This window comes from Nicotiana tabacum, chromosome 24 (genome assembly GCF_000715075.1).
Source record: "Nicotiana tabacum cultivar K326 chromosome 24, ASM71507v2, whole genome shotgun sequence".
Taxonomy (NCBI): domain Eukaryota; kingdom Viridiplantae; phylum Streptophyta; class Magnoliopsida; order Solanales; family Solanaceae; genus Nicotiana; species Nicotiana tabacum.
Genome location: NC_134103.1, coordinates 112,405,342 through 112,477,430, shown reverse-complemented (window position 1 = coordinate 112,477,430; position 72,089 = coordinate 112,405,342). Strand labels below are relative to the sequence as shown.

The window sequence follows — 72,089 nt, the reverse complement described above, 5'->3', positions numbered from 1 at the left end:
AATTTAATATTAGGCCAATTCTACGTGAAATGAAATATACATTTATTTGCGTAAGATGCCTTTTAATGCATTGGTGGAAGAATATTAGGATTGTATAAAGAATAGACTATGGTTCGCCGTTATCTGTTTTTAATAAAGTTCTTTAAATAACAGTAATACATTTTTTGTTGTAGAGCGCATTTACCTTTTGCCTCGTTCTTTATTATCGGTTCCGCATGCCAAAAGGACAAAAGAGGGCTATCCCATCATTAAAGTTGTTGCAAGTGGAAACAATGGTTCAATCACTAGCACAAAATAAAACCTAAAGAGGAACAAGATAGTGTATTCGAGTATATCACTTTATAATTATCTTAATGTTAGAATACATGGAGTTGTGTGCATTTTTGCACACTCAATATAAACTACCTTTGAATATATACGTTAAGGGTGGCAAGTGGGCCGGATCGGGTTCGGGATCGGCCCAGACCCACGGACTAAGTGGGCTAAACGGATTGGGACCGTTAGGCTGCTAGAGGTGGGCTCGAACTGGTCTTGTGGGCCGGTTCTTAGCTAGGAACCGTTAGGATCGGGCCCGTTTGGCCCGCCAAGAGACCAGGACCGGGAGCAGACCGGTCCCTTGGCAGGCCAAACGGGCCCAACTGATATTTTTTTTTTAAAAAAGAGCCGTTTGGCTTTTGAAAAAAAGAGCTGTTGGGGTTTAAAAAATAATCGTTGACTATTTTAAAAATAGCCATTTAACCCCCAAACTTAGTTTTATCCCCAAACATTTTATTATTATACTTTTTCCCTATTTTTTACTATAAATACCCCCTCATTCTTTCATTTTCTTACAAAATCAATATCAATCTATCAAAATCTCTCTCTAATTTTCTTCTATACTTGCTACAATTGTTTACTTTATAAAAATAATAGTGAAAAAATTGTGAGGTTGCTACTATTACTTACTTTATTCCAAAAAATAGTCAAAAAAAATTAAAGTTACAATTTGTGAAAAAATTGTGAAGTTGGTGAATTGTAGTCTTCAAGTGTTCAACGATAATCAATTTTCAACAAGTTGTTCGTCAATTCAAAACGATAATCAATTTTCTATTTAATTTTTTTTAAAAAATACTGCTTAGCCGTTGGGCCCATTTATCCCGTTAGGACCGCGGGCCCGGCTCGTTTAGCCCGGGACCATGAGTTAACTTTTTTTTCCCCATAATTTGACAAATGACGTATTTAAATGTTTTACAAAATCATAAAGGAAAATTTTCACTTTGATGTACAAAAATAGAAATTTAACACATTTTAAGGCATTTACTCACAACTCACAAGGCGTTCTCTTCCGCCTAAGGGTGACATATGGGCCGGGCCTGGTCCTAAGTGGGCTTCGTGGGCCCGGTCCTAAGTGGTTCCGGGCTTCGCGAGCTTCTTGTTGGAATTGGACCGGGACCACGAACTAACGGTCCCGAGCCTAAGTGGGCCCAACAGATACTTTCTATTTTTTAAAAAAAAATTTAGAAGTTAGAGAAAAAAATGGTAATAAAAATATCTAAGGCAATTCCTTGTAAATTATATTATAGAATTGTGACCTAAAATTTTTAATTCAAATTTAAAGACAAAAATAAGCTATATTTGTATATATATATATATATATATATATATATATATATATATATATATATATATATATATATATATATATATATATATATATATATATATATATACACACACACACACACACACACACACACACACACACACACACACACAGCCATCCAGATCTAGCTAAATTTAGTACCCTTAATTTTAAAAGGACATAAGAACCGAAATATATAAGAATTTTCGTATAGCTTGATGACTGTATGGAAGGGTTACCCTTTTACCCAAGCAAGGGGCCTGTCCAGATCTAATACATACTCTTATTGAGCCCATGTGTCTAGCGGTTCTAACCATGAGAAATGACGCCCTTTTTAACATTTTCAACGGGCTAAGGTCCACGGCTTGCTAGACGGAGCCACTAAGGCAAAGCCAATAAGAGTAGTGCTAGATTTGACTGTATCACCATCTCGGAACTGTGATGACCCAAAATATTATCTTTAAATTTAATAATTAATTTTTTATTCTAAGACCTCGAAAAGCACTATTTATTATTCATCGACTTGCGTGCTCAGTCCGTAAAATTTTTCGAAAAGTTTTCAGGTGAAAAATGAATTAAAATGTGAATTAGAGCTTTAAAACTCAACTAAGTTGACTTTGGTCAACATTTTTAACAAACGGACTCGGATCAGTATTTTGACAGTTTCGGTAGGTCCGAATCGTGATTTGGGACTTAGGCGTATACCCAAAATTAAATTCCGAGGTCCCTAACCCGAGATATGAAATTTTGTTGAAAAATTAAAAGTTTAAGTTCAAATAGTGACCGGATATCAAATTATGTGCAAACGACCCCGGAATAGAATTTTGATAATTCCAACAGTTCCGTATGGTGATTTTGGACTTAGGAGCATAATCGAAATTTTATTTGGAAGTCCGTAGTGAAATTAGGCTTGAAATGCCAAAAGTTGAAATTTTGGGAAGTTTGACCGGTGGGTTGACTTTTTGATATCGAGGTCGGAATCCGATTATGAAAATTGAAATAGGTCTGTTATATTATTTATGACTTGTGTGCAAAATTTGAAGTCATTCCGAATTGATTTGATGTGTTTCGGCACAAGATATAGAATTTGAAAGTTCAAAGTTCATAGATTTTGATTTGAGGTGCGATTCGTCATTTTGATATTGTTTGATGTGGTTTGAAGCTTCGACTAAGTTCGTATTGTATTTTGGGACATGTTGGAATAATTGGTTAAGGTCCCGAGGGTCTCGGGTGGATTTCGAAAGGTAAACAGAATGGATTTCGGACAAAGAGGGTTGCTGGAAATTTGTAGAAATTTCGCCAGAAATTTCTGGTGCGTGGAGCCAACTTTGGAAGCTTATATCTTGCGTCACGTATTGGTATCGGCGCGATGTTGATACAAGACGGTAGGGTGATTGCCTACGCATCCAGACAGTTAAAGATGCATGAGAAAAAAATTCGGTCCACGACCTTGAATTAGCAGCTATTGTTCGTGCCTTGAAGAATTTGGCGGCATTATTTGTACGTGTGTCCATTGTGAGGTCTACACCGATTACCGAAGTCTACAACATCTGTTTAAACAGAAGGATCTTAATTTGCGGCAACGAAGATGGTTGGAGTTGCTTAAGGATTATGATATCACCATTCTCTATCATCCTGGGAAGGCCAATGTAGTGGCCGATGCCTTGAGTTGTAAGGTGGAGAGTTTGGGCAGCTTAGCATATTTACCGGTAGCAGAGAGGCCTTTGGCCTTGGATATTCAGGCCTTGGCCAACCAATTTGTCAGATTGGATGTTTCTGAGCCGAGTCGAGTTTTGGCTTGTGTGGTTTCTCAGTCTTCTCTTTATGACCGTATCATGGAACGTCAGTATGATGACCCTCATCTGCTTGTCCTTAAGGACACATTTCAGTACTGCGATGCCAAGAAAGTCACTATTGGAGATGAAGATGTATTATGGATGCAGGGCAGGCTATGTGTGCCAAATGTAGATGGTTTGCACGACTTGATTTTCCAGGAGGCTCATAGTTCACGGTATTCCATTCATCCGGGTGCTGCAAAGATGTATCAAGACTTGAGACAACACTATTGGTGGAGGCGGATGAAGAAAGACATAGTGAAATATGTAGCTCGGTGCCTAAATTGTCAGCGGGTGAAATATGAGCATCAACGACCAGGTAGATTGCTTCAGAAGTTGGAAATTCCAGAATGAAAATGGGAGCGGATCACTATGGATTTCATTGTTGGGCTCCCACGGACTCGGAGGAAGTTCGATGCAGTTTGGGTGATTGTGGATAGATTGACCAAGTCAGCTCATTTCATTCCTGTGATTACTACTTACTCTTCAGAGCAGCTGGCTCATGTATATATTCGCGAGATTGTCAAACTTCACGGTGTACCGGTATCTATCATCTCTGACCGGGATACATAGTTTAACTCACAGTTTTGGAGGACTGTACATCGAGAGTTGGGTACTCATGTGGAGTTGAGTACAACATTTCACCCTCAGACGGATGGGCAGTCTGAACGCACTATTCAAATACTAGAGGATATGCTTTGTGCGTGTGTGATAGGTTTTGGGGGTGCTTGGGATCAGTTCTTACCACTTGTGGAGTTTGCTTACAATAACAGTTGCCAGTCAAGCATTTAGATGGCTCTGTACGAGGCCTTGTATGGTAGGCGGTGCCGGTCCCCAGTGGGTTGGTTCGAACCGGGCGAGGCTAGGCTATTGGGTACAGACTTGGTTCAGGATGCCTTGGAAAAGGTTAAGTTGATTCAGGATTGACTTCGTACAGCCCAATCTAGACAGAAGAGTTATGCAAATCGGAAGGTTCGTGATGTTGCATTCATGGTTGGTGAGCGGGTATTGCTCCGGGTTTTGCCTATGAAGGGTGTGATGAGGTTCGGGAAGAAGGGAAATTTGAGCCCTAGGTATATTGGGCCTTTTGAGATTCTTGAGAGAGTTGGAGATGTGGCTTACAAACTTGCACTACCACCTAGTCTCTCTGCGGTTCATCCAGTATTCCATATTTTCATGCTTCGAAAATATCACGGCTATCCGTCTCATGTGTTAGATTTCAGTTCGGTTCAGTTGGACAAGGATCTATCTTATGTTGAGGAACCAATGACTATTTTGGATAGGCATGTTCGAAAGTTGAGGTCAAAGAACATTGCTTCCGTGAAGGTTCAGTGGAGGGGTCATCCGGTCGAGGAGGCGACTTGGGAGACCGAGCATGATATGCGCAGCTGTTATCTACACTTATTCACCAGCTTAAGTACTTTTTCTAACTCCGTTCGAGGACGAACGTTTGTTTTAGAGGTGGAGAATGTGATGACCCAAAATGTTATCTTTAAATTTAATAATTAATTTTGTATTCTAAGACCTCAAAAAGTACTATTTATCATTCATCGACTTGCGTGCGCAGTCCGTAAAATTTTTCGGAAAGTTTTCAGATGAAAAATGAATTAAAATGTGAATTAGAGCTTTAAAACTCAACTGAGTTGACTTTGGTCAACATTTTTAACAAGCAGACTCGGATCAGTGTTTTGACAGTTCTGGTAGGTCCGTATCGTGATTTGGGACTTAGGCGTATGCCTGGAATCAAATTTCGAGGTCCCTAGCACGAGATATGGAATTTTGATAAAAATTAAAAGTTTAAGTTCAAATAGTGACCGGATATCAAATTATGTGCAAACGACCCCGGAATAGAATTTTGATAATTCTAACAGCTCCGTATGGTGATTTTGGACTTAGGAGCATGATCGAAATTTTATTTGGAACTCCGTAGTGGAATTAGGCTTGAAATGCCAAAAGTTAAAATTTTAGGAAGCTTGACCGGGGGGTTGACTTTTTTATATCGAGGTCGGAATCCGATTCTAGAAATTGGAATAGGTATGTTATGTCATTTATGGCTTGTGTGCAAAATTTAAAGTCATTCCGAATTGATTTGATGTGTTTCGGCACAAGATATAGAATTTGAAAGTTCAAAGTTCATAGATTTTGATTTGAGGTGCGATTCGTCGGTTTGATGTTGTTTGATGTGGTTTGAAGCCTCGACTAAGTTCATATTGTATTTTGGGACATGTTGGAATAATTGGTTAAGGTCCCGAGGGTCTCGGGTGGATTTCGGAAGGTAAACGGAATGGATTTCGGACAAAGAGGGTTGCTGGAAATCTGCAGAAATTTCGTCAGAAATTTCTGGTGCGTGGAGCCAATTTTGGAAGCTTATATCTCGCAATTCATAAGTAATCGGAAAATGTTCAAAACATGAAAGTTATAGTCGTTTGATGTTAGTATCTAGAAAGTTAAACCATTCATTATTTGGACATTTGTACAAAAAGTTATGATGGATTGAATAAAGGCTGGTAGAGCAGCTTCGCCAGAAATTCTGATGCGTGGAGCCGATTTTGGAAGCTTATATCTCGTAATTCATAAGGAATATAAAAATGTGCAAAACACAAAAGTTGTAGTTGTTTGATTCTAGTTTCCAGAAAGTATAACCATTCATCATTTGGACATTTGTACATAAAGTTATGATCGATTAAAGGAAGGCTGGTAGAGTAGTTTCTGGTGGACTTTTAGTGACGGAAAATGGACTTTTAGTGACGGAAAATGTACTTTTAGTGACGGATGAGCAGAAACTTAAGTACCAAAAATGTTCATTTCGTTTTGGATTTTTGGAGCACGGTTCTTGGGCGATTTTTGGGCGATTTTCACAGGAAAATATTGGGGTAAGTGTTCCTTATCCTATATTGTTTATATTTCATGATTCCATACTCATTTACATCATGAATCCATGAATTTATGGAAGAAAAATCAAGATTTTTGCAAAATCTTTCAAAAATGAAAATTTAAGATTTGGAGGTAGAGTTGTTATCAGAATTTGATAAAATCAGTATGGGTGGACTCGTAATTGAATGGGTTGTCGGATTTTGTAAGTTTCGCCGAATTCCGAGATGTGGGCCCCACAGACAAATTTTGAGCTAATTTCGGATTTTATTAAAAAATTTAATATTTTCTTATGAAATTGATTACTATAATTTTTGTTGACTGTATCGAATTAATTATGACTAGATACGAGTCGATCGGAGTCGAAAAATCGAGGAAAAAGCATAATACTTGGTTAAATTGGAGCAAGTCGAGGTAAATCACTTGTCTAACCTTGTGTAGGGAAAATTCCCCTAGGATTGATAATTGTAATGTGTCAAAAGTCGTGTACACGAGATGACGAGTGTGTACACAGGGTAAATATGAAAGATTATGTTTTAAATTGTGTAGATCACTGTTGCGCATTAATTAAATTATTTTATTTTGTTATATTCTTCATTATTGATTTAATATTTATATTTTTAAATTTGCCTGACCTTTTCCTGCTAATTATTTTATCTGTTTAGTTGGAACTTGGTTTCTTTTATTCTGTGCATTATTTGAAGGTTGATTTTCTTTAAATTAAATATTATTAATATGAAGTATTTGACATTTTTAAACTTGATATTGAAACAACGTATTAAAGATTTTGAAATATTATTTTCCTGAATTATTTACTCCTGAATATTTTTATAAGATTTTCGTACTCATTGTGATGGAGCAGTGAGCCCTTTATTGTTGAAAAATATTATTGTTGAATTATTTTGACATGAGCCGTGAGCTCTTTATTGTGAAAAAATATTATTGTTGAATTATTTTGACATGAGCCATGAGCTCTTTATTGTGAAAAAAATATTATTGATGATTCAATTTGGTATGAGCAGTGAGCTCTTTATTGTAAAAAAATATTGTTGTTGAATTATTTTGGCAAGTTAAATTATTTGAGCACTTGAGGTGCAAATTGTGATATATTGTGATATTGATACGTATGCGGTGGTATAAGGTCTGGGTATTGAAACGCATGCGGTGAGATAAGGGTGGCTTGATACGCGTGGCTAGTAGGGGGAACTACTAGAAGTCATGCGGTGTGATAAGGATGGTTAAAACGCGGGATGCTATTTCGGAAAAAAATATTTTCTTTCAAATAAATTGTGAAGGCTCCCGCGGTGAGATAAGGAAATGAGATATTGTGAATTTGTTTATGATTTGGGACTACGAGGCGGTAACTCGGGAGTGCCCTTGTTGATATTGATTTATGGCCGCATTTGCCTTTGATTATTGTTGTGATTTTCTTAAAGTTGGAAAGAATTCTATTTTGTTTCCACGAGGTATTTATTTGCCATTATTTGATGTAATTAAATGTGACATACTACTTGATTCATTTTTATTGTCATTTTATCTTATAATATTGTTTAAATATTTTACCATGCCATTATTTATTCTCCAGTAGGTCCTGACCTGATCTCGTCATTACTCTACCGTGGTTAGGCTTGTCACTTACTGGGTACCGCTGTGGTGTACTCATAATACGCTTCTGCATATTTTTTTGTGCAGATCCAGGTACATCTTATCAGATCACGTATCAGTAAACTAGCTGTACGAAGAGATTTCGAGGTATATCTGCTAGCGTACACAGACTTCGGAGTCCCCTTCTATCTTACTATCTTGTCTTCCTTATTTTCTTTAGACTCTGATGTATAGAGACATAGAGAATAAATTCTTAGAAGCTTGTGACTTATTTCTACCGGGTTTTGGGAGTTGAAATTATTTGAATTATAGTTTAATTATTTCAGATATTTATTATTATTCCGCATTGATAGGCTTACCTAGTCTTAGAGACTAGGTGCCATCACGACATCCTACGGAGGGAATTTGGGGTCGTGACAGGAACCAAGCCAAGAAACTGTATAAAAAATCCTTTATATTTTGATAGAGTCCAGATCTTTCATGGTTTGATATGAAATTTCCCAGCCGGACATAGTCACGGCTGGAGAGGAGAGACTTGAAATATTTAACAAAATAAAATAAATATCTCTTAAGGCCGGAATGCAAGGCCTGAGTCCGATGAACGCGAGATTTTATTTACTTCAGAAAAATAAGTACAAGAGAGTAATTACAAGAGAGAGAGTCTAAAGGCTGATGCCTTCTCTCGAATGAATGTGCCTATAAATAAGAAAAAAAAGAATCTTAAAACAGTAAAAGAGGGTCCCACATTCTGGGTCCCTGTACAGTGTTTCTACTGTACAAACAGTGTTTCTACTGTTGAAACAGTGTATCTACTGCTGAGCGGGGTCCCCGACGGCTTTACTGTGCTGTAGGTCCCGGGCAGCTATTACTATAGTTGACCACAAATATCATAGTCCAGGTTGTTTTTCTAATTTCTTCATCTTTTGGAGGAATTCTTCCGCATTTTGTATGGCATCATTAGATAATATCTTATCTATTTCAATAGGCTGAGAATCATCCGCAATATCATCGTTGCTAGTTTCACTCTGCATCGAGTGTCAGATTTTTCATATTGGTTGATCGAGCGAAGCAAATTTCTTTTTACTTCTTCCAGATAATCATTAATCATTTCATCTTAATCTCCTTCTTGAAAAGAGATTCTTCTGGCAATGTGCCGAACTGAGTTATCATCAATTTTTTCCTTTTGGGGTTTGAATATTCTTGGATTTTTATTTTATTGGAATCCAAGAGTTCTTGACCGTATAACAACTTTGTTTTGGGATCCTTTTTCATCAATTTATCCCAGAAATTATTATAAAAAGTCATGTATAAACAAGGAATTTGTTCTTCAGTGAATCCCAACTCCTGAGTCCACTTATGAATCCATGGAATAGAGAATTCTAGAAAGAAGTATATTTGGTCAATTGTTTCTAAATAACATATATGATCTGTGTGGTATAACTCATTTAAAGCTGGTGAAACTTTTGTCCATTCTTTGTATAACATAAGAAATGGATCAGGTAATATTCTGACTGTTGGACCGTGGTATGACCACCAATGTAAAAACCAATTAGGAATCGGTTCAGTAAATATTTTTGCACATACTTTTATGAACCAAGTGTGCTTCTGTCTATCATTATTATAATATAGCACTTTATCAAAAGCTTGGATATAATCCCAATAAGTAAAATTCATATGAGTTTTGTTAAGGCTTATTTGCTTCTCTTTCATTGTAGATATACCCCAATCTTCAACTGATATAATCTGTTTGATAATAATTTTTGAGAAGTTATAAACATTCTCGTCTGTGCTATTACCGGAAAAATGCTGAAATTCTGCACCGCCTACACTGGTGAGAATAGTCTCATAGTAAGAATGGATTTTGTATGACTCACCCGGATAATATAATCCATTTATCAAGTACCTTTGGAATATCTTCCATGGCTCTTCTTTCCTCTGAATCTCAGTATTTTCTAAAAGAAATATCATTTCCTTTTTAAGTAATTTTTCGTAGGACTTAATATCATCATTGTCCTCTTTGGTAATTGAGGCAAAGGTATCACTTTACTTTTGAGCAGTCAAATATGCTTGCAAATGTGCGTATAATGAATTATCTTCTGGAATATCTTCTAGATGAACAGATGGACCTGACGAAGATTCGCCTTTGAGAAATATCTTCTCATTTACTAAACTCCTTTTTTCCATTTGTATAATTGGGGAGTTTGATGAGGATCCGTATGACGATCCTTGAGAGTATGACGGAGATGATCTCCCTTGGGAATGTGGGGACGATCTCCCCCTTCTTCTACCTCTACTTCTGACCCATGGAGGATCCATCCTGCAAATATTCATGAGATAAAAAATCTGGCAGAGAGTTATCAGTTCCCTTTTTATACTGAATTTCAAAATCAAAAGGGGCTAATTGAGCCTGCCATTTTGCAAATATTAACTTTTAGGCATCATGTTTAAAATCTTTGTTAAACATATATTTAACAGATTGGACGTCAGTTTTTATCAAAAACTTTTGATTATATAAATCATTTTGGAATTTTAAAACACATTTAACAATAGTTAACATTTCATGAGCCACAGTAGCATATTTTTTCTGGGCTTTAGTCCATTTTCAGAGTGAAATCTTATCAAGTATTCACAATTATCATTGGGATTTATTTATTTCAATATCCCTCCGTAACCAATATTAGACGCATCCGTCTCGACAATCTTTTGTCATGCAGAATTAGCAATGGTTAAACAAGGTAAAACTTTTACCCTTTGCTTAATATTTTTAACTAAAATGGTATGACTATTAGTCCAAGGTTTTTTATGATCATCTTTCAGCCTATCATATAATGGGGCCAGATCACAAGATAATTTTTTATAAAATGGGGATATATAATTTAAACTTCCCAAAAACCTTTGTAACTGAGTTCTATCGGTAATAATATCAGAAAAGTTTGATGCAAAGTCAATAGATCTTTGAATCGGAGTTAATTTTCTTTGACAGATATAATGTCTTAAAAATCGAACATCAGTTTGGAATAAACTCATTTTTAGTTTTGAAATAACTAAATCATTTTGTATAATAATTCTTTTAAAAATATCTAGATGCTTAATATGTATTTCAAATGTTTTAGATAATATCAAAATATCATCAATATAAATAATGATGAAATCCAGATATGGATTAAATATATCATTCATGATTTTTTGAAATTCAGAAGAGGCGTTTTTTAAATCAAAAGGCATAACATTTCATTCATATTGCCTGAATGGAACATTAAAAACAGTTCTATAAGTATGCTCTTTAAATATTTGAATCTGCCAATAACCACATTTTAAATCAAACTTTGAAAATATATTAGCACCATATAATCTTGATAACAAATCCTTTTTGTTGGGGATATGATACCTTATCCACTTTAAATGTTTATTCAAAGGTTTATAATTTATAACCAATCTAGGAACGCTACGTTCCTTTTCTGCAGCATTATTAACTTAAAAAACGGTACAAGACCACGGAGATTTTGAAGGTTTTATCAAACCCTTTTGTAATAAATTATCAATTTTTTTTTTGCAGAATTCTACCAATTTAGCGTTCATCTGACAAGGTCGAGATTTATTAAGGATATCATCCTCAGAAAAGTTATCTTCATATGGAAGAGTGACAATATGCTTTTTTCGATTCCAAAAAGTACTAGGATGATCAGCACAAATATCAATAGCAATTTGTTCGAAAATCAATTTAATCTTTTTCTGTACTTTAGTGAATTTTAAAATATCAAATATATTCATACTAAATAATTATAATTGTAAAGAATCAATATGTCTTTGCTTAATATCAATTAAAATATTTATATCTCTAGTTATGGGATCTGTAACAAAAGTATAACTTATTTTTTTATCCTTATAAGTAGATGTAAAACCTTTCGAGTCTATGCTAGTAAAAGGATAAATAACGTTAATAAAAGGTGTTCCAAGTATAATGGGAGGATATAACTGGTTTTTAATCAAGAAAAAGAAATGCGGAATGCAAACTTTATTCTGACAAATACTCGTATTAGGCAATTTATATTTTATATCTAAAGCATGACCTGATGCAGATTTAACCATATGAGTAGTTTTTTAAAAATATTTAGTAGGCACTAAACCTTCCTGAATGCAGCTAACATCAGCTCCACTATCAATCATAGCAATATTTGTAATAGAAAAAATATTATCAATTAAAATAGTACATTTAACATACCATTTATGGGCAGTAATAATTTGCATCATTTCCAAAAATATATCATGTTTAGAATTAAGACTAATAGATTCTTCCTCAATATCATTTTCAGAAATACCTTTGTTTTTGTCATTGGATTTCTCAGCTAGAGAATTGATTTTCTCAATCTGAGTAATCCTGTGATCACAAATCACTTGATTTTGTTTAAGAGAATTGATCTCTTTTTTTTAATTTTTCAAATTCAACCTTTAAATCGTCGAAAGAAGAATCTCTTATTGAAGTTGTATTTTTAGTTATAAGAGGGTTATTAACCTCTAATAAAGAATAAGAAGCAGAATATTCAAATTCATTTTTTGAGTTTTCAAAAGATTTTGAAAAATTTGAACTTGTACTTGCAGCTAAATTTATAATTTTTTCTCGAAGTTTTTCATCAGTAACTTCTTTTAAAAGTTCTATCACATTATCAGAGGTGATAGTTTTTATATTAAAGTCTTGAAATTGTGATTGTAATTTATAAAATTCATCATTATTATAAGTACATGTATTACCTTGGCAAGTTGTGCAAGCATTATCTAAAGCTTTATCACTATTAGATAAATCAAGTAAATCAACTTCATCATCAGATGCCGAATAAGAATCATAATTTGATTCCGATCCAGATGTGTATAACAAACCATAAATCTTATCATGCAACTCACTGTCAATCTCTAAGGTTTTTAACTTTTGAAGCTTACAATTTGGAGCTATGTGGCCAAAATTTTCACATTTATAACACTACAGGTCAGCAAGATCCTTCTTAGACCTATTTTTCGTAAATCTCTAAAACTTACGATAGCTATTTCTAGTATCACGTTCTTCCTTAGATCTATATCTAGACCTTTTTTTCTTATATGGACTATCAGGGTTAGGGTATCTATGATACTTGTGTTTCTTCTTCTTGCTATGAGCAGAAGTCTCGGGTAAACCGAACTGGGCACAAAAGTCTCTTAATTGAGATTTTTCCTTAAGCTTATCTTTCTTAAGCTGTGTAGACAATTTCAACTCATTACACAAGTTTAATCCTTCTTGTGTGCAAACTCCTATCAGTTTTCCATAGGTATAATCCTTATAAGGAATTTCACCGTAGCTACCCCTTAGAGTTTTTCTTACTCTTTCAGCAAATAAGGAGGGAATGCCATTTATAAACTTAGCTTTCCAATGTTCATACTTATTTTCGGGTAATTCCATAACCCTACTTATAAAGGTATCTTTATACCATCTAAACTCACCTAAGGTCCTATATCTAAGACTATTAAGTAGAGTACGGACTGTCTCATACTGATTGGTAAATCTACCATTGAAATGTTCTAATATGGTAAGAATAAGGACATAAACAACATCTTCTCTATTTTTTACTAGAGCCATGCCTAAGTTATCAACTCCTTCGTCAGTGGCTATTGCATTAATAACCGAAGCCTTTTCATCAACAGTTAAATAAGTATTCCACCAACCACGAAGTTGGCTAGTAAAACCTGCAATAATTATTTTGCAAATAGTTCTATCTGTATTTTTCACACTTTTACAAATAGTTGCATACATAAGCATTCTATGCACAAGAATAGTTAATTGTCTATCAGTCAAACCATCAAGATTTCATTCATAAATTTCGGAACTACTATAAGACGTATTAGTCTGATTCCAATCTCGTTCTTCTATTAACACATCTTGAGGAGTAGGACGATTATAATAATGAGTTTGCATCTTGGGTTTATCAACATACCTATTATTCTTTTTGGGATAACCTCTGAGTTTATTAAACTTTGAACAAATTTTATTTTTATAATCAGAATTGGTTTCTAATTTATCAATAATTTTTTTGATAAATCAATTGGTTTGATATTTAAACCAGATAACTTTTTATCAAGAAGTTCTTCTAAATCATTTAACGATTTGAATTTAAAATCCTGAATCTTAGGAGTTCTTTGAACATGAGTAAGAACAATTTGAGTGTCTGATTTACTTTCAGAAGTAGAAGCAATATCGGATTTGTTAGCACTCATTTCTTTTATCAAAACTGTTAATTCGTCAAGTTTTTTATCAAGAGAATTTATATGTTCACTCAAAACTTTGACATATAAACTCAAATAATTATTTTGAGAAATCAGTTTATTAATTTCGGCGATGCTGACTGCGGCAACATCTTCTTCAATAAATTTTTGAAATGCAATGAAAGTAATACCTGTATTATTAGGTAAAACAAAAGGTGATTGAGGTGGATATATAGCTTTAAAAATATTACCACTCCCATCTTTATAAGATCTTTCTAAAACCTTTATGTATAATGGTAAATAGGTGACTATAAATCAGGGAACAAAATACATAATTTGATTATGTAAAGCACAAGTTTCATAAAACTCTTGTGAAATATTATTAAAATTTTCTTTACTATAAGTGTCAACAAATCAAGTTTTAAATCGGTTTCATTTATCACTAAAGAAATCCTTTTGAACATATTTTCTTGCCTTTGATCCTGGACTAAAACCAATTTTGTGAGGAATCATTTAAACTTCATTTGGGTCAAAATCTATTTCGGATGCAGAAGAAAAATATTATCATTATCCGGAACAATATTTGTTTGAGGGTTAATTTTAACCCTTTCAACAAGCTTATCACCAATTTTAGTAGAAATAGTGTGCAAAGATGCAACACGATTTCGAGCTGGTACATAAACTGGTTCAACATGAGAAATATGTTGAATAACATGCAACAATCTATGATTAGAAAATGAATACTTTTTATAATTCGGACTAATAGCAGGCAAAAGTTTATTATTAGAAAATGACTGCCTATTATAAGTGGGACTATTATCATCAAATTGAATGCAAATCCTACCATCCAGATTTTGAATAATATGAGAATATTCAGTATTAGTGACAACATTTGTTATTTGACTTGGGGATATAACCGAATCCAAAGTTCAAGTAGTTGGCCACTTAATTTCTTCCCACTTAATAAGTCTCCTCGTGGTGACCTTAGACTTTGCAAAATTGGGTTCCACCAATATAGTCTGATCGGATGTATCATATAATTTACATCTAGGATTTAACGTAGATAGTAATTTAACTAAATTCTATACGATAAACATATAAGTTCAGATCCAGGCGCATAATTATAACCATGTGTTTTCACATTTAATGTCAATGCATCAAGTATATTAACATCAGAAAGAGATAACTAAAGATTGGATTGAGTATTAAAATATACTGGACCATAGGCCACAGTAGATTCAATCGAACCCATTAGAGACTGTCTAAAATTCAAGTTTCTAGCATCTCTAAGAGCCGCTAAAAATATCTCTGGTAACCCTTTAAGGGTTAATGGTTTAAAAGCAATTTGAACCATACCAACATGCAGATAGTTATACTGATCAACATCTTGTTTGTTTAACAAACGAATTATATATATAGTATATAAGATATATAAGATGTACATATAGTATAGTATAGTATAGTATATATATATATATATATATATATATAGTGTAATTATAAAAAGATTGGGGTTAAAACAAAGTTGGGGGGTTAAATGGCTATTTTGACAGGTAAAACGGCCATATTTTAAATGCCATAACGGCTATAATGTGGCAGATTTATTTTTTTAAAAATATTAGCCGTTGGGCCCGGATAGGCCCGCTTGAATCGGCCCACTTTTCAGTAGGTCCCGGTCCAACCGGTCCCGATCTCGCGGGCCTCGCCTATGGGACCGGCCCACTACCCAGCCCACCTCCCCACGGTCCCGGTCCTATCCGGTTAGGACCGTTTAGGCCCACCCCCATTTGGGCTTGCGGTCATGGGTCGGATCCGGTCCTAATCGGCCCACATGCCACCCTTACTTTTGCATCTTTCCCATTTAACCTAAAAATTCTTCACCTATAAAGTGAACTCCTCTTCACTAGATCTATGGTGCTCGGAACTCACTGGCTCGACTTAACAACAACAATCCAATATAATCCCACAATAAGCTCGACTCATATATATATATATATATATATATATATATATATATATATATATATATATATATATCAAATAATATTAAGCTAACGAGATTTCACTTCAGGCTTCATTCGGTTGGACCCATTGCCACTTAAACCATACTTCTTCTTTAGCATTGGCACGGCAAATGATTAAGGATATTGTACGAGTAGATGAAGATGGCCGTACATTGAGTGAAAAGACAGTTACTGTTTTAGATTTGGAAACTCATAACCATATCCAAATATGTTATAACTTTTGTTGAATCTCATTCATTTCATCATCTACCACCAACTAGTGTTTGTTCACTTTCTAAAAGTATTGTATTATAGTTATATTTAAAATGAAAAATTCTTTTTGATCAATAAATAAAGTTATAATTAAAATGCCAAGTAAATATTATTTAGCAGTATTTTTCGTGGGGTAGGAGCCAGTTGGTCATGAGTCTCCTAATTTCAACAAACAAGCAAGAATCTTTTGAGCAGCCTTTATTCATTGTGTCAATGGACTACCCCTTTCATTTGCCTTTATTCATTTTGCATAAATATTTTAATTTGTTGTGTATTAGTTGTATAAATCATCAATCTACTTCTACATGAACGACATATTGTGACGACTCACTTTTAAACTAAGTTGAAGTTAGTTGTATTATCTTATTATCTGTTTCGTTTTATTTGGACTCATATCATTTTGTTACCTATAATGTATGCTTAGTTATATATCCTATTTGGTATTATTCCGTGTATAATTAATACATAACAAATCATAGTATTAGCAATGCAAGGGTTTTTAATACTTGCATAAGCATGGTTTAAGGCATAATTTCCCCTCAAATCCCTCAAAGTGTACAAAGTTAAATAATGTGGAGGGTATTTTTTGTAAACAACTAGTTTTTTGAAGAAATTATGCAATGCTTTAATACACTAAATCAAATAACGGATAACAGATAATTTCAGCATAACTAATGCCAGCATTACTAATACAAACATTGTAAATACACTATATTCAGCACTACTCTTATACCTTCGGCCAAACCCCTTAGTGATTATCTAAAATTAATACTAATTCTTTAAATTTCTTTACACTGTCATTAACCTCCATCTAAACTTGAAAGATTCCTGCCAAACACCAGATCTAATGCAAGTGTGCCCTATAACAATTGACCTTTGATATATATAGACAAAATTCTGTAGAGGTTTAGGTGCCTAGCAGCAACATTTGGGCTATCCAACCAGCTTTAGGACTAGTGGGCCATTATCTGAAGCCCAAATTCTACTTTCGTCCCTCGTTAATGGGCCCTCAATCATTTTCTTCACTTTTGCAGTCAAACTCTTTAAGAACATACTCCTGACTCTAATGGAGTCTTGTATTTCTTATCAACGACTCTAATGGAGATAAATCATAAATGTACATAATGTATGATCCAAAATTTAGATCTAGGTTTATACAATTAGATTTGTAATGAAATAGGGTTATAGCCTGTTTGGCCAAGCCTTTTTTTGGGCCAAAAGTATTTTTTTTGGCCAAAAATTGAGGTATTTGGCCAAGCTTTTGGAAGGAAAAAAAATGCTTTTGAAGAGAAACAGAAGCAGTTTTTGAGAAGTAGAAAAAAGTAGCTTATCTCCAAAATCACTTTTCTGAGAAGCACTTTTGAAAAAAATACACTTAGAAGCAGTTTCTCAAAAGCTTGGCCAAACACTAAATACTGCTCAAAAGTATTTTTCAAATTAATTAGCCAAACACAAACTGCTTCTCACCAAAAAATACTTTTTAAAAAAGTACTTTTGAGAAAAGCACTTCTCAAAATAAGTTGATTTTAGAACCTTGGCCAAACAAGCTATTAATCTTAACCAATATTAATATCCAAATGATAGATCAAGTATATTTATAGAAAATATCCCATGTGTGCTGTTAGATGGTAATAAATAATAGCAATAATGGTGTAATAAATGACTCAAGAGTATGAAATAGAGCAATGAATAACAATAAATGACATTTAAGTAAATAAATGAGTAGAAGTCACCCGACAAAGGTGAGATTCTCCAATAATTCCTCTGACAATGATGGATGATGATAAGCCTTTGAATATTCCGATTCTTCTTGGATCGGAGAAGAAAAGATAGATAAAGATGTAAAAAGTTGAACTTTGTATGTATATGATAAAGAGAGAATCTTCAGAGAATGTCAATATGTTGTTCTTTACCAAAAGTATCCAATCCCCCTCTATGACTACATATCTTTCTATTTATAAGGGTACATGGGCCACAAAACTCTAGATAGTACAACTGGAAAGAATATTCACTAGAATATTCTCTAGGGAATAGTAATCCTAGAATTAGCCGTTACCGCTTCCCGAAAAGGAGTGCTCGTCCTCATCCTCATCTTCTATCGTATCACTTCGACCTTGTCGACGACCCGCTATCTTCTCACGACGTCGACCTTTTGAGGTCAGGTCAGTGTATCCTATTGACGACACGTGACAACCTCCGAAGACTTCCTTCATGTTGACTTGGTCAACATATAACATGATGTTTTTCGTCCATACACATAAACCAAACAATAATTGTCCCGATCCTTTCCCATACTTTAGAATGTATTTAGAATGTATTCATGGAGACGGAAAGTACTCAAGATCCTGATATTCCAAAGCAATGACTTTGGGTTACCAAATTGTGGGAAGACTTCTCAAAATTTTTCTGACTTCTTCTCCACTTTTGATTGGTCTTCCAAAGGATTTTAAGTCTCCAAGGATTTTGCTGAACCTAGAAAACATTTCCTCCACTGATTCTCCATCCTTAATTTGAAACAATTTATAGTCTCGAACTAGGAGATTGATCCTTGCCTCTTTCACTTTGTTGGCTCCTTTATATGTGACCTCTAACTTATCCCATATTTTCTTTGCAGTTTCACATCTTGATATTTATAGTTTCACAGCTTGATATCTTTTCGTATTCTTCCCCGCTGATAGCATTGTACAACAGATTTTTTGCCTTGGTATTCACTTGAATAACTGCTGATTGTTCTTTAGTGTAATCATCTAAATCAAGAGGATCAGATGATACTATAATTTGACCGTCTTTATCCTTCTTTGGCGGAATTGAAAGATTTTTCTTTTTGATCACATTCCAAACCTTAATGTTATATGACATAGTGTAGTTCTCCATGCACACTTTCCAATGAGAGAAATGCTGACCATTGAAGTAAGGGGGTCGTACCTGAGAGGTTCCTTCTTAAAATAGTTCTCCAACGACTGTGTTTGATGCCATGATCTTTTCCTCACTTGTCGTTAAGCAATGTTCGTGAGTCCTGCTCTAATACCAATTAAAAGTACAAGATGGGGATGAGGGTGAATTGTAATCGATTTAAAAATCTTAGTTGACTATGTAGGAATTTAGTCGACTAGACTTTACACAGTGATTGATCCCAGTAAAAATAAACTGAGGAGACAAAAAGGTAAAGAACACACAATAATTTTTATACTGGTTCAATACCGGTGTGATACCTATATCTAGTTCCCTTGAGTCACAAGGGTTCTCTTAGATCTTTTAGTACGTGTATACAACAGTTATGGTTTTAATACGTTCACCACCAACGATATACAACAACAATGATTCTTTCTAATGTTGACACAACTCTCGTTTTGTTTTCTAACTCTTCCTATATTTTGCGATACTTGTAGACTCAAGAATACAATGTTTGTACTAAGAACTAGAAAGGCGTAGAAACAGACGATGTAGTTGCGTGTTATTGGATGTTCTTCTACTTTTTCCTTTATAGCTCGACGAGTCTTTTGTTTCCTTGTCTTCTGGGATTGTATGACAGTAGTTATTGGAGACCTTTCCTTATGAGGCATAGATATCTAAGAGTGAGACCTAAGGGTAGCCTCATGAATCTAGCTTGAAAGGGTAGCTAGATTTATCCTTAAACTTGACGAATTGCTTCATCCATTTCTCTTTTATTTGAGCTTCCGCAGATTGTTCTAGATTTGGTCTCTAGCCATGATTAGCTCTCTTTTCATTCTTGCGCGCTTGACGATCTTTGACAGGGCTGACTGATTGACTTTCCTTCTTTGTTCTTTGATTGATTTATTCATTTTCCATGTGAAGCAAAGTTTAAAATACATAGCCATTGAGTATGATCTTCTTTCCTTTCATCAATGTCGCTGCTTCCAGATCTGCATACAACGAGATGTCATTAGTCAAGGCTTCTTTAGATTATTTATCATTATTAAAATTCCAAACTTAACACTAGAGACAAAGATTGGGGATTTTCCTTAGCTCGCCATGTATGGGGCAACAAATGAGCATTATAGGCAGATATAAAAGGAGCAGGAAGCATATGAGGTATTGTAATATTATGGGAAAAGGCAGTGTAGATTAGTAGATAAACATCAGGAAACATTTTCTCTGTCATGCAAGTTTGAAAGCTTGTTAGAAAATTTTCAATGGTGCATAATAGGGGTGTATGTGTCGCATACTCGGGAAGAAAGAGAAGAGATCTGGGATGAATTATTTGCTCTAAGAGGCTTATAGGATGGACCTTGGGTCATAGAGCCGACTTCAACATAGTTAGATTCATAGGGGGGAAGAAATTATTCGAGAAGTTCTAGCTCCATGGAGGGCTTTAGTAACTTCATTCATAACAGAGGGGAAGACAACCAACAAACATCAATAATAGATAGGTTTTTGGTTTCTAGTGAGTAGGATGAAGCATTAAAAGTAATCAAACAGTCAGTTCTACCTAGAGTAGTTTTAGATCATAAACATGTTATCCTTGAATGTAGGAAATAAAATCAGAGTCATTCATATTTTAAGTTCGAAAACATGTGGTTCTAGGTAGAAGGGTTTAAGAAAAAAATCAGGGAGAGGTTAGAGAGTTACAACATAACAGGAAGTCCAGATTATGTGTTGCAACAGAATTTTTTAAAAATAAATTGGGATATAGTAGGTGGAATAGGGAGGAGTATGGAAAATTAGATGCGAGGAAGAAAGATATGTTAGAAGAACTACATGATTAGACAAGGATGCATACTCCAGGACATTATCTCAACCAGAGAAGTGCATAAAGGAAGATATTTTGGTGAAAATAGAGAAGATAGCAAAAGTAAAGGAAACATCTTGGCACCAAAAATTGTGATGTCTATGGTTGAAAAAGTGGAATAGAAATACAAAATATTTTTAATACATGGCTAACTCTTATAAAAGATGTAATAATATAAGTAAGTTGCTTGTGAGGGGGAGGATATTAGAATAATCTTAAGGAATCAAAGCTGAAATCCTAGACTTCTACCAAAAGTTATTTACTGAGACATGAAGACCGTCAATGGAACACTATCTACAAGGAAGAATAATTGTAGAAGAACAAATTTGGTTGAAAAGGGATTTTGAAGAAGAAGAGACAATAGAAGCTTTTAATCAGTGTGCTCCAGATAAAGCACATCACCAAGGCCTACCGGGGCTTTTTACCAAAAGTCATGAGATATTATTAAAAAAGACCTTACTAGGGCTATCATATATTTTTACCAATTCTAGAAATTCTCCAAAGCTTGCAATGCCTCATTTATAGCCGTAGTCCCAAGGGTGCAACCCTAAACTCTAAACCCATAAGAATAGTTGGAAGCATATATAAAGTGATAGCTAAGTTGCTGCCAGAGAGATTGAAGAAGGTAATGGAAAGATTAGTGTCTGGGTAGCAAAATACATTCTTAAAAGGGAGATAAATTACTGATGCATTACTCATGGCTAATGAGGTGCAAGATTGGAGGCTAAAGAAAAGGGAATCATGTGTTTTATACAAGCTAGATATATGTTTTATGGAGAAGGGTTATGTTATGACCATGTAAACTGATAATTTTTATTTAGTACTCTACATCAGTTGGGATTTGGTACAAGATGTATAAAGTGGATAAAGTTCTGTGTATCAACTATTAGGATATTATATGTTTGATGATTTCGTTGTATAAAAATAAAGGTGATATCTAAAACTGCAATAACTAAAGGGGTATCAAGCTGCTGAGTCATACTATGAAGGTTTGGGAGAGGGCGGTGGAGTAGAGAGTGAGGACATGTATATCTATCTTTGAGAACCAATTCAGATTTATGCCCGGATGGTCAACTACAGAAGCCATTAATCTTGTGAGATGATTGGTGGAGCAGTATAGGGAGAGGAAACAAGACTTGCACATGGTGTTGATTGACCTTGAGAAGGCTTATGACAAAGTCCCGAGGGAGGTGCTATGAAGATGTTTGGAGGTTAGCGGAGTACCGGTAGCGTACATTAAGGTGATTAAGGATATGTACGAAGGTGCTAAGACTCGGATGAGGACAGCGGGAGGAGACTCGAAACATTTCCCTATGGAGATGGGGTTACATCAGGGATTATGCCTTAGCCCGTTTTTATTTGCCCTACCATTGGATGTGCTGACACGAAATATACAAGAGAGGGTGCCATGGTATATGTTATTTGCTGACGACATAGTTCTGATTGACGAGACGCGAAGGGGTGCTAATGCTAGGTTGAAAGTTTGGAGACAGATGTCGAAGTCCAAAGGTTTCAAGTTGAGTAAGTCAAAAATTGAATACTTGGAGTACAAGTTCAGTGATGAGAGACATGAATAAGAAGTGAAAGTAAAGATTGATACCCAAGTCATTCCCACAAGAGATAGTTTCAAGTATCTTGGGTTTATAATCTAAGGCAACAGGGAGATTGACGAGGATGTTACCCGCCGCATTGGAGCGGGTTGGATGAGATGAAGGCTAGCTTCGAGGGTTTTATGTGATAGAAATGTGTCGCCTAGACTTAAGGAAAAATTCTACAGGGTGGTGGTTAGACCGATTATGTTGTATGGAGCTGAGCGTTGGTCCGTCAAGAAGTCCCATGTCCAGAAGACGAGCGTAGCTGAAATGCGGATGTTGAGATGTATGTGTGGACATACCAGGAAATAAAAGATCAGGAATTAAGTAATTAGGGACAAGGTAGGAATGGCATCTGTGAAAATCAAGTTGCGGGAATCGAGGCTGCGATGGTTTGGGCATGTGAGAAGGAGAGACATAGATGCCTCGGTCAGGAGGTGTGAGAGGTTGACCATGGCGGGATTGAGGAATGGCAGGGGTAGGCCAAAGAAATACTGGGGAGAGGTAATTAGGCAGGACATGTTAGTGCTTCACTTAAACGAGGACATGACTAGCGATAGGAAGGTGTGGAGGTCGAGGATTAAAGTGGTAGGTTAACAAGTAGTTGTGAGTTTCTCCTATGTTTACCAGTAGTACTAGTATTATTCTTATTGTTGGTTGAAAGTTATTTCCTTTTAGTTTGTTATTATATCTGGTACTTAGCAATCTCGTCCATTGTTTTTAAAAATTGCTACTGGAAATTGTTGCTCCCTCATTGTTACTATTTAATGCTACTCTTTCTCCCTTTTACTAAAAATTATTGCTCCGTGATTATTACTATCTGATGCTACCTTTTCTCCTCCTTTTCCTTATCGTCTTTTGTCTCCCTCGTCTTTCTTTCTCCCCCTCTTTCTTCTTCTTCTTTTTTTTTCTTTTCTTCTTTTCCACCTTATCTTGAGCCGAGTCTATCAGAAACATCCTCTCTACCTCTCCGGGTAAGGATAAGGTCTGCGTACACACTACCCTCCCCAAACTCCACTTATAGTATTATACTTTGTATGATGTTGTTTGTTGTTGGGGTGCCAAAAAGTAAATCAGTTAACCTCGGTGACTAAGTCCACAAACGAACAAACTTCGTTGCTATTCGGTTGCCTCATAGATTTGCACACAAGGAAAACCACCTTTCATCGCCCACCCGAAAGGTGAGCTCACCGGCTTCCACATCAATAAGAGCTTTCCCCGTAGCAAGGAAAGGTCTACCTAAGATAATAGGCACCTCATAGTCCACTTCGCAGTCAAGAATCACAAAGTCCGCCGGGAGGATGAACTTATCAACATGAACTAACACATTATCAATAATACCCAATGGTCTCTTCATAGTACGATCTGCCATTTGTAACCTCATAGATGTGGGTCTTGGTTGCCCAATTTCCAAGGTTTTGAACACCGAGTAGTGCATCAAGTTGATACTTGGCCCCTAATCACATAAAGCTTTGGCAAAGTCGGCGCTCCCAATAGTGCAAGGGATTGTGAAAGCACCTGGATCTTCCAATTTCGGAGCCATTGAGTGCACAATAGCACTCACTTGATGTGTCATCTTGATAGCTTCACAATTCATAGACCTCTTCTTAGTGACCAAGTCCTTCATGGACTTTGCATAACCCGACATTTGTTCCAACGACTTAACCAATGGTACATTGATAGACAAACTCTTCATCATGTATATAAACGTTTTGAATTGGTTCTCACTATTTTGCTTTGCAATCCTTTGAGGGTATGGATGAAGAGGCCTTGGCATTGGTGCCCTAGCCTTTGGCACTACCGGTTCCGGTATGTCAGTCATGTGCTCCCTAGATGGGTTCACCTCTTTTTGTGTCTCCTCCGCATTTTCATCAATATCAATTCTCACGTCATCATTAGCTTGAACCACATTGCTTGGAATTTCATCTTCTTGAACCACAACATCATTATCCACAATTATTCTTTGATTTGAGGTGGTTGCATCTCCACCTTTTCTACTTCTCGTAGTCACGGCCATAGCATGTCCCGTATTATTCCCACCCTTTAGGTTCAGCACCGTATCACTTGGTAGTGCCCCTTAGGATGAGTGTTCAATGCTTGTGAGATTTGGCTAAGTTGAACCTCCAAATTGCGGATTGAAGTGTTGTGGGAGGCTAATTGAGCATCGGAGTCAGCATTTTTCTCCATCATTTGTTTGAACATATTTTCAATCTGTCCCATCTCATTGTTAGAAGAGCTCAGGCCTTGAGAAGGATAGGGAGGTGGATTGCTCGGTTGTTGGAACATCAGGAGCCTTTGAAAACCCGATCCCCGGTTGTTGTTATTATTCCACCCTCCTTGATTACCTCCCCAATTACTTTGATTGTTGCCACCCCAATTACCTTGGTTTTCTTGATTATTCCAATTGCCTTGATTATTGTTATTTCCCCAATTTCCTTGATTGTTGTTGCCACCACTCCAATTGCCTTGGTGGCCTTGGTTGTTCCAATTTTTTTGATTTCATTGTGATCTCCATTGTTGTTGATTTTGAGCATTGTTTCTTTGACCTTGATAATTGTTGACGAATTGCACTTTTTATTCTTGCTCATTATATGAATCACCTTGGTCATACCCACTATCATCTTGCACGAATTATTCCGGACGGCTTTGCCCTTGTTGACCTTTTTGCCGTCTCTTGTTGATCATCATATTTATGTCTTCCATCGCATTCACTTGTTTCAGCCCTTGAACTTGTTACAGCTGAGCTTTGGCCAATTGGTTCATTGTGGTTGTTAACTCTACGATAGCTTGCCCATGATCATGTAGATCCTTGTGTAGGTGAATGACATTGGGGTCGCCTTGCAGAACATTGGCCCTACTTTGCCATGCCGATGAAGTATCCGCCATCTCATCCAAAATTTCACAAGCTTCGGCCTAAGGCGTGTTCATGAAGTTCCCGCCGGCGAGTGGATTTACCACACATTGATTTATTGTGTTGTTCCCCCTATAGAGGGTTTGTTGGATCATGGCCTCGGTCATATCATTATTCGGGCACTCTTTAACCATGGTACGTATCTTTCCCAAATCTCGTGCAATGGCTCATTGGGCTCTTGCTTGAACGCTAGAATTTCATCTCGTAGTGTAGCCATGTGCCCCAGAGAGAAGAATTTGGCAATGAAGTTTTCGGCCAACTCATCCCATGTATGGATGGAATGATTGGGCAATCTCTCTAGCCAGTCCAATGCTTTTCCCCGTAAAGAAAAGGGAAATAGCCTCAACCTCAGCGCATCCTCAGAAACATTGGTTTGCTTACTCCCCCAACAAGTATCGACGAACCCCTTGAGATGCTTGTAAGCATTTTGATTTGGAGCCCCGGTGAATAATCCCCGTTGCTCAAGTAGTGTAAGTATCACGTTGGTGATTTGGAAGTTGCCGCCCTAATGCGGGGCGGGACTATAGCACTTGTATAACCCTTGTTCGGCAACACTCGGTGCGCTGACGCTCTTGGTGGAGGTGGGGGATGGACGGGAACATTATTATGAGGCGGTCGGCCTCGCCTATTTTCTTGAGGTTCGGGAAGAACCTCATCTCCTTGATCATCGTCCACTTCCTCCCCCAATGGCAAATTACCAATGGGCTCGTTGTTGAGAGCCATTCTCGTACCTATAAGCAATTCAAAAAACAAATTAGTGACTCGGAAGGAAAAGAAGACAAATCACAAAAAAACCTATATATATAGCCAAATCCGTTTAACTCCCCGGTAACGACGCCAAAAATTTAATGTCACCCAAACTCACACCACAAATATAGGTAGTGAGGCAGTCAAAGCAATAATAAAACCCAAGCAAGTCGGGGTCGAATCCTCAGGGAGTTAGAATTGGGATTATGTATATATGTAGTGTAATTGTAAGATATGCCTTAGATTACACTTACACATTCTTGTTTGTTGTTTCTACTTCTACTTTAAACTATTGATTGCAATTATAAAACTAGAAGACAATATTTTTGGTTTTGGTTGTTTTCCAAATGATAAAAGATCTAGGGTCGTGACTTCCACCTAGGTGGTTACCTAATGGGTTGTAAATCGAGGGAAAGTTTGATTGGTCGGGGTTGTAATATAGCAATCACACGCAATTACCCACTCTATACCTCTCAGTAGTTTGAGTGATTTTGCCCAATTTGGCTTTCTCAAGTCCAAATGGGTATTGCACAAAACAAGTGATAAAGGCCTTTAGACTAGCCCTCTTCTGGAAAGAGATTCTATAGCACCGGAGTCGTTCAAAGAGCAAGTCGGGTCTTACTATCTCTAGATTCAACCCTTTAAATTGGGGCTATCAATTTCTTGAGTTCACCCCAATTTCTTGTTAGCCAAGTTTTCCTAGACTTAGTCTCTCTTTCTCAAGTAATTAGGCATGAATCAATGTTTGCAACCATTAATTCTTGAATTCAAGCAAGAACTAGGCTAAGTATCACTAATCCAATCACAAACAAGTCCTAAATCAAACACCCATTAAGTACTTACACTAGGGTTGGGCCACAACCCTAGCTAGAAATTTAGCTACTCATAAAAAATGAAGAAATAAAAGAAGAAATTAAGATAGAATACATAATAATTGATTAGGAAAAGAAAATCTAATGCTTAGAAGCTAATCTAGTACAATATTACTCAAAACATTAAAGAAAAACGGCTCAGGTACTCTCCCAAAACAAAACTTACCCTAACAATGACAAAAAGTTCTATTTATACTAAGCTGAAAATATCTGACAAAAAATGCCCCTACGGAGGTTGTGCGGCCGCACAATTCTGTGTGCGGTCCGCACAATTCTGAGCTTGACTGGTCAGCTGGGCCTTCTGCGGTGGCATAAAAGTGGGATGCGGCCGCACTTCATTTGATTGTGAGGATCGCACAATTCTGAGTGCTGCCGCACACTTGATCTTAGACTGGAACATGGCAATCTGATTCTTCTCTTCTGCGGACCGTACAATTATGAGTGCGGCCGCACTTGTCATCCTGCGGCTGCCCAATTATGGTGCGGTCCGCATATCTTCAGCCTGCCCAAAAACTAACTCTATGAATCTCCTCTTCTGCGGCCGCACAATAATTGTGCGGTCCGCATACTCTGAAGGACATCTGGCAGTGATGTTTCATTGTTCTGCGACCGCACACAGTATTGTGCGGTACGCACTGTGGGCCTTTGTTTCCTTGTTTTGGTCCTTGTCCATTTTTGACTCCTTTATGAGTTGATTTTGACTTCTTTGGCTCGTCTCCCAATATTCCTGCACGAAAGCACATTTTATTAGTTTTCCAGAATACCTTTAAGCATTTTTGAGCTAAAACGCAAGTAAAAGAGAGCAAATAAGCGGTCAAAATCCCTACTTATCATGCGTCACCTCAAAACCAATCACATAATACATATTCCGGGGTTTCATATCCTCAAGATCAAATTTAGAACTATTACTTACCTCAAACCGTGAAATTCTTTATTCCGCTCTGCCCTTGCCACGAGAATTGGTCTCTAAAAGCCTCGTATCTAGCTACAATTAATTCAATTCAGTCAATGCCAATTATTGTAATTAATTCCATAAGAAAATACTAATTTTATAATAAAAATCCGAAATTAACTCAAAAATCGCCCGTGGGGCCCACGTCTCAGAACCCGACAAAAGTTATAAAATATGAACGCTCATCCAATCACGAGTCCAACCATATAAATTTCACCAAATTCCGACATCAACTCGACCCTCAAATCATCAATTAAAGTCTTTGAAGATTTCTACTATTTTCAACCCAATCTTTACCCATTTGAACTCAACAATCTTTCCATAAACCTTATTGATACATATAAATAATACTCTTACACCCAAGAATCATACTCTTAATCACCTATCTTTACCCAAACTCGAAATTGAAGACTAGGGGTTAGAACCTTACCTCTTGGGTGAAGATCTTGTGATATTTCCTTGTTGGATTTCAAAGCTTGAATAAGATCTTGATGAACAAAGCACTTGAGCTTCTTCCTCTCTCTAGAACACTCTCCCTTCTCTCTAAACATGTCAGATTTTTGCTCCAAAATGAGCTTCAAGGGCTATAAATCGAAGTTGGGTCGGGTCAAAAATTAGAAATAATGGAAGCGCCGATGCAGTTATGCGATCGCATAACACGTATGCGGTCCGCAAACTAACCGCATAATTGAAGCTCCAAAACGACTTAATTTCCTTAGCAAAAATTCTCCGGGGTCGTTACACATAAGTTAACATCCGGTCAACCTTTTCAACTTAAATTCTAAACCTTAGAACTAAGTATTCCAAATCATTTCAAAACCTCACCGGACCCGAACTAATTACCCCGGCAAGCCAAATAACAACCGTAAATCACAATTTGAGTAGTAAATGAGGGAATAGAATTGTAATAGTCAAAACGAGAGGCTGGATCATTACAATAAGTAAGTTGCTGGTGAGGGGGAAGATATTAGAAGAATCTTACGGAATTAAAGCGAAAATCTTGGACTTCTACCAAAAGTTATTTACTGAGACATGAAGACCGTCAATCGAACACTATCTACAAGGAAGAATAATTGTAGAAGAACAAAGTTGGTTGAAAAGGAATTTTTAAGAAGAAGAGATAATAGAAGCTATTAATCAGTGTGCTCCAGATAAAGCACAACACCAAGGCCTACCAGGGCATTTTACCAAAAGTCATGGGATGTTAACTAAAAGGACCTTACTAGGGCTATCATATATTTTTACCAATTCTAGAAGTTCTCCAAAGGCCTCATTTATAGCCGTAGTACCAAGGGTGCAACCCTAGACTCTAAACCCATAAGAATAATTGCAAGCATATATAAAGTGATAGCTAAGCTGCTGTCAGAGAGATTAAAGAAGGTAATAAAAAAATTAGAGCATGGGTAGCAAAATACACTCTTAAAAGGGTGATAAATTACTAATGTATCACTCATGGCTAATGAGGTGCAAGATTTGAGGCTAAAGAAAAGGGAAGCATGTATTTTATACAAGCTAGATATGTGTTTTATGGAGAAGGGTTACGTTATGACCATGTAAACTGATAATTTTTATTTAATACTCTATAACAGTTGGGATTTGGTACAAGATGGATAAAATGGATAAAGTTCTGTGTATCAACTGTTAGGATATTCTATGTTAGTCAATGGGAAACCTATAGAATGTTTTCCATCACAAATAGGTCTGAGACAAGGTGACCCTTTGTTTTCTTTTTTTATTCATTTTGGTTTTGAACGCTATAAGTATCATGATTGAAAAGTTACTTCAATATCAATTAAAGGGATTCAGTGTAGGAACCAGGACAGGGGCGGCAATAGCAGTGTCATATCTTCTTTTTGTTGATGACACTTTGGTGTTTTGTGGTACTGAGGGTAGGCAGCTAAGATATCTCAAGTTGCTACTTATTATATCTGAGACTATTTCTGGACACGTGCAAGTCAAGTAGTATAAATTTTTTAAAAGGACATACAAATTATAAAAACATGTGTATGACGTATATATCACACAAAATTTGAAAAAACAAAATGCAAATCGTAAATGAGGAATGGTATCGGCTGAACTCAAAATGATTGGAGTCCGACATGAGAAGGCAAACAATTCTATTTAGTTGGATAGGTATGCTTTGTAATTATAATTATTTTAATGTTATGAGGTACAAATATGTGATATAATCGTATATCTCATCTAAGTATTTCTTTAGAGATGACGTTTTTGGTGTATGCTTCATGCTAACATTGATTACCCCATCATAACCAAACTCTTGTTATCCTGATATTAATATTCTTGTTGAAAGTATAATATGCAATTGTCAATGCATCAAATGAAAAAATACAAAATAAAATTCCTTCATACGTGCTACTATATTCTTTTCTAAAAGAATATAAGAATCAGATGTTTGTAAAGAAAAAACATACATTTAAGTACAAAACAACTGACAAGGATATAAAACAAAAAGAAAATAAAAGAATTTCAACGTCTACCAAAATATTCAAGAATTAATTAAAATATGGGTTGCGTAGCTAACTTGGGCAACCATACTTCGACCGTAAAAATCGAAAAGAAAAACTAACTTGGTTCGTAAAATCAATAAGCTTTGTCACGGAGCAACGCATTTGTTTTACTTCTATTAAGCATGAGAATTAAGTGAAATTTGATGATTTCGTTGTACAAAAACAAAGGTAATATCTAGAACTGCAACAATTATAGGGGTATCAAGCTGCTGAGTCACATTATGAAGGTTTGAGAGAGGGTGGTGGAGCAGGGAGTGATGACATGTGTATCTATCTCTGAGAACCAGTTCGAATTTATGCCGGTATGGTCAACTACAAAAGCCATTCACCTTGTGAGACGATTGGTGGAGAAGTATAGGGGAGGAAACATGACTTGCACATGGTGTTGATTGACCTTGAGAAGGCTTATGATAAAGTCTCGAGGGAGGTGCTACGGAGATGTTTGGAGATTAGCGGAGTCCCAGTAGCGTACATTAGGGTGATTAAGGACATGTACGAAGGTGCTAAGACTCGGGTGAGGACTGCGGGAGGAGACTCGAAATATTTCCCTGTGAGGATGGGGTTGCATCAGGGATCTGTCCTTAGGACTTAGTGAGGTTGAGGAAGGAGTGACTGTGAGGTTGGAGTGCATGGCAGGACTTAGTGACTGCTGCTCTGAGATTTTGCACTTGACGAGACGCGAGGGGGTGTTAACGCTAGATTAAAAGTTTGGATACAGATGTCAGAGTCCAAAGGTTTCAAGTTGAGTAGGTCAAAAACTGAATACTTGGAGTGCAAGTTCAGTGATGAGAGGCATGAAGAAGAAGTGGAAGTAATGATTGATATCCAAGTCATTCCTACGAGAGATAGTTTCAAGTATCTTAAGTCTATAATCCAAGGCAACAGGGAGATTGACGAAGATATTACCCACCGTATTGGAGCGGGTTGCATGAGATGGAGGCTAGCTTCGAGGGTTTTATGCGATAAGAATGTGCCGCCTAGACTTAAGGAAAAATTCTACAGGGTGGTGGTTAGACCGACTATGTTGTATGGAGCTGAGAGTTAGCCCATCAAGAAGTCCCATGTCCGAAAGATGAGCGTAGCTAAAATGAGGATGTTGAGATGGATGTGTGGACATACCAGGAAAGACAAGATTATGAATGAAGTTATTAGGGACAAGGTGGGAGTGGCATCCGTGGAAGCCAAGTTGCGGGAATCGAGACTGCGATGGTTTGGGTATGTGAGAAGGAGAGACATAGATGCTCCGGTCAGGAGGTGTGAGAGGCTGACCATGGCGGGATTAAGGAAGGGCAGGGGTAGGCTAAAGAAGTATTGGGGAGAGGTGATTAGGCAGGATATGTCGGTGTTTTACCTAAACGAGGACATGGCTAGCTATAGAAAGGTGTGGAGGTCGAGGATTAAGATGGTGGGTTGACAAGTAGTTGTGAGTTTCTCCTAGGTTTACTAGTAGTACTAGTATTATTCTTGTTGTTGGTTGAAAGTTACTTCCTTTTAGTTTGTTATTATATCTGGTACTTAGCAATCTCGTCCATTATTTTTTAAAATTGCTACTAGAAATTGTTGTTCCCTTATTGTTACTATTTGATTCTACTCTTTCTCTCTTTTACTGAAAATTATTGCTCCCTGACTATCTGATGCTACCTTTTCTCCTCTTTTTCCTTATTGTCTTTTGTCTCCCTCGTCTTTCTTTCTCCCCCTCTTTCTTCTTCTTTTTTTCCTCTTCTTCTTTTCCACTTTATCTTGAGCCGAGGATCTATCAGAAACAGCCTCTCTACCTCTCCAGGTAGGGGTAAGGTCTGCGTACACACTACCCTCCACATACCTCACTTGTGGGATTATACTGGATATGTTATTGTTTGTTGTTAGAGTGCCAAAAAGTAAATCAATTAACCTGATCTGATTGTTGCTTATTGGCTCTTTTGTTGCAAGAGCTTTTCTGTTCTTCTTCTTAACTTCAGCAGTGGTGCTCTTCTCGTTTGTTGGCTTCTAGTCAATTGGCTTCATTGCCTTTGTAATCATGAGTACTTTAGAGAGAAAATTAGAAAGAAAATAAAAATTAGTTAACAACATGCTGATCTAACGAAAAAATATTATAGATTTTAATGATATTTAGATTTAGGTATTATAAGATTAATATTCAAATGAACGAAGTACTCAGTACTTTCGTGGACAAATGTGTTTCCCATCTCTTTTATGTTACCTTTTTTTTTCTTATCAAAAGGTATCGTTTACACGTGTAAGCACAAGATCAAGAAAAAGAATTATCGAACTTATAACTATCGTTAAGAATAAAAAGAAGTTATTTTTTCACCTGAATTAATGAACAGTTTTGCAAATCCTCTTATGAAGTTTACGCGAAATGAACAGTACCTGTATGCGACTTTGTTTGTATCTAATTTCTCATTTCTCTAGGAAACCAAAAGGTTGCAACTTCTTGGTGAACTTTATTTGTATGGTAAAATTATGTCTAGACTCTTCATAACATCTTATTTAAGTTAAATCATTTAACTAACTAACATAAATATTGTATAACTGATGATAAAATTGTAACAGTAGCCTCTTTAGTTCATCATTGTCATTCTAATAACCTTCAGATTACTAACTTCTCAAATTCCTCATGTTTTGATAGAAACGAGGAGATATGTATTAATAACGATTCATTTTAGTTTATACTTCCTCCGTTCATTTTTACTTGCATATTTTAATTTTTTACGCCCTTTAGAAAATAATAAATGAAGTGCACAATTTACCATGATACCCATATTAATTGATGCATATTTTATTGGATTTGAGAAGATGATTTGAAATGAGTAATAAATACTGTGGGTATAACAGAAAATTTTTTTTATCTTCTCTTAATATACGTAAAGTGACAAGTAAAAATAAAAATCTATTTTTAGTATACCTGCCAAGTAAAAGTGAACGGGGGAGTAATAGTTGACATACACAATTGCAATAAATATTGAAAGTTAAGGGGTAGTGTTTAATTGAAGGTAAATTCTCTTTCAATTTTATTGAATATGTAATTACATTTTTGTACAAAAATATAATTGAAGTAATGTGTTGTTTGATAATCGGCTTAATGTATGCATATTTTGATATATACCGCCTCACATTTTGCTCATGTCTCGACGATTTGAGATGTTTAATATGATTATTTGTGCTAAATTTTGATATTTCTATGTGTAGGGATCATTCGGATGCAATTTGGGACGAAAGGGCGCGAATTGGAGCGAAATCAGGACAAAAAGGCAAAAAGTAAAATTTGAGGGCCACAGCCAGCGTGGGACGCTGGCTGTGGCGCAATTTACAGCAGCTAAAATATTTGAGCATCAGGGCCAGCGCCCCACGCTGCCCTGGACGCTAAAAAATATGAACATGTCCTATTTCGACCGGGACTCGGTTATTTCGACCCCAAGACGCCTCCAACTCATATAAAAGCCAACGTAAACCTATTTTAAATAGAGAGAGGACGTTTTTGAGAGGAAAACACAAGCACAGAGCCGCCGTGGAGGCCGGAATTCATCAAGTTCCATCTTTCTTCCACCAAACTTAGTAATTTTTATGTTTCTTTGTATGATTTGTTGTTTGGCTACCATGTCTATGTGGAGCTAAACTTCACGTTCTAGGGTTGTGGTTCTTTCATGACTATTGTTATTCGGGTATTGATTTTGCCTTCTTGATTTATCATATTGGTTTATTTATTCAATCTTGCGCTTAATTATTTAATTGCTTGATCACCAATTGAATACTATCTACGAATCTAGAATTGAACTCGAAAGTGAAAATTCTAGATTGCATATAGGATTGAGTAGAGCAAGTTCTTGAACTCGGGCATCGGGGAACGGATTCGTGGTTAGGATAGACATATACCTAATTGCCTTGCTTGGTTGATTTACAGGAATTATAAATGCGTTTTTGTTGATTCTAACTCCATAGACATATAGGCGTTAGGTTAGCTTGAATAGGCGAATAAGAACTCGACAGATTCTTATGAGCAATATTAACCCTGTCAACCAATAAGTTAGATAAATTAGTCGGTCAATTCAATTGAAGAATACAATAGGATTGTTAGATAGCCCATAACCCTAAATCGTTTTCATTACATTGATATCATAAAAATCTGCTCTTTCTCTGTTCTAAGTTCATTATTTATATTTTTTTTATTTAATTAGTTTAAAATCAAATATTTTTAGGTTTAATTCTTATTTAGATAATTAGGATAGTATAATTTAGTTAATAGTTAATCATAAGTCCTCGTAGGTTCGACATCCGACTTTTAGTCACTTTATTACTTGACGACCGCGTATACTTGCGTGAGTGTGTTTGGTCGCAAAAAGTTTTGGCGCCATTGCCGGGACTTAGAAATTAACTATTTTTCTACATTAGGCTTTTACTTTTATCTTTACAAGTTTTTTTTTCCTTCTCTTTTTGTAAATATTTTATTTTTATAACTATTTGATTTTTCTCTTAGTGTGTTTCTAGTTTTTTTACCATGACATCTGGGGATAAAATATATGGAGGTAAGGTTATTGATGAAGACTCTTGGTTGACGGAAGACTTATACGGCCCGCCATTTTGGGTTTATCATGACCTGAACTCTTAGAAATCTGAATTTGAATATGGGAGTAAGGGTTGGTTTTGGGACGAATATTCTCGATTAAGGGAATATGCGGAACGACGTTGTCTTCTGACAACGTTGGTGAATGATTGGTCTAAGGAGAGAGATGATCTTGCACATAAAATTGATAATTTTGGCTTGGGTGTGCATAACTTTGATGCAAATTTGAATGAAAAGGTTGATGCGTGTAATGGTCAACAATTTAATGATGAGTTGTGTGAAGCTGAAAAAAATCTACTAGACCAAATTGAGGAGCTAAAACGAGAATACCAATCATTAGACCATGTTTTTATTGAGGATGCCAATGTTGAGAAGAATGCTCTAGAGTCATATAAGGGAATAGATAACATTACTTTGGGAGACTTGAGTGTGTGTATATATGGGGATGTAAATAGTAGTACAATTCATGAGTAAGGGCTCATTAGACCTCATTCCAATCATTTTTTCACATTGTGTTTAGATAGTAAGATAGTAATCGAGCCATCTGAGCCAATGAGATGGTCAAAGGGTGAGGATGAGAGTGCCTATATTCTTGAATTTATTGTGCCAAAAAGCAAAAATTACATTCTTCATCTAAAGGCCGAGAAGTGTAGAGTGAAAAATTTATTACTTGGCCTGGTTATCGTTGTAGCCCCACCACTGGAGCATAGCCGCAGACTGGATGCCATGTTAGGGGCTCAATTCATAAGTTCGAGGTGGAGGCAAAAAAGCAGTTCACGTCGTGCCGCTACATTAAATTAGGCACTTGTTGGGAGGCAACCCAGCTTTACTGCATTATTTATTTTTGTTTATTTTATTATTTTTGTAGTGTTGTTTTGTTTTGTAGGATTATGAGCATAGGAAGAAAAGTCACTGGAAGCGTGCAAAAGCGAGCCAGATGGTTGGAACTAGTGTGAGGTACCCGCACAAAGGACCATCCATGGGAGAAGTCTGAGTATCCCGTGAGCTACTATTGCTTCGGCCTTTGATCTTTCAGGGAGTTTCTTGTCCACCCTTGTTATTCTTAATTTATTTGTGCATTGAGGACACTGCACTCTTTTAAGTGTGGGGTGGAAGATTCTCTATTCTTTCTATAGTATTATATTAGTATATTGTTAGTTTCTTATCTTTTTATTGTTAGCTAGCTTCTTATTTTTAATAGCATAATTAGTAGAATTAATGGTGTAGTATAGTAGTAGTAATAGTAATTAAAAAAAACATAAAAAAAACAGAAAAAAATTGAGAAAAAAACTGAAATTTTATTTTTGGACTTTTCCCGACGATGGATCTGTCGGACAATTTTCTTGAGGGATTAAAGTCTGATTAAAAATACCAAAAAGATTTCCTTTTTTTTTTGGTAGTTAGGTAGTATCCCTTGGTTTTTCTTTCGACATCGGTTCTTTTCTAAGGGTGTAGCTCGAACCGAAAAATTTAGTTTAGTTTTGTTTTAGGAGTAGGATAAGGGAGAAAATTGAGATTGCTCTGAGGTACTTGTTGACATGTTTGGTGTTGGCAAGTTAAGTTAGGGCATGCGCTCTGTCTTCCTGCATATATGATTTGAATTGTAATGCCCAAGTAAATTAAGTAGCCTACTCTTTGACGCCTTTTTCTCAGTTGATTGACTTGTATGCCACCTAGTGCAGTGTTGCTTAAAGAATTCTCAACTTGATATGCTTGCTTGACCTGAGAGTCACACATAACCGTCTTGAGTGAGTCAAGTGCCATGTGTGTGTAAGGATTGTTGATATTCTGTGCTATCCTATGTAGTCTAGAACTTGCCCCGTGTGTTAATCAACGCGAAATTATTAAGTTGTGCTAGTCTAGGAGATGACATAGGCGTTTCTTGATTAATCATAAAGGTGCTTGTCACTGACAAATAAAATTTTTCCGTAGCTAGCCCCTTTGAGCCTATAGACCGTTTCCTTGACAACCACATTACAAGCCGTACTCCTAGTTGTTCTTAATTTGAGATTGTTGAACCTTTACCTCCTAAGGCACTTAGTCGCTAAAAGAAGTAAGGTGAGAGATTAGGAAGTGGCTTTCGAGTGGAACCATGGAAGGACCCTTAAGGTGCACTAAAATTGTGAATAAAGGTCACTAACTTATGAACTTCAATGTATGGAGTGTGTAAAAAAAAAAAAAAAAGAAAATGTTTTGCTAGAAAGAGCAAACAAAAGTTCAAATAATGTAGAAAGACACACCTCCTAATCCTTCTCACTCGTTCTAGTGAAACCATAGAGGTGCTTGATGGAAAAGAGGGCTATGTTAGTTATGGTGTATGACAAGTGAATAAGTTGCGAAGCAATTGCGCTTGAATTGTGAGTGTAGTGTATTAAAGTGCTTAGGAGGGTTAGTCACTATTCCTAAATGTATCCTACCCGTCCCTTAGCCTACATTACAACCTTAAAGTCCTAATTGATCCTAGATTTAGCTAGCTTAGATTAGTAGAGATGTACACTACGGGCAAGCTTATAGTACGACCACGGGATGCACATGAATTCTTTGTCAGAGTGAGTGAATGTTGTTCAATTGTGTGATATCCTTAGTTTATGTTCAATGTAATATTTAAATTTGTGGACTACTTTGATATTCACTCTTTTGCTTGTGGTGAGGGCACTTGATCTCATGACGGATTGGTGATATTGTACACTTTCTTGTGTTGGGTGAGTGAGTAAATTGAGGATGCTTAGTGGTAACGAGTCATCTCTTTAGGTAAGGTGGTTGTGGAGAGGTTTCTTGAGTTGATTGAGTTAGTTGAAAAACATTGAGTATACTTGGGCTATTTAAAAACGGAAAGAATGTGAAATTTGTGTGTTCATGCTTAATTGCCAACATCGATCATAGTCAAAAGGTAGGGTGTTTGATTGAGTTAATTGTGAGGTCATCTTTCATAGTGCTAAGTACGTTTTGGGGGTGCTAATATAGTTCCATTGCTCGAGGACGAGCAAGAGTCTAAGTGTGCGGTGTTGATAATCGGCTTAATGTATGCATATTTTGATATATACCGCCTCACATTTTGCTCTATGTCTCAACGATTTGAGATGTTTAATATGATTATTTGTGCTAAATTTTGATATTTCTATGTGTAGGGATCATTCATATGCAATTTGGGACGAAAGGGCGCGAATTGGAGCGAAATCGGGACAAAAAGGCAAAAAGTAAAATTTCTGGCTGTGGCGCAATTTATAGCAGCTAAAATATTTGAGCGCCAGGGCCAGCGCCCCACACTGCCCTGGACGCTAAAAAATGTGAACATGTCCTATTTCGACCGGGACTCGGTTATTTCGACCCCAAGACGCCTCCAACTCATATAAAAGCCAACCTAAACCTATTTTAAAGAGAGGAGGACGTTTTGAGAGGGAAACACAAGCACAGAGCCGTCGTGGAGGTCGGAATTCATCAAGTTCCATCTTTCTTCCGCCAAACTTATTAATTTTTATGTTTCTTTGTATAATTTGTTATTTGGCTACCATGTCTATGTGGAGCTAAACTTCACGTTCTAGGGTTGTGGTTCTTTCATGACTATTAGTATTCGGGTATTGATTTTGCCTTCTTGATTTATCATATTGGTTTATTTATTCAATATTGCACTTAATTATTTAATTGCTTGATCACCAATTGAATACTATCTACGAATCTAGAATTGAACTCGAAAGTGGGAATTCTAGATTGCATATAGGATTGAGTAGAGCAAGTTCTTGAACTCGGGCATCGGGGAACGGATTCGTGGTTAGGATAGACATATACCTAATTGCCTTGCTTGGTTGATTTACAGGAATTATAAATGAATTTTTGTTGATTCTAACTCCATAGACATATAGGCGTTAGGTTAGCTTGAATAGGCGAGTAAGAACTCGACAGATTCTTATGAACAATATTAACCCTGTCACCCAATAAGCTAGATAAATTAGTCGGTCAATTCAATTGAAGAATACAATAGGATTGTTAGATAGCCCATAACCCTAGATCGTTTTCATTACATCGATATCATAAAAATCTGCTCTTTCTCTATTCAAAGTTCATTATTTATATTTTTTTATTTAATTAGTTTAGAATCAAATATTTTTAGGTTTAATTCTTGTTTAGATAATTAGGATAGTATAATTTAGTTAATAGTTAATCATAAGTCCTCGTGGGTTTGACATCCGACTTTTAGTCACTTTATTACTTGACGACCGCGTATACTTGTAAAATTGTCACTTAGTTTTTGATGGATAAATTTGTAAATTAACTTTTAACTTTGGGAGCTTCTCACTTATAATATAGTATGATTATAATAATGATTAACTTTTAACTTTGAGAGTTCCCACTTATAATATAGTATGATATGATAATTGCATCTTAATCTTCATAAATCAGTTATGCGCCAGGGAGTATTGTTGAAAAATTTAAGAAGAGGCTAGCTACCTGATAGACTCAATACCTATCTCTTGGGGGAGAGTTACATTGAATGATTTTGTGTTGGATAGTATTTTAACGTATTTTATGTCTTTATTCCCTATTCCAAGCAAGGTATTGTCACAGTTGGACAAAATAAGCAGAAGATTTTTGTGGGATGATAATACTGATCAGCATAGATTTCACTTGGTGAGATGGAACAGATTCAATATGCCTAAAGAATGGGAGGAATGGGCATAAAATTTTTTACAGAGATATAATAAAAGTCTATTGATGAAGTGGTTTTGGAGGTACAACAAGGAGGATAGGGCTTTATAGATAAGAGCTGTAAAAGTTAAGCATGGAGAAGATGCACATTGTCACTCTAGAATAACTTCTACTGGAAACACATGAATAAATTATGGCATGAATTCAAGGAAAAGACTCAGATACAGGTTAAAAATGGAGAGCACACTATGTTTTGGCTTGATAAATGGACTGAAAATAAAGGAAGAATTTCTAAATATCTTTCGCTTTGTTAATAACCCTAAAGATATTGTGGAACAACTTAGGGAAAATGACACCTGGAATGTCACTTTCAGAAGACAATGCCATGATTGAATAATTGAAGATATGCTAAAATTTTGTATTTTTGGGCATGACTGTAAGATGTATATATTAAGGTGCTATACATGAAAAAAACAGTATGATATGGAGGAGTAGAGGCAATAAGAAGTTTGCAGTTAAAGATTGCTATGCAGATATGATAGGGAGAGGCAACATCATTGAAAAATGGCCTTGGAAGCTTGTATGGATGACAAAAATACCTACAATTAAGTGGCCTGATTTAGATGGTTGACAATATTAGGTGCAATTTTAACATAAGATGATCTTCAGAAGAGAGAATTTCCTCTATGCAACAGATGCTATATGTGTTGAACAAAATACTGAGAGTGTACATCACCTGTTTGTGCACTATACAGTGGCTATATATCATCTTTCTTTCTTAAAATCAACTCTAATTAATTTGGTGAAAGTGCAGTTTCATTGACTGATATATATATATCATCTTTCTTTCTTCTGGCAAATCTACTAGAACTAAAAGATCATACCAACTTAAGGGGTTATGGAGCTTCTTCTACACTTTGCTCAAAAAACAAGACCAAAAAGTTATTACAAAACTATCAACTGAGTTTTTTCTTGACACACTAACACACACCAATGCACTTAGTTGTGGCCAAGAAGCTAGATGCATTAGTCCAGCAAATGAATGTCTCTAATACTTTCTATTCTAATCATGATTGAATAGGATCAACATATATAATCGCAAGATCATTCACAATACAAGCATGGGTTAGTGCAGCAACAACATAACTCTGAAATTCCTAACCCATGTACGTAGTTATTAGGTGCATAATGTCAAGCACATTTTTTATTTAGTTGTCTAACGTTACTCCATCCATTTATTAGATGGAGAAATTGATGTGCAATAACATGCATGCATAACGCTTAAAATATTCCTTCCGCTAGCAATCGAGTTTTTGGCCAATATTGTCCGACATTGAGCATCCTTAATACCTTAAATATGCCAAAGTAAAGCATCTTTAGCCTCAGTGACAGAATCTGTCCAAAAACTAACAGCACAACCTCGAAGAAGATCAACAGTAAAAGAAAAAAACCATTCCCATTTCCTCCAATTCATTCACGAAAAAAGAGCTTCTTCAATATCCCTACTTCCTTGAAGAACATTTTGTCTCATTTTATTTTCTTACTTAATGATCACACATAATTACTCAGAGATAAATCATGATAAATATAATTACTCCTATAATAGGAAATAAATCATTTGTTTTTATTTCTTATTTAGAATATATTTACGACTCATTCATATTATGGTTCAAATTTTTGTACGTAAACCATTTATCATGTGATTATTTATTTGACCTTCTTTATTTTGCACTAAAAAGAATGAAAGGATGCAAGCCGAGATTTTTAAAAAGCAAAAGACGTGTAGAAAAATTAAAAGTAAAGCTAGCTTATATTTTTGGAAGAGTTAATACCATAATATCCCTTAAACTATCATATTACTTAATTTATTCCGTGTCTCTGAAATCCTTTTAACTATATTGCCCTTCATATTAAAAATCTCTTGTTGCTGACCTAGCATAACATGTGTAAATATTCGCTTAGGAGCACGTGACAACTGAAAAAAGCCATCAAAATGGCTCACCTGACTGAAAATATTGGATTATTAATTAGCTTAACCCTCTTTCAAATTTATTTTTTATAATAAATATTCTCCTTATTTCAGTTATATCCACCTTTCTTCCTATTTTTTTTTTTACATTTCTTCTTTATTTTTCACCTTCTTCTTCATTTGTTAACCTTTTTTCTTCCGTTCTTCATACGGGTTTCGTCTGAAAAAATTTCTCCCTCTCTTGTTTCCTCTGAAATCTTTTTCTTGTTTTAATCTTCTTTCATCTCTTACACATATTGTTGAAAGAATACCAATTTAATCATCCTTATTAAACTCGACACCTTGTAGAGAAAAAGTTGAATCTTTTGAACATTCTTTATGTTATCTGGAATTAGAAAATGTAATTACTAACCAACATGCTTACTTTTACCCCAAAAATACATATTATGTAAGCAACAATGCTTCATTCTAGAAAGCACGTATTATTTCTTTCCAGCCATATCATCCAGAAAATGCACGATAGAACAGCTCTACATATCTGCTTTAACTCTTTTGGCGAGGCATCTAAACAATATTTTTGGAAATCACGTTTTTCAGTTGGTTCTAACAATGAAAATTGCTTTTTTAAATAACATTGTTAGCATTGAAGGAGGATAAACAATATCTGAAGCTTAAACTGTATTACTACAGTTTGAATTGTGATCTCTTGACTACAAATTATTCCCGTGCAATAGCTTTTTTCTTGAATATATTATTTCAAAGTGCAGTTCATATTCAAAGTGTTGCATGTTTTATCCTTCGAAAAATGAAGTCTGTTTTTTCAAGTTAGCTATTGTAGCTTTTATAAGAATCAAAATATCTGCTAATCTGTTGCTAAATACAATTAGGACAGTAGATGTTAATACAGTTTAGTTGCGGATTTCGTCCGTTGCTATAAACAATTACTCCCTCCGTATTAAATTAGATGAAATACTTTCCTTTTTAATTTGTTCCAAAATAAATGACACATTTCTAAAATTGGAAATAATTCAACTTTAAATTCTTCATTTTACCCATTTTATCATTAATGAGAAGCTTTTATAACTATACAAAGCTTTTACCTTTTAAGCTTTTAAGACTACAAGTTTCAAAAATCTTTTTTTTTCTTAAACTCCGTGTCAAACTACCCCATCTATCAAGAAATTGAGATTTCAAATTCCATTACAAACCTTCGTAACAAGAATAAAAGATTTCCAGTTCGAGACACAATGCCTTTGAGAATCAAGAATCTGAAAACTTGGTAAACATGTACTGTAAATTAAACTGAAGTGCTAAAGAAATAAATAAATTAATGAATCAATCTTTACACAAATCATACGTAAAAGAATTCCTTCCAATCCTACAAGCTAAGAAGTAAGAACAAAAGAAACTACAAAACAAACTAATTAAAGAACATACCGAAAAATAGAATTAAAAAAGGTACGGCAACAGCTAGAAAAATGGTGCCTGTGATAACAAGGCAAACCTTTTCACTACGATATCGCCTATTCCGACTATAACGACTGTCGTTACCTTTGATATTAAATTTTGGAAATAACGGCTCCTTATCAGGGAATATCGAAATTTCTTTTCTCAATCTAACCATTATTTTTCTACTTCAGCTGCAAAAATAGAATAGAAAATACTTGTTTGCCTTTTCTTGATATGTTCATGTATTGGCATTAGATTTGTGTATATATAGTTACGAAAAGGAAGAAACCGTATCCAAATTTACTAAGGAATGTGGCTTTTCTTCTTATTCTTGAATCTTGAGCTAATTCCTACTTGAACAAGATTTCGTCTTCTTTTTTTTTTCCACTAAAGAGTTCTTGACCAATGAGAAATCAAATTACATAACCCTTTTTCATTGTAAAAAGGAAATAGATTTTTTTTTAACGCATAGAGAAACCGACTGCACTCATAAAGATTAAAGATAATTTAATTAGGTCAAATTTTATGTGGCACACATCTTATTAGAGATTCAAACAAATTCATCTTATAATCACCATTATATTTTAAAAAGATTCTTATGATACTCTTTTAATAGTTTCCAAATGTAACTACTTTTTCTTCAAAAGTCAGTGATAGATGTTTGAAATTTAACAGAAGCAATTCGAGAATTTGGCCCTCATATAAAATGGAGCGGAAGTATTAGAAAATGAAACGAAAGATAGAAAAGTTGAAACACCAAAAATTTTAGGAGTAAATTTCGTGGGTGGTCATCAAGTTTTGTGCTCGTTACCTAAAAATCATTAATTTTCTTTTGTTACATAAAAATCATTTTACTTTGACCGATTTTTATAAAGATCCACCTGAAATGTGAGAGAAAATAATAAAGTGATCCTTATATTTGGGGGTAAGTTCAAAAAGACCTTTTAATATACTCCTCAACGTTTTTGTTCCAGTAAAGCTACCAAAAGTGAGTACTTTAGATTTCGTGGAGTATAACAAACTCTGCCTACTAACTATAATAAAAACTTAAAAAATAAACTAGAATTACCAATATAGTAAATGGCGAACCAAAAGTTTTAAGCACATAGGTGCTCTACCACCTTAAACATGGAGTTACTACTAAGAACAGATTATAAGAGTGAAATCAGTTAAAAGTAAGAAAAAAAGACAATGACACATTTTAGCTTTTTATCCTCTTTTTGCAATATAAGTAAACCATATCCTTTCAAGACTAAATTAATTAGTTAGTATTTGATCCTTTAAGCGATTAAAAAAAGTGATCGAATTGTCTGAAAGTCGAACCAATGAATGAGCGTAAATTTACCAATCATCACAATGGACTTTAATGTAACTAACCTACATTTGCCTTAAAAATGAGTCAACACATTTAATGATACATGAATTTCAGTTCTTGCAGGCCACATAATTGATTATAAAAAATAAAATTAAGTTATCCTATACCTAATGCAAGTTAGACTATATACGATAGGATGGACATGTCAAATCCAGAAGTCGCACTAGAAATATATTTTAACAAATCCTTCAATTCTACTCGATTCTTCTACTGCTGACAAGAGTGGGTTGCTCTAGTGGTGAGCACCCTCAGCTTCCAACCAAGAGGTTGTGAGTTCGAGTCACCCCAAGAGCAAGGTGGAAAGTTCTTAGAGGGAGGGAGCCGAGTTTACCCCTACCCCAAGCCCAGGGTAGGGATAATGTCTGCGTACACACTACTCTCCTCAAACCCCACTAGTGAGATTATACTGGGTTATTGTTGTTGTCGTCTTAGCAGTCCTAAATCATTTAGGATTTGGTACTTGCGAGTCTTTTGAGTTCATGTCTAATTAAATTTTGTAATCAAAATCAAATGGGATTATGTTGTGATAGAGCTGATGTGGAGGACACCTCACATGCCACCATGGATATGCCGACTCAGCCAGAGAGTGCAACTGTGAAACATAGCCAACACGTGGAGATTCTATCCAAAAGATTAACATAGCCAACACGTGAAGGTTAAGGGCTAAAATACGTGAAGGCAGAGCAGGCGGTTATAGCATGAGTAGAGCGCAAGATAGTATAAATAAGCTGTTAAGCAATTGTAGTTGTAGGCTATTATGTTGCAGTAAGTTCTTGTATCCACCCGATTTTTCGTTTTAAGAATTTAAGTCTCGTTCAGTGGCATAAGGCCTTGAGCAGCTTTCGATTATGTGTATTGACTTAGATAGAAAAGTTGAAACACCGGGAAAAAAATATATTCGTTTTTTTCAGTTTTTAGTAAAAATAATTTCAGTTTTTTCCAGTTTTTACAAAAAAAAATGGGTAATGAGTTTTTTTTAATTAATTATGAGATATTTAGAATTGACCAACAGTACGATGACACATGTCCCTCCGTTTAAATGAAGGGTATATTTGAACCCAAAGTATGACTGCAGGGGTATAGATAACCTAATAGTATAACGAGAGGTATTCTTAGATCATTTTCGAAAGTAGAGGGGTATATTTGGCCTTTTACCGTAGAAATAATTAGGTGGTGACTCTTCAAATTTAATCAAACCGTATTTGCCTATATGTTGTACCTTACTTTAAACAGATTTAAAATAGGGTATAATAGCAAGCACATTCAAAAGAAATAGAGGAGCTATTAACAGCAACATTCCATATCAATAGCTCCTCCGTGGCAGATCATGGAGGTTCGAAGAACCAACCTGAATGTTTTTTTGCCTTTATTCTAAAAGCTGGAATTTGCATCCTATCCAATCTGAGAGCTCCTTTAATCTCATTGGGTAATTCATTTTCCGTGAAATAAATTTCCTTATCAATGATGGTGTTTGCATACTTAGATAGCAGGTCGGCAACTCCATTACCTTCTCTTAGGCAATGTTTATCGCGATATTTTGTTGTTGCACCACTTTTTGAATTTGTGTAATGATCTCTTGTAGCTTCCTTGGTATCTTAGATTTGCCTGAAATCATGTTAAACACCAAAAGGGAGTCCATTTCTAGTGTAAGATGTTGTAGATTTTGTTAACAACACCATGTAATACCTTGAAGGGCAGCTTGGGCCTCTGAGTAATTGTTAGTCAAGAATTGGATTAGTGCTACAAATGTCATCACCATGTGACCATTTCTGTTCCTAACAACACCTCCCGCTCGTGCTCTGTTCAGGTTATTCATGTAGCTTCCATCCGTATTGAGTTTCCAGGCTCCCTCTGGTTTTTCCCATTTAACCATGACACTTGATAATTTAGGCTTGTAATTTTCTACCACTTGGCAGACTTTTATCCAGTTCCATTCCCACTCAATTTTGCTGAACTTCTGTCTGATGGAGACTTTAACCTGAAAAAGAACTTGTTGGTTAATTCTAGAAATAGATATAGGATTCCTACCATATTTTTTGTCGCATCTAGCACTACAAGAAAAAAGGCCTATAGCGAGGGGAAAGCGGTCGTTAGAAGTCCAAATCCGATCATTATAAGCTTGTAGCGACCGGAGAAAATCCGGTTGTCGCCGGTCGTTAAAAGCCTTGACGTTAAAAGTTAACGACCGGACTGTAAGTTGGTCTTTAAAGGTCCTTTAGCGACAACATAAATTCCGGTCGTTGTATGTATTTTTAGCGACAGATTTTTCCTTAGCTAAATTGTCATCCTAGTCGTTAAAAAACTTTATGGGAGCAACAAATTTGATCATTACAGGTATTTTTAGTGCCCAAATTTCCCTTCGCTAATGAGATGTTTTACTAAATATAATTACAAAACTTTATTTTACTGAATATAAAATAATTATTTCATATGCTTTCACACACATACGACACAATCAAAACTATATTAAATAATCAATATTCATATGAATAATAAAACAGTCCAAATTGTATGGCAATGTTTTAACAACTCCTAAAAAGAGAAAATGCGTTCAATGTACATAAAACGTCTTTAAACCACCCCTAAGAAAATAAATTTCTTGTATTTCAACTTTTTGCTCTGCACTGTTTCAAGAATTGATACTTCGAACTTCCAAATTCTTGATCTGCTACGCTTTACTCGTATATGACTTGTATTAGAACTATATAGCCTTCTTGATCAAATTGCCTCCAGTAGGTCCATGACAAAAGTGAACAAAATGTCAGATCTCATTATAACAAATTACAAATTAAGAAACGTAAATGATACTAATAATAATAAAGCTTCAATATCTTCTTTAATCAAACTGCTATACAAACTGGCTGCAAACTCCACCAAGGGACTTGAAAGACTCATTTAATTTCTTTTTACGGAGACACAAACAATTCCAAAATCATTTTGGTAATTCATTTTCTAAGACTTTTATGCAAATTCTGAATTTGTATTCTTTTTTATGGTTATTCCTTTTTTACTTTCTCATTGGAGAGATGACAATACCTTACAATTACAATTACTTATGATCTTAGAAGTTCTAAAGTACCTGCTTAGAAAAATACAGGACATATGAAAATACATCACGGTAGCATCACTAAATACTAGACTCTAATTGCTAATAATCAAATAAAACTAACTAAAAAATCCAGTCAGGATACCCTAACACAAGCCAAAAGGAAAAGAAGACTAACAATATGAACATGCTATCGATTTCCCCACTAAGGTAAGAATTGAACATAGAACAAACAACTTTTCTTTATACTGTATATATCCGGAATCCAAAAATAAAGCCATCTCCCTTCTAAAATAAGAAAATAAACAAATAAATAAGTATCATCTACCTTTAGCGGAGCATAAGAAAGTAAGACTTTCAAGCTACTTCAGAAGATTAATACACAACTTCTAATTAAGTAATTCTCATTTAAAGCATCTGATGATAGTCTCAATCTCCATTAATGCAGCGAGCATAATAATTAAAAATACAAATATTATGAAACAAAAGATTAATACTACAAGGATTTTAGAGCATCAAGCATAATAATCCCCACAACCACTGAAAGAAACCAGATTAGTGAGTATGGGTGTCTAAAAAGATGAAATATTTTGGGAATGGAAAGATTGTTGGCGCGTGGCTGTAAAGATGGAAAAAAGAGTGAGTCCAAGGTCTCACATATAATGTTCACAACCAGCAACAAACACAAGTTATTTGACATGCATCAAGCTTGAAAAATAAATCAAGAAAATGATGCTCTAAATCCTTACAGTAATAGCTTCCTCTGTTCCAGCTTATCTTCTTCGATGTCCGCCCATGAGTATACCCTCAATGGACACATTTAATGATCACGAACAAATACACCTAACTGTCTTATAAATGAGGCGTGACGCTTCCCAACTACTTAGTAGTGATAAATATGCCTCTCAAGAAGCAAGGCTCAAATTGATACTCTGGTCACAGAATAATTTATCAAAATTTTAAAGCTAAAATATGATTCCATGGAGCTACAATCTCCTAGGATTCTTGTGAATCCAGTTAGAATTAGAATCAAATAGACGGGAAAGTATGATCAAAACTAGTTACTATGGGCATAGTTGATTGATGCGTATAAGTGACTTAGCTTCAAAATATACAACAACATAAATAAAATATACAAAAAGCACAACAATGCATAATGAAAAGATCTTGGCCTTTTCAGGTCCATATATTGTCATCCAAATAACAGGAGGGTGCAGAATCTAATACTAAATTCAGACTCCCGGCAGTTATCTCACGTGGATAATGTAAAGCAAAGATTAGGCATAATTAAAAAAAAAAAAACAAGTTTAAAGCAAGGTTCAAGGAACAATATAATTCATTACTCGGGAGGAAACACTAAAAGAATTAAGACGTTCACTTTAAAGGCAGACAACGCAAGATTGGAAGAATGTTCAGAAGTTTAAACATCTAAAAGTGTTCCCCTTTCATGAGTTACTAACAATTTATTTGATTTGTTTTCTTGTTGGTAATGTAAATAGCTCATAGAGCAGAAAACAAATGCACATTTTATATTTATCCCAACATTACATAAGAAATGCTACTCTGTTCAACTTTAACTTTACCATATATAGAGATTCAATTCCAAGTAGTTCTCCCATTATATTTGGTGAGGAAGGATATTCTTACTTTTTAACTCATAATTGAGTCCTAGCGAGAAGAATGACGATGGCAATGACGAGCACTTTCAAACCATTTACTGACTTGTATATTTGACAAAAAGAAACTAAGGAAAAAGAAGGCAGCAACAAAGCAAAATTGAAGATACAGGTGGAGAAAATGCGGACGAAGCTGAAATTAACATATGCCAGGGAGAACTCATAAAACCTGGTGAGCTGTTAGGCCTAATTCTTTACTCAACTTCTCATTTGCATCACGGTCAGGATACTGATTTTCCTTGAAGGATTCGTAGAGCCTCTGAAACCCCAAAATGATTGAGCTGAAGTGGGGAAATGCATGAAAACTATCAAAGAATATTCTTTTAGTAAAGTAAAGAAATAAGTCGATCAATTGCTCTAAATCACAAACTAGGTGGGTCTGCCATATGAAGCCTTCAGTCACAATTCATTCTAAAACTAATCAAGCTGTCTCTTCAAGCAAATTCAAAAAAACCACGATATTCAAAACAAAAACAAAAACAAAAAAAAAAATCATACATCCATACAACTTTTTAAAAATACTCTCTTTCAGAGGACATTACCATATTAGGCAAGCACAACTACAAATAAGTATTACTACTTTCTTTTTCGGAGGCAATAAAAGAGTAAACAAGTTCTGCTTAATAGCTAATAAAGTTAGTTTATGATATCCATTGTATACAACTTGTTCAAGGATGACATAACAATGACCTCCTACATTCAATAAAATTGTTTGTAATTTCATGGAAAGTAAGATGTTGTTAGACCTATAAACACTGATCAGATATGTAAAAAGTTAGAACCAGAGTAAAGCCCACAATACCTTGATGGCACCTTCCCTATATGTTTTCTTTTTACCACTTGAATGAAGTTCAGAGGTGTCTATGCCTCCAATTTTGAGTTTCTCACAGAGACCCCTATCAGAAGCATGTCTACTCCCTTTCTGCTACCCACTTTGGTACTTTGTATCTGCTAAAGTCGAACTAGGAGAAGTCATAGTAGCTTTGGCACTTTTGATCTCTCTCTCTCTCCTTGGGTGAAGGACCACCCTCAAAATCTTCATTACTAGAATCAGAAGATTCATTTCCATATGTTTCCTTCATACAAAAGTGGTCTGAGCAATCAACCCAAGCAGGTGAAATATAAAAAGATAAGGAGCCACATTGAAGAACACACATGCATATATGATCGATGAGATATGACATGCAGAGACGTACCATTTCAATAAAATGAATCATTATTTTTCCCGTATAATAGAACTTAATTTATGTTATACAATAAAGAAAAATAATATGTCCCATCGCAGATAATCGATTTTCTCAATCTTTCACTAAAAATAGCAGTTAAGACTTCACATTTTAAACTCCATGATAATTTGCAAGCTCGACATTTCCAACTTGGTTGTATTAGAATAATTGTCCATCAGCTCTACCAGCTGAATCACATCATATGAAAGTTACAAGCCGTGTTTTGGAAGAAAAATGTCATTCTCTTTCTTTCCAAGAGATGACCTTTATATCAAGTAACCAACAAGGGAAAACAGCAAAGAAGGTCGGCTACTGGATTCAGTGAAATCGATACCTCAGCAACCTAAACATTAGTCATGCACCTCTTTCAGAGTTGAAAGAGTAACAACAGTTCACTATAATGACAAGTGCTTGAATGCTTTTACAACTTAAACACCTATTATACTGATCAATCTAAGAAAAAAAATGAACTAATCATTTCCGCAAATACTGGACAACAATTCTCTATAAGAGATTTTGAAAAATTAAACAAAGTAAAAAGAGCCATCACAAGATTTGTTGCTACAAGTTGTGAACTGGAAACATAACAATTAAGTGAAGCAAAAACTCAAACACCAAACTGATATCTAAAACTCAATAGAAATACCTTTATATGGTAACACCCAAAAAATGCAAATCACTGTTAAGCTTCGATCGTCAAAACCACTGCCTAATTTTCACGCATTGAGATTTATCCTTCTAAGGCTCTAAATTTTTGAAAACCCAACTGGAGAACGACTGAATCTTTTACTCAACACAAAGGAAAACAGAAGTCATGTCATGAAGAAGGAGAAAGCAAGAGAAAAACACAATTGAAAAGCAGTAGAATAGATAGAGATGATGATATGGTGATTACATATTGAAACTAACTATTCCACAAATTCATATTTTTTAAGCCCAGATTAAAATAATCAAAAATTTCTTAAGCCCAAATTAAGATAAACTGAAATCGATCTTACAACAAATTCTTAATTCTAAACCGACCATGCCACAATTTTTGAACACCAACATCACCAAAGTGAAAACCAAATCACAACCCTATTAATTTGAACCAAAATTAAAATATAAAAAAAGTAAATTTTCAAATCTTACCTTGATGAGAAGAAACTCTAATATGAGCAGTTGATGCCGGCGGAGGTGACAAATGTTTTTCTCTTCTCACATAAATTTTTGATAGCAATTTCAGGTTTTGATCAACAATAGACTGAGGGTCTTTTTGGAGGGAGAGTGGGGCAGGCGTAGGGTGAGCTTGGGGGGAGAAGAGGGAAAATATAGCGCCTATTTTTTTAATTGATTAATTATAATTTTTAACGACCAGATATTATTAATTAGTTAATGTCAAACTAAAAAATTGCTTTAACGATAGGAAAAAAAGGTTGGTCGCTATAAATACATCAATAACGACCGGATTAATGTCCCTTCGTTAAGAAATAGTCGTTAAAAAGCATATTTCTTATAGTGTAGCTTTCCATAGTTCCCGACAAACTATCGTTTGAGTGATTTGCAGTCGATACTTGTGAACTATCTTTGTTGCTTGTTTGTTCCACCAGTATTCAAATATGTTCAGAAAAGTCCTTCCTCTTGGATGAAGTCCCAGAGGCATGGATATATTCTTTCATATTTTTCTAGTTGTTTCACTTAAAACAAAGACATGGTTCATAGTTTCTTCTTCTGGTATCCTGAAAGCAAACACATCTAGAAACAATGTTAGTATTAAACTTTTTAATAATATCATCAAGCGGCAGTTTGCCTTTTAGAATTTTTCAAGTATTAAAGGAAATTCTAAATGGCAGATTTTTGCTCCATATTTGCGCAATCCTTGGATCGAGGTTTCTTCTTTGTCTTAAAATTTGATATGCGGTAGCATAGGAGAAGGAACCTTTGGTGTTAGGAGACCAAATGACATGGTCTTTCTTGTTTGCTTGGCCGAGGTTAACTAGGGATATCTCTTGCACTACATGGGAAGGAAGGTTATCTTTCAGCATGTCCAGGTTCCATTGACGCTGATGGATAAATTCATAAACTTTAGTATTCCCCCGCTTGTGATTTTGGTTGTAGAGAAACCTGAGAGGGAATAAAGGGGACCAATTGTCTCACCAAAAATAGTTGCTTCCTTAGTTGATTTTCCAATAAATGTTGGTATCTACTTTTTCTCTTAATTCCAGTAGATTCCTCCATGTATTGGAGTCTTTGGAGTTTAGCACTTTGGAAAGAGGGTTTGATCTCGGGCGGTATTTGGCTTTTAAAAACTAGGTCCATAGGTTGTCTTCCACTCTAAATCGCCACCATCTCTTTGTCGCAAATGAGTTACAAATATCTTGGTTGAAACCAACTCCACCTTCTTCGCAAGGGTAACTCAAGTTATTCCACGAACTCCAATAGTAGCTCTTCTTGCCTTCCTTTTCTCCCCAGAAGAAATTAGCAAGATACAGTTCAATTTGGTCAATAATTGCTCTCGGGGGAATCATGGCAGCGAAAAGGTAAAAATTCTAGGACTGTAGCACATGATTGGTGATAGTAGCTCTTCCACCAAAAAGATAGCATTTTTGTCTTGCCATCCTCCTTTTTTGTTGAGAACTTTTGTTGCAAGACTTGAGAAATAGCATATCTTCTTTCTGCCAGTATATATTGGGCATCCTAAATAAGTGAAGGTAAATTGAATTTGTTTAAATCCAGTCCACTTCCTTATTCTTCTGTTAACTCTCTTATCTCTGAAGTTATGAGTGAGAAAGAAAATTTTTCCTTGTTGATTTGTTGTCCCGAGGCTTCTTGATAATCTTCTAGTACTTTCATGAGAAGTTTTCTTGAATTCCTGTCACTAGAAGAAAAAAGAATTAGATTGTCCGCATAGCATAAATGGTTTATCTTAGGCCCTTTAGATCTTATTGAGAAATTACAAAATTGAGGGTTCTCATTGAGTTTATTTAGAGCTTTAGATAATGCTTTTGCAGCTAAAATAAAAAGAGAGGGTGAAAGAGAATCTCCCTGTCTAACTCCTCTAGTAGACTTGAAGAACCCATATCTGGTTCCATTAATTAACATGGAGTACCAATTGTTGGCCAAGAGTTTGTGTAGGAGCGCAATGATAGGTTCAGAGAAATTCATCTTCCTTACGAATGCAGTGAGGAAAGTCAAGGAAAGCTTGTCATAAGCTTTTGACATGTCTAGCTTAATGATGATGTTCCCCCCTTTGTTGTTCTTTCTGATATCATGGACTATTTCTTGTACCAAGAGAATATTTTATGTGATTAACCTCCATTTAACAAATCCATATTGGTTTTGTGATACGATTCTAGGAAGGAGAGTGGCAATTCTGATAGCAATAATTTTAGAAACTATCTTATTCGAGACATTGCACAAGCTAATAGGCCTCAGTTGATCCAAGGTTGTTGGGGCAATAACTTTGGGAATAAGAACCAAATTGGTGTGGGTATAGTAGTTGAATAAGAACCAATTAGCCCTAGTGAAGAAGTTCTGCACAAAGTTACATACTTCCTCTTTGATGATCTCCCAAGAAGTTTGATAGAAGTGACAATTGAAACCATCTGGTCCAGCAGAGCTATTGGGATGAATGTAGAATACAACATTTCTAACTTCTTCCTCGGTAGGGAGCTCATGCCTTCTTATCTTCTAAGTCATTTGAATCTTCTTTCTCTCTTGTAGTATTTCACTTGTATTTTTGGAGTGAAATAAAGTTTGAGTTGATTGTGTCCGAGGACTAGGCAAAAATTAAATTTTGCCGAACCTCGTTAATTTCTGGTGTTCTTTTATTATTATCTCACTTACTATTTATTAGCTACCTTTAGATATAGTAGTTGTGATTTAATCACTCTCTATATATTCGGTTTCCGCAATAATTGGTATCAGAGCCAAGGTTCTATCTGAGTATACTCTGTGGTTGCAGCATAGTCTGAACTTCCACATTAAAAAAAAATTACTTTGGTATTCTGTACTATCAGCAAATAAATAGTATCTGTAGCAAAAATGAGAGATAATAAAAATTAAGAGTCCACATCGGGTGTCAGTAATACGTCGTTGGCATCTTCGCTTATGACAAGAACTATGTCAAATGCTAAATTTGCAGTTGAAATATTTGACGGGTCAGGACATTTCGGGATGTGGCAAACTGAGGTTCATGATGCCCTTTTTCAACAAGGGCTAGATATTACCATAGAAGAAAAGAAACCAGAAAATATCGGAGAATGAGATTGGAAGATTATCAACCGCGTTACTTATGGTACCATTCGATCTTACCTTGCAAGAGAACAGAAGTATCCATATACAAAAGAAATTTCTACAAGTAAATTGTGGAATACATTAGAGGATAAATTCTTGAAGAAAAATAGTCAAAATAAACTTTACATGAAAAAAGACTGTTACACTTCACATATGTTTCTGGTACTACAATGAATGATCATATCACCAACTTTAATAAGTTGGCGATAGATTTGCAAAATATGGATGTGACTTTTAGTGATGGAGATATGACCTTAATGTTATTAAGTTCACTTCCTGATGAGTACGAGCACCACGAAACTACTCGACTTCATGGGAATGATGAAGTGTCTCTTAAATAAATTTGTTCTGTCTTGTATAGCTATGAACAAAGAAAGAGAGAAAACTAAAGAGTGGAGAAGCATAAGCACTGGTCGTGAGAGGTCGTTCTCAAAATCATATGATAACGAAGAAAGGAAGATCCAAGTCAAGATCCAGACACAACAAAGATAAATGCGCCTTTTGCCGAGAAAAGGGGCACTGGAATAAAGAGTGTCCAAAGTTAAAAAATAAGGCCAAACCTAACAATGGGAAGGCTGTCATGGATTCAAATGTAGCTGATTGTGACAACTCTAATTTCTCACTAGTTACAACTAAGCCATTCAAACCATCTGTCATATGGCTGATGGATTCAACTTATAGCTATCATATGTGTCCCAACCGGGATTGGTTCGTTGATTTTCAAAAAGGAGAATGTGGAGTTATTCACACCGCAAATAATAATCCTCTTATCGCATATGGTATTGGTTCAATCCGATTAAGGAATTATGATGGATTGATCAGAATATTAACAGATGTTCGCTAAGTATCGAAATTAAAGAAAAATCTCATTTTTGTAGGAGCCCTAGAGTCAAAGGGGTTCAAAGTTATGGCAGAAAATGGGGTAATGAGAATATGCTCCGATACACTAGTGGTAATGAAGGGAATTTGGAGAAATAATAACATGTACCACTATCATAGTAGTACAGTTATTGGGACAACAACAATGACATCCAGTGATGACAAGGAGGCAGAAGCAACCAAGCTACAACACATGTGCTTGGAACATGCTGGAGAAAAATCCTTGAAAATTTTATCAGATCAAGGATTGTTAAAAGGAGTAAACACATGCAATTGGAGTTTTGTGAGCATTGTGTCAAGGAAAAATAGACAAGGGTTAAATTTGGAACAGCTATCTATAATACTAAAGGTATTTTGGAATATGTTCACTCTAATGTTTGGGGTGCTTCCAAAACACCTTCATTGGATGGGAAACACTATTTTGTAACCTTTATTGATGACTTTTTCCGGAGAGTGTGGGTGTATACTATGAAAACTAAAGATGAGGTACTCGAAATTTTTCTCAAATTGAAGGCGATAATCGAGACTCAAACAGGCAGAAAGATAAAGTGTCTTCGCACAGATAACGGTGGAGAATACAAAAATGATCTTTACAATAAGATTTATGAATATGATGGCATTTTGAGACATTTCACCGTTAGAAATACACCACAACAGAATAAAGTGGCAGAACGTATGAACCGGACTTTGCTGGAGAAGGTTCGATGTATGTTGTCCAATACTGTCTTGGGCAAAGAATTTTGGGCTGAGGCAATAACATATGCATGCCACCTCATTAATCGTCTACCATCTACCGCTATTGGTAGCAAGACACCATTTGAAAATGGTATGAAAAACCTGCTGAAGATTATAATTTTTTGCATGTATTTGGCTCAGTTGCATACTATCATATGAAAGAGTCAAAATTGGATCCGAGAGTAAAGAAAGCTATATTTTTGGGAATTACTTCTGAAGTCAAAGGATACCACTTATAGTGTCCAGAGACAAAAAAAAATTATATTCAGCGAAGATGTTACCTTTGATGAATCTACCATAATAGATAAGGTGACAGTTGAAGATGTCAAACAAACTGATGGTGCTTCAAAGCAGGTGGAGTTTGAGGGAAAATTAATTTTTCCAACATAGGGAGAAAACGAGGAAATAATACAAGATTTTTCGTGGAAGAAGTGTCAGTGGAAGGGGAGATTCCAACTCAGGAACCCCAACAACAACTTGAATCAATAGCAATCAGCAAGCCAAAAATAACAATAATGAAACATGTTCGTCTCGTAGAGACAGTGGCTTGTGCAGCCTCAATTGTCGCTGATGGTGTTCCTACCACTTATAAAGACACAGTCCAAAGTTCAGAAGAAGATAAGTGGAGGATTGCCATGAATGAAGAAATGCAGCCCCTTCATCAGAATCGCATATGGAAATTGGCCAATCTCCCGAAGGGCAAGAAAGCAATTGGATGCAAATGGGTATTTGCAAAGAAAGAAGGATTTTCTAACTAAGAAGATGTTCGCTACAAAGCAAGATTGGTGGCCAAAGGGTACGCTCAAAAGGAGGGAATTGATTACATTGAGGTGTTTTCTCCAGTCGTGAAACACTCATCCATTAGAGTTTTGTTGGCTTTAGTAGCACAGTTGAATTTAGAACTAGTTCAGTTAGATGTAAAAACTGCATTTTCCCATAGAGACCTGGAAGAGAAAATCTATGTGACTCAGCCAGAAGGATTCAAAGTTGTTGGAAAGGAAAATATGGTGTGCAAACTTGAAAAATCATTGTACGGATTGAAATAATTTTTTAGGCAATGGTACAAACGATTTGACAAGTTTATATTGCGGCAGAAGTACAAAAGAAGCAAATACGTTCATTGTGTGTATTTGCGCAAGCTTGAAGACGGATCCTTCATATATGTTCTCCTATACGTTGATGATATGTTGATAGCTTCCAAAAGTCATGAGGAAATTGAGAAGTTGAAAATTCAATTGAGAAAGGAGTTTGAGATGAAGGATTTGGGTGAGGCGAAGAAAATTCTTGGCATGTAGATAAAAAAGATAGACATTCAAAGAAACTCTATCTATCCCAGAGAGAATACTTGAGGAGAGTAATCGATCGATTTGGCATGAATGAGAACACGAAGTCGGTTAGCTCTTCTCTTGCTCCTCACTTTAAGCTTAGTGTTGCTATGTCATCGAAGAATGAAGCTGAACGAGAGTATATGTCAAGAGTGTCATATGCGAATGTCATTGGTGGCCTGATGTATGCAATGGTTTGCACAAGACCTGATATTTCATATGCTATCGGAGTTGTAAACAAGTATATGCATGATCCAGGAAAGGAGCATTGGCAAGCTGTGAAATGGATTCTATGGTATATTTATAATACTGTAGATGTTGGATTGATTTTTGAGCAAGAAGATAGTTAGTATCTTGTTGGATATTGTGATTCGGATTATGCGGGTGATTTGGACAAGCGTAGATCAACTACTGGTTATGTTTTCACTTTTGCAAATACACCAGTTAGTTAGAAGTCTACTTTGCAGTCAACGGTTGCTTTGTCTATTACTGAGGTAGAGTACATGGCAATTACAGAGGCTGTAAATGAGGCAATTTGGCTTCAAGGGTTTCTTAGAGAGTTTGGTATTGGTCAAGAAAGCATCACATTATTTTGTGATAGTCAGAGTGCTATCCAATTAGCAAAGAACCAAGTTTATCATGCAAGGACGAAACACATTGATGTTCGATATCACTTTATACGAGATATTATAGAAAAAGGTGGAGTCATGGTGCAGAAAATTTGGACTATAGACAACCCTGCCGATATGCTAACAAAAGTAGTGACTACGATCAAGTTTCAACATTGTTTGAACTTGATCAACATTGTTGAACTTTGAAGATTGAAGTTGAAGACACAATCAAAATTTATCATTGAGAGAAAATTTAAAAAGTGAAATCTTGCCAAGGTGGAGATTTGTTGAATTTGACAAGATTACTGTGAACTAGTGTGAGCATTTAAAACCTCCTTTTAGGAAGAAATTGGTATATGCATTTACATTGTATGATCACACATAATGTGATGTCATGCATGACATTATTAAGGTCATTTTCCTTCTATAAATAGCAAGTGTTTTGTTCATTTGTAAACATCTCTCACTTGTCTTCTTATCTCCTAAGACATTTGAATCTTCTTTCTCTTTTGTAGTATTTCACTTGTATTTTTGGAGTGAAATAAAGTTTGAGTTGATTGTGTCGGAGAACTAGGCAAAAATCAAATTTTGCCGAACCTCGTTAATTTCTGGTGTTCTTTTTATTATTGTCTCACTTACTATTTACTAGCTACTTTTAAATATAGTAGTTGTGATTTAATCACTCTATATATATTCGGCTTCTAAAATAGAACATAAATCATGACTATACAACAAAGTAAAGACGACCGAGATAATGAAAGTAAATGACAACCGATTGATATGTGGCAAAGATAAGAATTAAGAGGCCGTTTGGTACAATGGTCATGAGATTAATTGTCCCACATTCTATATGAGATAACTAATTCTATTATTTTAACGTAAAACTTATTTCAAAATTAGCTAACATCCCCAAAATAAAAACATGCTAAAGTTAATTCCAAACTTTATATGGAATTACTATTCTTATCTCATATACGAAATGACCTCTAAGAATATTACGTAAGAAACAATGAGTGAGTTTAAACATTAAATCACGTGTAAGTTACATCGTAGTAGTATATTATATCTTCCTCCGTATTAACATTCATTTAGAGATAGAGTACATAACCTTCTCATCACGATTAAAGTTATTCTATACAAATATGACTTTATAATGATATCACCCAACTTTAATCAAAAACTATTGCTGACATCTTTCGTGGATATGAAAGGTATATCAATGGGCAATGTGACAATTTTGTCGTTGCTCTCACCGTCCCACGTGAAGTATTTGTTGATTGGAAAATGAAGTTGTTATTTAAAATAGTTACAATAGTATTGATAAGACCCTCTATCCTTTTTATTCAATCTTAGAAATGAAGATTTTTTTTTAATAAGGAATAGTTTCTGCTTTAATAGATCACATGGCACACATACAAATTAATTAGATTCTTATTACAAATATAGAATATCAAGTGAAAAATAAAACAAATTATGGGCATGTTTGATTATTTTTTTCGAAATCAATTTTTGGCCATAAAATTTTTAACTTTTCATTTGAAGATGAATTCTGAAATTTTTTAAAAATTTGAAACTCTAAAAAGCTGTTTTTTAAAATTTTCACTTCAAATTACAAAAATTTAAAAACAACCCAAAATTTTATTGATATCCAAATACAACTTTAATTTCAAATAGTACCATTTTTACTTGATTTTTATTTTTGTTTTTTCACTTTTTTCACTTTTTTCCGAATTTTACAATTGTTATGTCTAAACGCCCACTAAATATAGTCGCAAACCAATAAACACTCTGCAGTGGCATGGGTTTTAAGGGTCCCGGACACGGCGGGGAAACACGAAGCTGGTCTATTTCGGATTTTGTTGAAGATTCCTTATACAATGTGTTTGATAAAACTTAAAATATTTTTGAAAAACATGTTTGCTATAAACAAAAGGTAAAATTTGAACTTAATTTTACAAATTAGATACTAGAAGTATTTTATAAAACAGTTGCGTCAAATATTTAATAAAATTCTTGTATTTACTACAATATATATTAGAAGTCGATTACTAAATAATCATACTTAAAAAGTACACTTCATGTGTTTACACCTAACTAGATAATTAACTTTAAGAATTAACAAATCAAAGTGAAAATGTATATTACTTGATCATAGTTAAGTGTTTAAAAGTATTTAAGCAAGATATATGTCTCACATTTTGTTGGTTTGGGGTAAACACCTGTTGCGAACAAGTTTTTACGCCGTTCACTGTGACCTACTTAATAATTATTTGTTAATACGTTTTAAAACATTGAACAAGTGTTGCCTTAATCTTAAAATTTTAAAATTAAAATTAATTTTATTAGCCTTCAATAAATTATGCTCTTTTTTCATATATTTATTATGCCTTCAAGGTATAAATGAATAATAATGAAAAGAAACCTAAGGGACAAAAATTATGCTCTTTTTATTCCTTTCCAATCTAGCAATTGGTTGCTGGTTAGAAATTTTGTTGTGAGAGTTTTTACTCTTGAATGAGTGAAAATATACATAAAATTTGTTAAATAATTTTCCCTACGAATGAATGAATGTTGGTTTCTTTGAGAATTTTGATTGTTCAGCAAAAGAAAGTGGATAAATCCTGAGTCATTTATCATAGCCTTACGTTGGCATAAGATTTGGATCACAAGCATGTCATTCTTGTAATAGATTTTGTTTAAAGTTATTAGAATCTAATCAAGTCAACGACGATAATAACCATTCATTTGAAATTCTTCCTACTTAGAAAGTACTAGTATTGTTTTTTGGTTTTGCTCGGTGATTAGAATCTGACTAAAGTCGAATTTATGCCGAAAACTTTACATTATTAAGGTAATATAACGTTCATAACAAATGTAACTTCGTATTCAAGGTTCGATAAAGAGATTACAACAACAAACTAATATAATTTTACTAGTGGGGTCTGGAGAAGGTAGTGTGTCAGACAGTACCACTACCGTGGGGTAGAAAGCCTGTTTCCGATAGACCCTCGGCTCCCTCCCTCTAAAAACTCCCCATCCGACTCGAACTCACAACCTCTTGGTTGGAAGTGGAGAGTGCTTACCACTAGAGCAAATCACTCTTGTGTGAAGAGATAGTTAGAAAGTATACTTATTAAGCTAGTATTGGAATATATATTTGATTGTAACTTGACAAAAAGATTTTCGAAATAAGATGAAAAATGACTTTTGAAAGTTAAAATTATGTTTGAATATGAATTTTACTCGAGTAAAAATCTTGAAAAATTAGTCTGAATAAAACTTGAAAAATTTATCTTAACAATTGATCACTTTTTAATATAAAAAAAACATATGATCCAAATGGGAGCTAAATATTCCTAAATTTATGAGTGACTCTTCAAAAGCTTCAAAAGCCAACTTCCCTATACTCCTTATCCTTAGCCAGAGTGTACAAATTAGTCACGAACCCATTTTTAGAGGTGGGACCTCTGTCACGATAAATGGGTCCCACATTCTCCTCCTTTTGATACAGACTAACAAAAAGCCAAACATGTCCTTAAATCCCACTATCCACCTACCGTCAATCCGAACACGGCTCTTCCCCTTGTGGACCACACCTTTTACCCCAAACGACAACTCATACTTTCACAAACGACAACTTTGTATTTTTCAACAGTAATTAAGTTCTAATTTTATTTGGCTAAGACCATACCACGTGTCGCTATCTGATTCGTCGCTTTCTAGATATCCCCCCTCCTTCAGATCACTTCTCGTTTGAATAAATAAAGCGAATAGGAGAGTTACGACAGTTACTCAGTTGTAATTAGTCAGTTTTAGTAAGCAAAAAATAATTTCGAAAAAAAAGTTTCTGACTACAGAAAAAAAAGAGCAAGAGAAGTAATAATGGGTTCGGAGAATTGGAGTTTGACGGTGAAGCTTTGTGACTCGTGCAAAACGACGTCGGCGACGGTGTTCTGCCGGGCAGATTCAGCTTTTTTATGCTTAGCATGCGACTGCAAAATCCACGCGGCGAACAAGCTAGCGTCGCGTCACGCGCGGGTCTGGGTTTGCGAGGTGTGCGAGCAGGCGCCGGCGAGCGTCACGTGCAAGGCGGACGCCGCCGCTCTCTGCGTCACGTGCGACCGCGATATCCACTCTGCGAATCCATTAGCGCGTCGTCACGAGCGTTTCCCGGTTGTTCCCTTCTACGACTCCGCCGTCGCAAAATCTCACGGCGTTAATGATGAAGAGAAGTACTTTGATAGTCATGAGAATAATCCTCAACCGGAGGAAGAGGCGGAGGCGGCGTCGTGGATACTTCCGACGCCGAAAGAAGGGACTGATAATCAGTATAAATCTGCTGATTATTTGTTTAATGATATGGATTCGTATTTGGATATGGATATTATGTCGTGTGATCAAAAACCACACAATATTCTTCAGCTGCATCAGCAGTACAGCTCGGACGGAGTGGTGCCAGTGCAGAAAAAGAATGAGAATAACCATTTGCAAGGTCCAGTTGTTGATGGATTTCCAACGTACGAAATGGACTTCATTGGATCTAAACCATACTTGTACAACTTCAACTCTCAGTCCATTAGCCAAAGTGTATGTCCTCTTCTCTCTTCATTTTCTTCTGATTGTAATTCTTTCGAGACAACTTTATCTGTGTTAAGTATATGATCTCATAATATGGATGGGTAAATAATGCAGGTTTCTTCATCATCTATGGACGTGGGAGTTGTGCCGGAGCACAGTGCAATGGCGGATGTATCAAACACCTTAGTGATGAACTCATCGGCCGACGCCGGCGTACCGAACCCAGTCTCTGGTTTAGACAGAGAAGCAAGGGTATTGAGGTACAGAGAGAAAAGGAAGAACAGAAAGTTCGAGAAGACTATTCGGTATGCTTCTAGAAAGGCTTACGCAGAGACCCGACCCAGAATCAAAGGCAGATTCGCTAAGCGTACTGAGATTGAAGTCGACTCCCTTCTCGCCGCCGATGCGTCTTATGGCGTTGTTCCATCTTTTTAGGAGTAGTAATATTTATGTGGAATTTGTCGACTCAAAAAATGAAAAAAGAGTTGCTCTTCTTTTCATGTTGTTGTTATTAATTAAGGAGGATCATGATTATGTAAATATTATTCTTATTTTGTTCCATTTTTGTGCTTTATTTGGTAGTTTCCCTTTCGTATTTGCAGTTTTTGAGAGATTAGCTCTAATTTCAGTAAGGAATAAGGATTAAGCAACACCTTTTACCTGGTTTGAACTTTGATTTTTATTTGTCTGTAGAATGTATCTACCAATTGTTTTAGGAGAATAATAATTTCTCCAACAAAAAAAAAAAAAAAAGGAACGAAAAAAGATACTGTAATAGTTTTACTGATGAGTTAGCACTCAAATTTTCAACAAATACGTTTATCAAATTAGTCATTTATCAAGAAGCTGGAGCTCAAATTTGGTGTACAGTTAACAAGAAGCTGGCCCTAAGAAGAATGGCTGAATACATATGTAGCCCCTTAAACTTGCCCATTATTTTCATTTAGACGCTTGAACTAAAAGATGTACCTGTTGGGTACTTGAACTTAAATCATATTGTGTCAATTAAACACAGTTTTTGCAGCAACCCAAAATACTTCATGCGTGAGGTTCAGATGCTGCCGACATGGCTGTGTTACAAATGAGAAAATGACAAATAAACAAACCACTCCATTTTTTGATTAAACAACTACCCCGTTGCAGTCCAACTTCATCACTCCAATATACTCTATTTCAGATTCTTTTATATATTTTACATTGTTATTTTAAGCTTAATTTCTAAAAATTTTATGCCATAAAATTTCGGTAAAATGAGATATATGAATCTTGTTGATTCATGGGATCAAACTTGTTCAACTTTTACTCATGCCATACCCAATAAAAGCTTCAAAGGATTCATGAATAGGTGTGTCAATGGCTATAGAAGTAGGTTATATGAAAGAAACGGGTTTTATATATATGAGGAAGAAAGAAGAAGGCAGATGCTGGTGTTTTTAGGGAGAAGTGAGGAGATGGTGTCGGCAATGACGGTGGGCGTAACGGCAGCGTCACAAATTTAAAAACAAGATGTACAGGCAGTAATGGATGGTTTTTGAGTTAATTAGAAGGACAGAACAATTTGTAAGGTGCCTAAGTTTTTTCGTTTTCATGTATGAAGTTAATTAGCTTTATCTAATGCAATTTTGATAAAAGGGAGTGAGACAAATTTTATATGATGAAGAGGAGAAGTAACCGTGGAACAAAAAAAAAGAAGAAGAAAAGCTAAAACAATTTAAGGAAAAAATAATTTTTTTGAAGGTGATGGAGATGGTGGTGGCAAATTAAGGTTGAAGGAGACAAAAGAAAAAAAATATATTAAAAAAAACTTAGGGTTGTGTATTACACATGCTATGTCATATCAGCAATATGTGTTTAATTACACAATATAATTTAAGTTGAAGTGTCCAATAAGAATACCTTTTAGTTCAAGTGTTCAAATGAAAAAAAATGACAAGTTTAAGGGGTGGAGATGTATTCAGCCTAGAAGAATTCTAGTAACTTGTTAATGGCAAATAATTAATGTATCTTAATATGGGTTTTAAGATCACTGTAGAATAGTCTTTGACGCAAAAATATCAAATAAATTGTCTATTGTAGACCCAATATGATTCGACCTTTTTACGAACTTGCACCTCTTATATTTTTTTGTAAGTTATTGTGTCTTACCACCAAATAAGTAACTAAGACTCTGATATAGACTCAACTTATTCACATCAAATATTTATATTAAACAAATAAATACAAAACTATGACTCGATATGATTCAATCATTAATGGACTCTTCACGACGTTGTGCAGTATTGACGGATAAAATCAATGGACTTTTCACGACGTTTCTGCCCTTTTACTTGGAGAAAATAATTATGATCGAGAAGACTATTTTATTATTATCTTCAGTCTACACTTTTTTGTGGACAGAAAATTAAGAAAGGCTATTCTAGTCAACGTCCAAATAATGGCGTAAACACAAGGTTTACCCTTGCGCGTTAGTCCCTTTCAATAATCAATAAATCACCAAAAAAAGAAGAATAAGAAAATGAAATTTTGGTGTTGTATATTGTATTATTTGTATATTGTATAGTATTAGATTTGTGAGGACCACATCGTATCAAAATCTGAAAGTTTACTGGTGGAGTAGATTTTCTCATATCCTAAACCAGCCAAGTTGGCATATGATGATCGGTCCTCAAAATAACCAACCCCCTTAATTAAATAAAACAAGAAATGAAGCAAAAAAGGCACTATTTTTTATAATTCTATATGCACAGAATTTTCTGTTTCTAAGTTCCTTATTTTAAGTATGAACTGGGACAGGGGATCCCACTATGAATAAAAAATTGAATAAGATTAATACTTTAATCTGGCTTATGTTCATTATATGGTGGAAGTGGATTCCCAGATATTAAAATTTATCTTTGTTTTTGTAACACCCGAGAAATTTCTAAGTATTTAAAAACCGTTAAGAAGAACAACATGTACTATTATATTCATTTGTGTATGAATGAGGGGTTTTTTGGAGGGAGCGAGTCGAGGGTCTATCAGAAACAGGCTCTTTATCCTAGGGTAGAGGTAAGGTCTGCGTACAAACTACCCTCTCCAGACCTCACTAGTAGGATTATACTGAGTTGTTGTTGTTGTGGTGTATGAATAAGGGCTAATGATATAAATGATATTAGTTGAACATGGTAATATGTGTAAGAGATGTATTAGAAACAGTTTATAAACTAAGAAGATCCCTAAAACTAAGTCAAGTTGGGAACAATATGATGGCTAAAGTTTCAAATGAGTTTGCACAATATCTGATTTCAAAACTTTCAAGATATGAAGAGTTATGTGGTGAATGGCCTATCATATGAAAGCTCTATGTGTATAATTTCTAATGCTTTAAGCTATTCATCATTTGAATATTCCTGCGAAACGTTATGAGCACTTTACAAAAGGGTGCCGAAGCAGCATAGCAGCCTGCATAGCTAAAAATACTACCCCCCTTCCACCCTTGTGTTGCTACGCACCCATCAGCTTTTTTATTAATAAGTGCTGAAATGTTGGGTTTAGAAAGAAAAAGAGTTGACTTGGGAGTTTGGGAATTAAATCCTAGAGAAGAGGAGAAACTCTTCGACCATGGAATTATTTTTAGTTTCTGACGATTCCAATAGACTTGATAACTTAATTGATGAACAAATTGAAGGGGAAATTACTATTTGGCTAAGAAATAATACTAGTTCTTGAATTAAATATTCTTGAACCTAGGGTTTTGTTGGAGAAGTCGACGATGTTGGGTAATTAATATAGCATCATTAATAACTTCAAATGAGTATTAAATAATAAGAATGAAATTGAATAGGTTAATGGCTGAACCTATTAAATAATTTGGGATAAATGAAGACTTGTTGCCGACTTGTAAAGCCTAAATGGATATGTATGAAATTTTTCGCGTTTATTTTGATGTAGTTGGGGATATCTAATGGTAGCTATTAAATTGTTGGTGACATTTAAGCATTTTAATCAATTGGAGAATTGTAATATTATTTGGAGCTTGAAGTTTGAGGTAAGTTGATTAATAGCCTGTTTGGCCAAGCTGCAAAAATCAGCTTATTTTGAGAAATACTTTTTTTCAAAAGTGCTTTTCTCAAAAGTACTTTTGGTGAGAAGCAGTTTGTGTTTGGTTAATTAATTTGAAAATCACTTCTGAGCAAAAATTAGTGTTTGACCAAATTTTTAAAAATTGCTTCTAAGTGTATTTTTCTCAAAAGTGATTTTCAAAAAAGTGCTTCTAGAGAGAAGCTACTTTTTTCTACTTCTCCAAAACTATTTCTGTTTCTCCTCAAAAATATTTTTTTTCCTTTCAAAAACTTGGACAAACACTCCAATTTTGAGAAAAAAATACCTTTTTTGAAGAAAAAAAAGTGCTTCTAGGATTGGAGAAACTTGGCCAAACAGGTTATAAGACTTATTGCATGTTTGGCCAAGCTTTTATTGGGCCAAAATATTTATTTTTTATAAATTGAGGTGTTTGGCCAAGCTTTTATTGGGCCAAAATATTTATTTTTTATAAATTGAGGTGTTTGGCCAAGCTTTAAGGAAAAAAATGCTTTTGAGGAGAAGCATAAGCAGTTTTTGAGAAGCAGAAAAAGTAGCTTCTCTCCAAAAGCACTTTTCTAAGAATCACTTTTGAGAAAATACACTTAGAAGCAGTTTTTATAAGTTTCGCCAAACAATAATTACTGCTCAAAAGTGCTTTTCAAGTTAATTAGTCAAACACAGACTTGTTATTACCAAAAGTACTTTTTTGAAAAGTATTTTTGAGAAAAATAATTTTCAAAATAAGTTAATTTTAGAAGCTTGGCCAAACGGGCAATTACGCTTTTTGAGGGATTCTCTCTAAAAGCATGTTTTAAGTTAATACGCAATATTATTCATAAATGTGCATCCGTATACTTGTGGGACAGTCGGGAAGGATGTCACCACGTGTTTCTTAGTTGTTTGCTTATGAAGTGTCAAATTTGTTAGCATAATGACACATAAAAAAATAGTATATGATAGGTCTTTTTGAGTTTTGGCCTTTTTTTTCGCGTTCTGAGACCTCGACTAGCTCCGTTTAGTGTTTTACGATTTGCGTACGCAGTCCATGTCTTTTTTCGAAAAGTTCTTATGTGAAAAATTGAAGAAAACGTGATTCGTTAAAAACTAGTAATTTGAAAGTTTAAAGAATTCCTAAGTTTGATCGTAGATTGACTTTGTTGCTAACGGGTTCAGATTTCGGTTCCGGAATTAGATTTTGCGATAAGTTGTAAATTTTGCGAAGCTACTCTCGCAATGGCGTAGGGGAAGTTGGGCTGGGGGCGGAGTCCCTCTATGCGAATGCGAGGATGAGGTCGTGAACGAGAAGCAGGGGATTACCTTCGCGAACGCGACCCAAGCCACGCGAACGCGATGGGTTAATGGGTCTGAGAGGGGGTCTGTGTGGTGTTCTACGCGAACGCAAATGCAAAGGCTAGGTGGGAAGGTCCATCGCAAATGCGAAGGTCACTGGACTGCTGTGCTTCGCGATCGCGTCAGGCCATTCGCAAATGCGAAGAAGGCCAGACGCCCAGTGATTTAAATCTCCCAAAGTCGTGATTTACCCCATTTTTCACCATTTTCAAGTTTGAGCTTGGCCTAGAGGCGATTTTGAAGAGGCTTTTCATCCCAACTTCATAGGTTAGTAGATTTTAACTTGTTTTCTTTCATTTTCATAAACACTCATTTAACCTTTAATCTATGCTTTTTCATGGTAGAAATTAAGGATGTAGGTAGAAATTGAGGATTTTGAGAAATTGAGATTTAGACCTCAACTTGAGATCGGATTTCGAAACTAATCACATAAACGAGCTCGAGGATGAATGGGTAATTGGTTTTTGGTCCGAATCTCAGGTTTTGACCAAGTGGGCCCGAGGTTGACTTTTATTGATTTTTTTCCAAAATCGTTAAAGATTGAATCTTTTTCACTTGTGGGTAGTTTCTAAAGCTTATTTTGAATTGTTTGAACTATATTTGGTTAGATTTGATTGGTTTGAAAGCTAATTCTAAAGGAAAGGTCCCGGTTGAGCTTTGATTTGATTGCGGAGTGAGGTAAATATTGGATCTAACATTGACTTGAGGGAATTAGGAAGTTTTGAACTATGTGTTGTGTGGATTATGTGAGAAAACAGCATATATACGAGGTGACGAGTGTATATACGCCATCGAGATATCTGTTTTCCATATTTTTTTTGTTATTTCATGAATTATCTTGTTCCATGCCTTAATTGTTACATGTTTTATTTGAGTTCTATGCCATAATTGTTATTTGTCATTTAATTATTCTCATACTAAATTGTTCGTCCCTTCCATGACCCCATGCTTATTTGCTACTTGCCTTTAATTGTTTTACTTGCACGTCTTGATTGTCACATGTTTTCCTTGTCCTATTATTTTTGTAATATTTGTTGCATTCTCTGATGTAGTTTTATTTGCATGAGTTTGTTTAGTATGTTAGATACCTATACACTTGTAAAGTTGAAACTTCAAATTATTAGAGATTCTTTGATTATTATGTGGTACTTTACTTCCTTATTGCTTTACTCTCTTGATGTAGAAATTCTTGTAAATTGGGCTATCGGATTATTTATGTTAATTAAAATTATTTGGAGAGCAGGTTATACGCCATAACGGAAATTGAAAGGAAATGAATTGAAAGGTTACCGCTTCAATCTTTCATCGCACATTGTCTTTTGTTTCATCATTATAACGACATGCTCATTATTCTAACAATATGATATATTGGTTATACTCGTAGGAACTTTCTTTGTTCATTTTCGTATCCAAGTATCACGTCGCTACTAGATGCAACATATATTGCTAAGGGCCATTATTTTCTGCCCTTACGATATTATTATAGTTAGCACTTCACTCTTTCATGTTCACTCTACCGTTGAAATCTCTTCTAATATTTCACCCTTCAATCCATGCTCTAATACAGTTCTAGCAAGTACGACTACCTTGCGCCTCTCATCTCATGCTTAAATATGCTGAACAAGTGTGATTCCCTTAGGCTAAATTCACATATCATTATATAACTTTTCACAACATATACCATCTTCACAATGCTACATGTAAGAATTACACATCCTATCTTTATGCCACCATCATGTTCTCAAGCCGCATATATATATATATATATATATATATATATATATATATATATATATGAGATTTCGTAGTGTATATCTCAGAAATTATATCTCTTGCTATTAAGTTCTTTCATAAAACTTTATTTTGATGGTATCCCACTGAGTAGGATAATGCGTATGATAAAGATGTCATGCTTGTAGAGTCTTATTACCTTATGTCTTTATCATAATGTGAACTCTTTTGGCCATAGCTAATACTACATATTTATATCAACATATCGTTGACCACGTCCATACACATTCATGTAGGGATTTATGACACATTATCATGTAGTCTTAGAATTCTTGTACTTCTCAATCTCCAAATCCGTACCATAATCGTTTTCAATCTTATTTTTGAGCCTTACACATGTACACATTATATGTATAACTTTCCAACAACTTTAACTTAGCCCATGAGCCATTTTAATATTTATTCTTATTGAATCATAAGGAGCCGTTCACTCACAAGTTAACTGCTCTTTCAATATCGGGCATATATAGAGTTGCTTTGAGATCATTCTTGAAAATTCTCAAATTTTTATCATTTCAACAGAATAAAATAAGACATACCTTGACTAGAAAAACTCAAGATTATTATTCCACGTCATTGTTTTTCCTTCTCTAACAACCTCTATTGCTTTTAATAACCTCCAAGATTATGCCTTTTATGCATCTCATGCCTTAATATTTTCACGCTTACCCATTTAAGTTCACATACTTTGTCCTCACATACCTTGGTATGCATAATAAGAGATTTGATTTGTATCGCATACATTATCTGGAGGAACTCAAGGTTGTCATGCCCATCTTTAATATATGGCATGCTTCGTATATCCTCAACCTGCACTTACACATGGTACTTTATTTCTTGTGTGCCACTTCTATTATATATGACACCATCATGACGATAACCTATCATGCTTAGGGAAAACCCGATGTCAAGTACAATTAAGGGTAATCTCTCTCGTCTTGTAACATTCTCTTTTTTGGATGATCAAGAAGTCTCCCTTTTTTTTGGGAAGGTGTCTTTGGTTATTATTGACACTGTCTTAACTATGCCATACTTCTTATGAGTCATACTATGTTTACCACAAACTTGACTGATTCACATTCACTTATCCATTAGATCCATATCACCTTTCTATATCTTTTCATGATAATTTGAGATGCAACATCTTCATTTACAATATTCTTTTTCTTGTACCTTTGCTTAACTCGTTAATGGTGATTACCATAGTAAACAGTCGCTCCAACATCTTGACCAACAATCTTGAATTGAAATCTAGGGTCTAACATAGGTGCCCTGATTTGCATCCTTTAGTAAAATTCCTTATAAGTCAGGACACCATCCTGACAATACTAGCTGACATCATCGCCTTATTTTCTTCCATGATTTCTCAGTATTCGACTGTTAATTCTTATTCACCAAAGTCATACGTGTTGACTGTATCAGTCCCAATCTATTCTCAATTTATCTTTCCATTTTGAACAAACTTGACACTTTCTGGCTATTAGCCCAAACATCTTGTATTATGACTTGAACCTTGGAAACTTTATTCTCGTCACTTCAATATCTTCCTCAACATGTAATCAATACGGTCGAGAATTTGTACTCTCACTTCAGGCACAAACGCACAATATAGAGTATGAAAAAAGTGAAACTCCCTAGATATCATTGAAGCCTCCCCGATATAAGTGTGGCCGACAACACACTGATAAGAGGGACTCTACTTGACACGACTCCATAGACTTCCTAGGACTCGACTTAGAACCTAGTGCT

General features: G+C 35.3%; 1 protein-coding gene and 1 long non-coding RNA gene across 3 annotated transcripts; one reads left to right on the top strand and one right to left on the bottom strand.

Moving 5' to 3' along the window:
* Positions 1–47,233: 47,233 nt before the first annotated feature.
* LOC107786859 (uncharacterized) lies at positions 47,234–52,047 on the bottom strand. 2 transcript variants are annotated; one of them, XR_001648239.2, is made up of 3 exons: positions 51,866–52,047; positions 50,311–50,601; positions 47,234–49,789 (listed from the first exon to the last, which is right to left on the bottom strand). It is a non-coding gene; the product is annotated as an uncharacterized LOC107786859 (long non-coding RNA). The 2 variants fall into 2 exon arrangements; XR_001648237.2 differs by having other exon boundaries at positions 50,311–50,584; positions 51,866–52,042.
* Positions 52,048–62,319: 10,272 nt separating this feature from the next.
* LOC107786858 (zinc finger protein CONSTANS-LIKE 3) lies at positions 62,320–63,698 on the top strand. The gene is made up of 2 exons (XM_016608359.2): positions 62,320–63,146; positions 63,252–63,698. Exons 1-2 carry the CDS (start codon positions 62,442–62,444, stop codon positions 63,570–63,572), a joined length of 1,026 nt encoding a protein of 341 aa, XP_016463845.1. The 5' UTR covers positions 62,320–62,441; the 3' UTR covers positions 63,573–63,698.
* The last annotated feature ends 8,391 nt before the right edge of the window (positions 63,699–72,089 follow it).

Excerpts from the sequence above, each read along its gene's own strand:
- LOC107786858 (XM_016608359.2), top strand. The coding sequence starts at position 62,442 with ATGGGTTCGGAGAATTGGAGTTTGACGGTGAAGCTTTGTGACTCGTGC. Across the intron at positions 63,147-63,251 it reads CTCAGTCCATTAGCCAAAGT|GTTTCTTCATCATCTATGGA; the intron begins GTATGTCCTCTT and ends TAAATAATGCAG.